Source organism: Camellia sinensis, chromosome 6 (assembly GCF_055761805.1).
Source record: "Camellia sinensis isolate YWXY chromosome 6, ASM5576180v1, whole genome shotgun sequence".
NCBI classification, from domain to species: Eukaryota; Viridiplantae; Streptophyta; class Magnoliopsida; order Ericales; family Theaceae; genus Camellia; species Camellia sinensis.
Genome location: NC_138966.1, coordinates 181,742,196 through 181,814,284, shown reverse-complemented (window position 1 = coordinate 181,814,284; position 72,089 = coordinate 181,742,196). Strand labels below are relative to the sequence as shown.

The 72,089-nt window shown below is 35.5% G+C and overlaps 3 protein-coding genes across 8 annotated transcripts; 2 read left to right on the top strand and 1 right to left on the bottom strand.

Moving 5' to 3' along the window:
* Positions 1 to 40,021: 40,021 nt before the first annotated feature.
* Positions 40,022 to 40,889, top strand: LOC145793872 (uncharacterized). The gene is made up of 2 exons (XM_082876762.1): positions 40,022 to 40,218; positions 40,581 to 40,889. The coding sequence occupies exons 1-2, from the start codon at positions 40,081 to 40,083 to the stop codon at positions 40,887 to 40,889; spliced, it is 447 nt and encodes a 148-aa protein (XP_082732888.1). The 5' UTR covers positions 40,022 to 40,080.
* Positions 40,890 to 43,024: 2,135 nt separating this feature from the next.
* LOC114319516 (protein ACCELERATED CELL DEATH 6) lies at positions 43,025 to 49,122 on the top strand. Its single transcript, XM_082876761.1, has 3 exons — positions 43,025 to 43,799; positions 45,513 to 46,045; positions 48,251 to 49,122. Exons 1-3 carry the CDS (start codon positions 43,025 to 43,027, stop codon positions 48,905 to 48,907), a joined length of 1,965 nt encoding a protein of 654 aa, XP_082732887.1. The 3' UTR covers positions 48,908 to 49,122.
* A 1,181-nt stretch (positions 49,123 to 50,303) lies between these two features.
* LOC114319517 (DNA-directed RNA polymerase V subunit 7) lies at positions 50,304 to 64,513 on the bottom strand. 6 transcript variants are annotated; one of them, XR_014333613.1, is made up of 5 exons: positions 64,347 to 64,482; positions 62,394 to 62,453; positions 62,087 to 62,188; positions 59,802 to 59,962; positions 50,304 to 51,118 (listed from the first exon to the last, which is right to left on the bottom strand). XR_014333613.1 is itself a non-coding variant. In XM_028266542.2 (2 exons), the coding sequence occupies exon 2, from the start codon at positions 51,107 to 51,109 to the stop codon at positions 50,537 to 50,539; it is 573 nt and encodes a 190-aa protein (XP_028122343.1). In that variant the 5' UTR covers positions 51,110 to 51,118; positions 64,347 to 64,462; the 3' UTR covers positions 50,304 to 50,536. The 6 variants fall into 6 exon arrangements, 2 of the variants coding, with proteins under 2 accessions (XP_028122343.1, XP_082731750.1); XR_014333612.1 differs by lacking the exon at positions 62,394 to 62,453 and having other exon boundaries at positions 64,347 to 64,479; XR_014333611.1 differs by lacking the exon at positions 62,087 to 62,188 and having other exon boundaries at positions 64,347 to 64,458.
* Between the last annotated feature and the right edge of the window lie 7,576 nt (positions 64,514 to 72,089).

Genomic DNA, 72,089 nt, shown 5'->3' with positions numbered 1-72,089 from the left:
GGGCAAGCACATTTTCAAGATGTGGCTCACCATATTCCTCTACATTAGTTCCTTCTACACCTTCTTCGAGGTGTTCATTTTCTCCTCTTGCTCGACGTCTAGTTATTTTTCACAGTCCCACCGTGCATGCCAAAAAATATACATTGGCTTTTTTAGTTTTTGAAGGTTAATAATGTGATTTTAAGCGTGCCAGCTAGGATCAATAAGTCCTTACAGAAAGTTTAGTGGCCAACCAACTATCAAATGATTGTGTCAAAGTTCTTTTAGCCTCAATGAAGAGGACTTTTACTGGTGGCCTTTGCTTAAGAGAAAGTTAAAGATATTGAAGATAACAATAAATAAAAAAAATAGTTTTATGAACTAAATTTCATTAAACGATATGAACTTACAATGATACCTTTGCACAACTTCGAAGGTTTCTACAGCAACAGACCACTTGGAACTACTCGTAAGAATTGAAGTGTAGTACGGGAATTGAAGAACACAAAATGTAAAAACTGGAAAGAAAAATATAAAGTAAACAACTGGTGTTCTGGATCTGAGTTTGGGCTTCTTTTGTTGGTCTTCTCTTCTATTTATACTCTCTAATGGTAACCGTCAAAATGCCTTTCCATTATCACTGGTCATGGCCTTGAACAGTTTGCTCTCACTATGCCATTCTTGCAGTTGGGCTTCCCTCTTGAATTTGAATTTGAATTGTGAGTAACCATTGGGCCATGTCATCTTGCGTCTCTAACTGCTCCAATGCTGCGCAGATCCATTATTACCAATATGAACTGTCACATGTTTATTGTTGACAAGAGACTTGCATTAACTCCCCAAATTACCCTTTACGAGCCACTTGTTAAGCTGCGATTGGTTGATACAAAATATGTAGCCAACACTTCCACAAACAAAACCATTTTTTATTTTTATTTTTATTTTTTTGGTAAAAGCTTCATTAAGCATCAATACTCAAATTAGAAACACAACTTTTCCTCATAAATATAGGTGTCACTTTATGACTAAACTATCTAACACCATTGGTTGATGACATTCAATTAAGTTTCAGGTTCTATTAAGATGATTATTTAAAAATTCATGTTGTGGTCTGAAGAAAGGTAGCCTTTAATAATTGAATCGGTTAGACCATGTTCAAATCTCACACATAATGTATTGTGTATTCAATGCATGCAGAATGAGATAATATAACATAATTAGATTTTTTTCACTTAAGTGAATCAGAAAATTCAAACATTATGTAATTATTATAGACATAAGAAAATTATTACAGGCATTGTTCCAAATTTTAATCATTCTTCATAATGATGGCTGTATTTTCTTGATTATTTTAGTCTATAGATTTCCATTTTCATGGAGCATACAAACAGAGCAAACAAACAAGTTCTTAGTATATTTTGGTTTCATAGTGAGTTAGTGACAACTGATCGGGCTCTAATTTTTATATAATTAATAAATCAGCATGCTGGAATATTTTGTGAATGCATCACAATCTTATGGAAAGGAAATAAGAAAATAATAATGCAAGCAGCTACAATTGAAAGTTATGTAGAATTATACAATCAATTCCAGTAGTACTAAATTTAAATTTCTTCTCTGAGCATTACCACATCGTTCTTGTAAAGTTTTTTGTATGAATTTTAACAAATCAAGGCTCAAGTAGCATAAATCCCTTATTATCAATCATCTATCCAAAGCACCAAACAACTAACCTAGAATTTAATATTTCATCATCTATACATGATTATGAACATAAATTGAAATTTAGCAGTAAAGTTTACCTTGCCGAAGAAATGGTGGCAACACTAGTTTGGCCTGTTGAGTGTGCAAAAGATGCTAGGGTTTCAGCTTGAACTTCAATTGAATGTTTACCGCAAAACTTAGAACTTGAACTCAAAGTCTACAAACCTAAGGATACACAGAAAGATCATAAATGATCCAAAATCATAGATAGAATATGAGAAAGCTAGGTAAGTATTTATAGGTAGATTAAGAGACCGAGAGATAGAGAGAAGCAAATTGATATAGATTGAGGCAACCAAATATAAATAATCAAAATCACATTTTCCGTTTTTTTCCCTTCAATTTCTGAGCAAGCAAACAAATTAATAGAGAGATTGAAGTAACAAATATAAAAAAAAAAAAAAAAAAAAAGCCAACACATCCAAAAATTAGTCCAACATATCATCACAAACTTCCACTCAATCACATATAATACGTACCAAATCACTTCAAAATCCATACATAGGTATTTGAAAGACAAATAAATAAGAGAAGAATTGAATTAAATCAAATATCAAGAGTTCAAATGCATTCAAATTGATTTCACACATAGGGCCAAAGTATAATACCATGACATTACAGCAAACCACACACAAATCTCCACAAAAAGATAGATAGATAGAGAGAGAGAGAGAGAGAGAGAGAGAGAGAGAAAGAGACTAGGCAAGTAGATGGTAATCGGCGCGAGTCATATCACGATCGACACAGAGGATCGCATAGAGAGCGTAAACTATTGCAGGAATGTAACCTAAGATCGTCAATACCAAGCATATGAAGAACTCTAACTGCAATTCACAATATATATACATATATAAATATACAAATATGTATGTATGTGTGTATATATAGAGAGAGAGAGAGATATTCATACCACTAGAGTTACGACCATGGTGAGCAAAAAGAGCAAGAGAGAGAGAGATAGAGAGTGCGAGAGAGCTAGAGAGACATCTCTATTTGTCAATGTAGTTGAGAGGGAGATTAATGATATAGAGTTATGCCGGACAGATTTGGGCCGGACAGAGTTGGGCCGAGGATGTGTGGCCCAGTTTGGAAAGAGGTTGCTCAGTTAAGGCAACGCTTGGTTGGACCGAGCTACATGTTTGACGGAGGCGAAGCAAGTCAAGTTAAGTGACCGACGCCCGGAAAGGTGTGGTCAGCCGAGGTACCTGTTTGCTCAGCTTTGTCGAGATGTTGCCTAGCCCGGTCCTTATTAAGCTTAGCTAGTGGAGTACTTGGACATGAAGCACAGCACGACCGTTGGCGGACAAGATGGTGCAGCTCGGCTGCCGAGCTCCCAGTAGAGTGAGCGGGCAGTTGAGATTAGGCGACGCTTAGCAGGATTTGTGCTGACAGATGGGATAGCAGAGCCACGTGTCGAGAGACCATTGGGAGCAGGTTTGGGGTGCAGAAGGGTATATAAGCATGTCTGCGCCCCCCATGCGTGGGGAGAGGAACACTTGGTAAGGAACTCCTACACACTAACACTCCTCTCTCTTTCTCTTTATCCTAAGGTGTGTGCTAACCTGACCGTCGGAGGGGTTTTCCAGCCACACACCGCCGGGTAGCTCACCGCCGTTGTGCTCGCAGGTCGATCGGACAGACAGGAACTTGGAAGAAAGGAATACGGGCTAGCCTGAATATTTGCTCCCCGTACAATTGGCGCCGTCTGTGGGAAAGTTGACAAACAAAACCTTGTCTTCCAGGCTCGTCTGATCGCCGTCCATGGCGAACAACGATGAGTTTCCGTTGTCTGCCATAGACGGAGCCACGCCGGAGTTCACCCGAAGGAGAGAAGGACCTCCCGTCATCCATCCAATGGCGGACTTAGAGACACCCACCGGAGGACAGTCGGGAGACACGCGGGATAAGCGAGGAAGAAGTCATGGTCATTCATGCAGTCCAGACGGTCACCGGCGGAGAAGAGACTCGCACGCCAGACGTCTAGAAAATAAGTTGAAGGACCAGGACGCCGTCATCCGGCGAATGGCGGCAGAGATGGAGGAACTGAAGCGGCATGTCAAGGGGAAGGGTGTAGATGGAGTGATAGACCACAGTGAGCGCACCCCATCCCGCCGTTCAGGCAGTCGGAGTCAGCGACACACTCCATCCATTTCCATTACCAGAAGCTACAAAGTTGATGATTCAGGCGTTCGCGCAGAAAATTCCAGCACGCAGGATAGCACATACCAGCCCTCGCGTCCAGTGACGACGTCGAGGTACTCATATTCTGCTCACTCAGAGGATTTGTGGGCAGTCTTGAAGGAACGAGCTCGCCGCCGGGAGGCTCAAAGGGTGCCGGCGTTTCAACGGCTATCCTATGGGGTTCACGCCAGTGAGGAGGTCGGAATGCCTCCACCCCGCCCAGCAGCGCCACTCTTTGTAGATACGGACCTGGCCAGGTTGAGCGCCACCCCTTTTTCCCCGAAAATAGAAACAATACCGCTTCCGGCAGGCTTCCACCAGCCTAAGTTCACACTCTACGACAAAAAAACTGATCCTTACATGCACGTAAGCCACTTCCGTCAGGTTATGGCCGGACATCGGCGAAATGACGGGCTTATGTGCCTCATCTTCCCGTCAAGTTTAGGCGAGCTGGGCTTGAAGTGGTTCGAGAGGTTACCGGAAGCGAGCATACAAAGGTGGCACCAGTTGGCCGAAGCCTTTGTGACGCGCTTCAAAACCAACACAAAAACACCAACGGAAGTCGATCACTTACTAAGTGTCAAGATGGAACCGAGCGACACACTAAAGGCATATAACTCCAGGTATTGGGAGACCTTCAACGAGATCTTGGATTGCCCGGTCAACCTTGCAATCACTCAATACATGCGTGGTCTCCCGGTCAGACATAGACTGCGGGACTCGCTCACCATGCACTAACCGACGTCCATGGGCCAGCTCATGCAGCGCATCAATGAGTACATCTGGGTCGAGGATGATTCGTCAGAATCTACCGTGAAGTCAACTCCGATAGCAACAGACAAGAAGACGGTAGGCAAAGTGCACGCAGTTGGGCGAGAGTCCAGCCGCTTAAGTGACAGAGCAGAGGAATCAGACCGTGGCTCGAATCGTAAGAACCGGGGTAGAGGACGTCGGAACGACCGGGATGACTACACCCGAGATGATGTTGCGGATGCCAACAGAAGATTGAAGGCAAGGACTGGCATCACCACGGTCTTCAAGATTCCAATTTATCGCATACTTAGTGAAATCCGAGACGAGGAGTATGTCCGGTTTCCTGCTAAGTTGGGCGATGGACAGAAGGGCTACAATCCGCGGTATCGTTGCACATTCCACCGGGAGAGAGGCCACTGGACTGAGGATTGTTTGCCTTTGAGGCAACACTTAGAAGAGCTGGTCACGGCCGGGCACCTCGACCTTTACATTGATGGCGGCGTAAAGCCGAATCAGGCTCCGGTCGATCCCAGGGGACAGGATGACCGAGACGCACCACCACAAGGAGTTATTAATGTCATCCACGGCATTGTGGAACCGGAGCGTGTTTGCGAACTCCGGGGCATGATAAAAAAGGCAGAGCATATAAGGGAAGTTTTGTCGGTACAGCCTGCCATCAAAAGAGGGAAGACTGAAGAAAAAGACGCGATTAGTTTCACCTCAAGGGATCTAGAGTGTATCCAGACGCCGCACAACGATGCCCTAGTAGTAACACTACGCGTCAGGGAATTTGATGTTAAACGGATCTTGATCGATCAGGGAAGCTCGGTCGAGATCATGTATTTTGATGCGTTCAAGCAGCTCAAACTCCGGGAGACAGACTTGGCTCCGACAACTTCGCCACTGGTTGGTTTCAACTCGCAACCGGAGTGGCCCTTGGGAAAGATTATCCTGCCGGTCAAAGCGGGATCCGTGGTCAAGCAAGTGGAGTTTTGGGTGCTACAAGTGCCTTCGACATACAACCTTATCCTTGGAAGGGGATGGCTTCACGCTATGCAAGCTGTAGCGTCGACCTACCACCAGGTGATGAGATTTCCCTCGGCTATGGGGGCAATCGAGGAGATCTGGGGGGATCAAGTCATGTCCAAACAGTGCTTCGTGGCGGTGAACGGCAGCCAGGCTGCCAAAGGGTTCGTGCAAATGATAGAAGGACCGGAAGACCGAGGAGTTCTGGAGGATGTGAGCACTAAGGCAGAGGACAAAGCTGTGGAGGACCTGGTTGAGGTGCGACTCGATATAGAGCGGCCGGATAAGTTCTTCCTGCTCGGTTCCAGCCTTACTGCCCAAGAGAGGACCGAGATGGTTGAGTTTTTGATGGCCAACATCGAAGTCTTCGCGTGGTCGCCTTACGACATGCCTGGCCTCAATCCAAGTTTTATCTGCCATCACCTCAACGTCTTCCCTGGAGCAAAGCCAGTCATCCAGCGAACAACGAGATCGGCACTGCATCACACCGAGGTAGTTGCAGAGGAGGTGAACAACCTGCTTGAGGCACGAGCAATTCAAGAAGTGCACTACCCTCGGTAGATTTCCAACACAGTAGTGGTGCCCAAGAAGAATGGAAAGTGGCGAGTTTGTGTCGACTATAAGACAGTCAACAGAGCTTGTCCCAAAGATAGCTTCCCTTTGCCGCGAATTGACCAGCTTGTGGACTTGACGGCTGGACATAATAGGCTCAGTTTCTTGGATGCCTACTGCGGCTACCATCAGATCGCCATGCATGGGCCTGACCGAGAGATCACCTCATTCACGACTCCCAGGGGACTCTTCTGCTACCGAGTCATGCCTTTTGGTTTGAAGAACGCCGGGGCAACCTTTCAGAGGATAGTGACCAAAATGTTTGCTCCTTTGCTTGGCCGGACAATGGAGGCTTACATCGATGATATGGTGGTAAAGAGACGACATGAGGCAAACCATTTGTCCGACTTAGCCGAGATATTTGCCATTCTAAAGAAGCACAAGCTGCGCTTGAATGCGTCAAAGTGTGCCTTTGGCGTGGGATCCGAAAAAATTTTGGGGTTCCTAGTCACGAACCGAGGCATCGAAGCAGACCCTACTCAGATCAGAGCTGTGCAAGAGTTGAAGCAGCCAAGCTCGGCTAAGGACGTGCAGCACCTGGCCGGGATGGCCGCCGCGCTTAATCGGTTTATAAGCCGGTCATCAGATCGCTGCCGCCCTTTCTTTCAAGCTTTGAAGTCAAAGTTCTCGTGGGACGAAGAGTGTGACCGAGCTTTGGCCGAGCTCAAGGAATATCTGTCTTCTCCGCCACTGTTGGTTACACCAAAGCCGGGTGAGGAACTCTACCTTTACCTTGCCGTCTCCCAACATGCAGTCAGTGCGGTGCTAGTCCGCACTGAAGGAATCAAGCACTTCCCAATTTTTTATGTCAGTAAGACCTTGCTGCCGGCTGAGACGAGGTACTTGCCGCTAGAAAAGCTTGCCTTGGCATTGATGATGGCTTCAAGGAAGTTGGCGCATTATTTTCACGCCCATACCATCATCGTACTGACCGAGTTTCCCCTTAAGGCCTTGTTTGAATGGGCGGACTTTTCAGGCCAAATTCTCAAGTGGGCGGTCGAATTGGGACAGTTTGATGTAAAGTTCCAACCGCGCACAGCCATAAAGGCCCAAACTTTGGCTGATTTCGTTGCTGAATTCTCGCCAGGAACTCATCCGGTATGCCCGGTCGATATTGCCGCGGCTGAAGAAGAGACTGCAAGCCTGACCGAGATACCACAACTAGGTGGAGTTGCCGATGCGGAATTTGCGCGCCCCACCGTAGTACCCTCAACTTGTACAATTCAACCAACCGGTGACGCGATGACGGAGTCGGGTATTGTTGTCCCATCCACTCTGTCCGGTACCGCGTTGTTAGAGGATGAAGTAATAGAACTACTCAGCACAGAGCCTGCGGCCGACATAATACCGCAACCTGGTGATTCGCCTACGGACTTAAGCCTTGTAGACCGACTTGCTGAGTCCGGTGCCGAATCACCAAGGGGGGCTGCAGTGGAACCAATCAACAGGGAACTTGAACCCGGACAGCCAAGAAACCGTGATCCCATTGCCCTTCGCAACTCTCAGGACCCATCAGACTGCTGGAAGCTTTTTGTGAGGGAAATGTGGAAGTTTTTTGTTGATGGAGCGTCCAACCGTCATGGTGCCGGCCTAGGTATTGTTCTTATCTCCCCGGATGGCCTAACCATTGAACATTCTATCACGCTTGGCTTCCCAGCATCTAACAACGAGGCTGAGTACGAGGCCCTTCTCGCCGGGCTCAAGAGCGCTATTCAAATGAAGGCTGCCGAGCTATTGGTGTACAGTGATTCCCAGCTTGTGGTTAACCAAGTCTCTGGGATTTACGAAGCAAAAGACGACAGAATGGCGAAGTACCAAGCTCTGGTCAAGGAACACATCAAGCAGTTTCAGGCAATCCGTGTCCAACAGATTGGCCGTGAAGAAAACAGCCGAGCTGATGAGCTGGCCAGCCTCGCTTCGATGGTAGATAGAACGTCTCCAAACCCCCTATTAATTGACTTTCTTCCACGGCCAAGCATTGAAGACGCCGAGCAGACGGATGTACTCTGCGCTGCGCTAGGTCCTTCCTAGATGGACCCCTTAATCTTGTTCCTCAGAGACCGAACTCTACCAACTGACAAGAAAGAAGCACACAAAGTCCGGGTGAAGTCAGAGCGGTTTTGGCTCTCTCCATCTGGTGCGTTGTATAAAAAGTCCTTCACTGGTCCTTATCTAAAGTGCGTGCACCCGAGTAGTGTGGAGGCCTTCTTGTACGAAATTCACGAAGGCATTTGTGGCAGCCACATAGGGGGCAGGTCCTTGGCCTACCGAGCTATTTCGCAAGGATACTAGTGGCCGTGCATGCAGGCCGACGCACAAAAGTACGTCCGCAAGTGCGAAAAATGCCAGAAATTCGCCCATCAGATCCATCAGCCTGCTAGGGAACTTCTTCCCCTCACCAGTTCTTGGCCCTTCGCCATATGGGGGCTAGATATAGTGGGGCCACTGCCAACAGCACCGGGCAACCGAAAATTCTTCATTGCGGCCACAGATTACTTCACGAAATGGGTTGAAGCTGAGCCCTTGGTAACAATCAAAGAGAAAGACGTAAAGCGGTTTGTCTGGCAGAACGTGGTCACGCGGTTTGGCGTCCCCAAGATCTTGATCTCTGACAACGGCACCCAGTTTGACGGTCACCTATTCAGAGGATTTTGTGAAGATTTGAAGATTGAATTCTATAACTCCACTCCGGCTTACCCGCAGTCCAATGGTCAAGCTGAGGCATCGAACAAGACTATACTGGATGGACTGAAGAAACGGCTGGAGAGGGCAAAGGGAAAATAGGCTGAGGAATTACCCAGCGTCCTTTGGGCGTACCGAACAACCCCGCGGCGATCTACCGGGGAAACTCCATTTGCTTTGGCTTATGGCATGGAGGCGGTCATACCTTTGGAAGTTGGCATGCCCACCCTAAGAAGTGAGAGTTTTGAGCCCGAACTGAATGCCGAGGCTATTGCCTTGGAGCTGGACCTAGTAGAAGAGCGTCGGGAGAAGGCCCTCATCCATGTGGCCGCCTACCAACAAGAGCTCTCAAAGAAGTATAACAAGACGGTGCACCCCAGACCGTTCAAAGTTGGTGATTGAGTTTTGAGGAAAGTTATGGGCAACACCCTGGTGTCAGGTGAAGGCAAACTAGGGGCAAATTGAGAAGGACCCTACAAGATCACCGGTCTGGCGGGCAAGGGGGCTTACCGCTTAGAGGATCTAGAGGGAAGAGCAATACCCCGGCCATGGAATGCGACCAACCTGAAACTGTATTATTTCTAAGCTTTTGCTTTCTTTTCTTGTGCAAAGGAATTTCTTTTGGCTTGTACTTCGGAATGTAATTCTTTTTGTCAATATATAGAAGTAATTTTGCTTTAGCACTTGGACTGTTGTTTTAATGAAAAAAACTGATATGATTTACTCCGATTGAAAAGATTTGGTGTTTTGTCCAACTTCGGATTCCCAACCGAGATGATTTACTCCGGTTGGAAGAGTTGGTGTTTTGTCCAACTTCGGATTCCCAACCGAGATGATTTACTCCGGTTAGAAGAGTTGGCGTTTTGTCCAACTTCGGATTCCCAACCGAGATGATTTACTCCGTTTGGAAGAGTTGGTGTTTTGTCCAACTTCGGATTCCCAACCGAGATGATTTACTCTGGTTGGGAGAGTTGGTTTTTTTTTGCCCAACTTAGGATCCCCAACCGAGTTGATTTATTCCGGCTGAAGAAGTTGGTAATCTGTTCAACTGTTATTTCCAGTCGAGATGCTTTACCCCGGCTGAAGACGTCGATGTTTTGTCCAACATAGTTATTTTCAGCCGAGATGGATATTCCGGTTGAAAAAGTGGGTGAGTTCAACTGGGGTGTTATGTTCAATTTTACAATTTATACCAAGATATTGTGCTGAAAAAGGAACTAATGACGACCGTCCAAACACTTCATGAAATCAAAGCTTTTCATTGATAAAAAGTTAATACAAAAGGTGGGAAACTTAGCCCGGTTACATTTACAGACTAAAAAGAAACCTAAGCTAGGGGGAGAGATCAGGGAATTCCTCATCAGCCTCCAGGTTGACCGTGGCAGTTGGGCCCTGGACACCGATCCCAGTCTGGCCGGCCTGCTCCTGTTCGGTTTAAACCTCTCCTTCAGCGTCTGCCTCGCCCTCTTCTTCAAGTCCTTCCTCGGCCTCAGCTTGCAGCGCACTGAAGGTGTCATTGGCATATGGAATGAGGTAGGTCGGTAAGAAGACAGCCGGTGGAGAAGCAAACACGTCAGTGTCAGGACCCTGACCGAGCCGTTGACAGGCAGCCTTCCATCCAGCCTTGAAGTAAATGTCCTGGGTGGCAAAGACTTGTTTCTTGTAGTTTTCCTCGGCTTCGTTGAAGCCGGCATTATTGGCGTCCTCGCAGTCTTTTTTCCTGGACTTCTTAAGCTCGTCAAGCTCGGCCTGGAGCCCGTCTTTCTCTTTCTCGGCTGCTTCAAGTTGGCCGAGCAGCTTGTTGTTGTCGGAATTGGCGGCTTCGAGCGATGACCTTGCTCGGCCAAGCTCGGTTTGGAGGCTTTCGACTTGGCTGGCGGTATCACTCGCCTTCTGCCGCAGTCTGTGGATGCGCTCCATGACCAAGTGCTGCTTTTGGATGGCCTGCAAAATGAGAATTTGATCAGAGAAGAAACCGTGCAAACACTTGTGAAAATTGGAGCAGAAAATTGAAATTCTTACTCTGGTCATGGACTTCACGGTGGATTTGACCAGCCGGGTGTCAGGAACGTGGTCGCTACCAACTACGTCGCTAGGCAGCAGCAGAGCCTTTGAGAGGTCGAAGGCAAGCAAATGCTCCTTGTCGCCCTTGACCGAAGCATTTGCCGGGATCTCTTTGCCCCGGTGCTTCAGCTGCGGCCACCATGCTGGGATGGGGCTGACCCTGTCGGCAGGTTGCTCGGTTGTCAGTTCGGCGACAAGCTCGGCAGAGGGATCTGCCCGTGGTCTTTTGCCAGCCCGGCGTGTTTCTTGGCTAGACTGCCCGGCGGCCGGAGAAGCTAAGGCGACCACGGCGGCACTTGATTGACCAGCAGCCAGGGAGCAGGCGACGACGCTCGGTATCTCGGTCAAGGTTGCAGTGAGAAGGTTTTTGATTCGGCTCTTTTGGCCATTTCTTGTTCGTCTGTCAATCGGATTAAGGGGACGTTAGGAATGGTAGGGTCTGGAGGTGGCGATGGAGCACGGAGGAAGTCTGTTACTCTACTCCAGCGCAGAGCAGAGTACCTGTAGGTTGGGGTGTAACTGAGCAAATCGTTGCAATCTCGGTGGGAATAGCGAAGCACGGTCCTAATTGCCTCTACGTTGGGAAATTGATAGTTGGCTTGCAAGGCTTGGATTGCTACAAAAGAAACAGGAAAACCGGTTAATTACAGTATAAAGAGGTAAGCTGACCGAGCAAGTTTGAGCGGCTTACATGAGGAACCGAAGTTCTTGCTTATAAACCAGCCCGATACCTCGGTTGTTTCATAATTGCCCGACACCCAGAAAAAATCGTCGTCGTGAAAATCTTTATCTGGGGTGCCGGTTACAATTTTCTCCTTGCTCGGTCTGATTTTCAAGTAATAGGCTAGGCCGTCACCGGTGTGACCCATCGTGTATTGCCTCAATATCTCGGCTAGACCTAAGTTGGTACCTATCCGATTGTTCAGTTCATGGACGCCGTTGATAATTCGATAAGTGTTGGTGGACACTTGTGTAGGTGCCAGCCCGGTGCGGCAGAGGAACTCGGTGATAAGTGGGTTTAGTGGGAAGCGGAGGCCTCCTTCGACGATTGACAGCACGATGAAGGGGCATTCTTCTGTTCTACCCCAAGGCGTGGTCTCTTCCTCTGTGAGCTCCAGATGGACATCGGCTAGGATGCCGTACTCCTCCCTGAACGCAGCTAGGGCAGCCGGAGTATCAACGAGGAAGCGAAATTTCCCCATTGACGATCGGCTAAATTAGCTCGGCTTTGGTTTGGCACTGTCAGGTGATTTGTGGCTGCTTGGTCTTTGGGAGCCTCAGGATTGGACAGTGGTCCCCTTAGACTCTGCAGGAAAAGGAGGGCAAGTGTAAGAGGGAGCGCGGTCGCGCAAAGCGAGCTCGACTTTAGCTCGGCCGTCCAGAGTGCCAACCACCTCGGTCGTAGTGGCTGACAAGGAGCTCGGTCGCCCAAGCAGGCCAGATTTTAGCCCGGTCGAGCGACCGATTCCTTTTGCTATCTCGGTTTTCTGGGGTTGCGACAAACATGTTATTTGCTCGGTTAGATTGGTTTTTTGGATCAAATGAAGACCAGGAGCCCGATCCGCCCCAGTTCTTCAGTGTTCTTCAGGAAAAATGAAGAACACCGTTAACAATGGAGGGTTTGGGATGGTTTTAGGTGCCCAAGGCCTAAAAGCTACAATTTCATGCCCTAATATGTGAAATATCAAAGAAAATGACAACAAAAGAGAAGTTTGAGGACTTACGAGCGTAGGGCAGAGTCCTTTTCTTCAAGCACAAACTCAGCGTTGGCAAGGAACAAGGGGCAGGAGCTCTGTGAAGCTTGATAAGCAAGAGAGGCAGTAAGAACAGAAGGAAGAGGGCAGGGGCATGTTTATAGAGGAAAAGAGACCGCCCAAATTCAAATTCTGGCAAAACGGCGGGTTGGCTGCTCGAGAACCAATGGCAGCCCGCCACGTGTCCCCATTTATGGCGACGTCAGAACTGAAGAGACAGGTTGAAGAGTCGAGGAGCCAACCGGGCTACTTTCAAAGAAGAGGACGTCAGCCGAGGAGTATAACCGGGCAAGTTTGCAGACAGTAATGTTAACTAGCCCGGTCGCCCTTTAGCATTTTGAAGACCAAAGAAATGTTATCCCGGTCGAAGTGAGTAATTCCAGTCACGCTTTCGCGGACAGAATTAAGGGACAATTGAGAGGGAGATTAATGATATAGAGTTATGCCGGACAGATTTGGGCTGGACAGAGTTGGGCCAAGGATGTGTGGCCCAGTTTGGAAAGAGGTTGCTCGGTTAAGGCAACGCTTGGTTGGACAGAGCTACATGTTTGACGGAGGCGAAGCAAGTCAAGTTAAGTGACCGGCGCCCGGAAAGGCGTGGTCAGCCGAGGTACCTGTTTGCTCGGCTTTGTCGAGATGTTGCCTAGCCCGGTCCTTATTAAGCTTAGCTAGTAGAGTGCTTGGACATGAAGCACAGCACGACCGTTGGCGGACAAGATGGTGCAGCTCGGCTGCCGAGCTCCCAGTAGAGTGAGCGGGCAGTTGAGATTAGGTGACGCTCAGCAGGATTTGTGCTGACAGATGGGATAGCAGAGCCACGTGTCGAGAGACCATTGGGAGCAGGTTTGGGGCGCAGAAAGGTATATAAGCATGTCTGCGCCCCCCATGCGTGGGGAGAGGAACACTTGGTAAGGAACTCCTACACACTAACACTCCTCTCTCTTTCTCTTTATCCTAAGGTGTGTGCTAACTTGACCGTCGGAGGGGTTTTCCGGCCACACACCGCCGGGTAGCTCACCGCCGTTATGCTCGCAGGTCGATCGGACAGACAGGAACTTGGAAGAAAGGAATACGGGCTAGCCTGAATATTTGCTCCCCGTACAGTAGTGAAAATGAAAGTGAAAGGGGCTTAGGGCATATGTATGATAAAATGGCAAAATAAATTGGAGTCAATAAAGGGAAGAAAAAGTACGTGTAAAATAGGCCTTTTGCCATTGCTCAATTCCGCCTTAAGGAAAAATTTCAATTAAATATGCATGATAAATATGCGTGATAAATTTCAATTAAAAGGTATGCATGATAAAATTAAATATGCATATTTAATTGAAAATTTTCAATTAAATATGCATGATAAATTTCAATTAAAAGGGCATATGTATGATAAAATGGCAAAAATTGCAATTAAATATGCAAAAATTTCAATTTAATTGAAAAAATAAAAAATTGAAACCACTTTTGCATATTTAATTTTTCCTTTCAATTTTTTATTTTTTACTTTTTATTTTTTCATCTTCTTCCTCACCCAAAAATTTCAACCCACCCTATTAAAATTCATCATTATCACCAATATCATTATTTATTACATTCTCTCTCTCTACAAACCCACAAACCTGTATGCAAACAAAAGAAATAACTCTAATGAGAAATCTATTCAAGATTTTTTGAAAGGATTTCTTCTTCTTCTTCTCCTTCTTTTTTTTTTTTTTTTTTTTTGACAAAATTATAGAATAAATCTTATTGATAAAAGATGGAAAAACCATCAAGAATAGCAAACATCTTTATCTAAAAAGGTCAGAACTCCATTCACAGTACCAAACAAACTCACCACACGTGTTGACAAACAATGTGCTACACTATTAGACCACCTTCTTACAAACAACTTTGCTACAGATCCTCACTGGGGGTCGACCCCCAGTGAGGTGGCAGTTCCTCATTCGTCCAAATCACAAAAAAAAAAAAAAAAAAAAACAATTTTTTTTTTTGACCAATGGGAAGCCTCTATTCATGACCCCAGTGACCCCCACTGGGGGTCTGAGGCATTTTTCTCTTACAAAACTCAACTCACAGCACCTGGAATTATTCATCAAGAATCTAATATCAGTAATGAGTCCTTCCACATTTGCAACCACCATTGTCTCTTCGATATCATACAAATGACTTACTATGCATCGCCCTCAAGACAATATTCCAAAGCTGTAGCTCCAGTGCAAAATGTAAGCTCTCTCGTGCAACCAAAACTTCGATAGTGAGAGGATCAAAATTCCTCCGCAGATGCACAGTTTCAGCAGCTACGAAATTGCCATGGAAATTTAGGATTTTTGATGTTTATTATTTGGGTATACCTTGAAGGGTGATTTACGCTGCATTGGGTTGGAGGATTTGAAAAGGAATTTGGAAAGGGAAATGAAAAAATGTGTGAAATTGGGTGAAATGTATGTATATTTTATTCATATTTCACTCACATTTTTTCTTTTTCTTCCTAAATCTCTCAACCAAACACATCGAAAATGAAAAATTTAGAAATCTCCTAGATATTGATTTGTGATTATGTATCAATTTTAAGTAATAATATCAATAATAATCAAACAATCAAGACAAATCGACACAACGATTTTAATGTGGAAAAACCACAATTGGAGTGCCTCCAATTGTGATTAAAAAATCACAGGCAAAAGTCACAAAACAATCGACTAAAAAGACATAAAGGAATTATACAAGTATACTCTCAATTACCTAGTCAATCCATGCCCAAATTGAACCAACCCCTATATGCCTCTTCCAGCCCCGTCTTCACCTCAAAATTGTCTTGCCCAACGTTGAATCCACAACGCCGATATCGAATCACGACGATGAGCCACTCCGGAATCCACCAAAGCTTCAGGCTCGAATTCTCCAGAATCCACCAAAGAATAAATCTCTCTTTTGTGTGTAATAAACAAACAATCATTTGATGTATGATTCTTAAACCATGAGTTGAATACTCAATCAAACATCAAAGAAAACTAGCAAAATAGTCCCAGATATAAACCCTAATATCCAAGAAGAAGAACTGAAGCCGTAACCCTAGATTTGGACTGAAACACGTATTTATAGAAATTTGTTCCGCGATCTTTGCTCGAGCAGACTGACGCTCGAGCGTGGGAAATTCCGCTCGAACGGGAAAAAACAAAACTCAGTATTTTTGCAAGCAATCAAACTTCTAGAACCAGTTCGATTCCCGTCATAATCAGCGAAGTGGCAATCATGAAAGAATTAACACCACAAACTTCTCTGCAAATCACAATTCGGGTTAGATTCGCATCTAAGAAACTCATAGCCTCACTAAAATAAAAGTGCGAAAACAAATACAACTGAAATGAATTTTGTTAAACGGGATTACCAAGAATAAAACCTAACAGAAAAAATATATGGTGTATTGAGAATAAATTATAATTCTAAATAATTTAATGATGTGTATTGAAAAATTGAACGTATTTAATGAATTTTTTGGTGCAAATAGAATCCCTTCATAAAAATGCCAACTTAGAATAATAAAAAAGGAATTTTTATTGATAAATTTCATTTAGAAGTATTCTAACCCAAGAAGTTCTTGAAAGAATTTTTTAACCCACTTAGTCTCATGTATTTATACTTTTATGCCATAAAGTCCTTTTTCTTGATATACACTATTTTCTTAGACTCTTATACCCTTATATTTAATATTGATATTTAATGTTAGGGGAGGAGAGAGAAGGGAAAGGATCAAGGCATAAAAAATTTCATACACAAATTAAATAACATTGATGTTATTATTTTATATTATTATATAATGTAAATATATTTTTTATTGATAACACATTAAAAATAATATGAACATTCTCTCTCATCTGATGTAAATGTATTTTTAATTTACAACACATTAAAAATAATGTGAACATTCTCTCTTATCTGATGTGAACGTTCAAAATATCATTCCGAAAAATTCTCTCTCATCTAATGTAGTGATGTGAACGTTCACAATATGTGAATGTTCTTATTTTTAATTGACAACACATAAAAATAACGTTCATTATATTTTTAAGTGACAACACATTCTTATTCACAATATGTTGTGATTTGAACGTTTACAACATGTGAACAATCTCTCTCATCTAATATAGTGATGCGAACGTTCACATTCGTATGTTTTAGTATGAATATTCATATCATATAATTGACAACACAATGACAAAAATCCATTTCAAATTAATGTGAATATAATGATGTGAATATTCATATCATATAATTGGCAACACAATAACAAAAATTCATTTCAAATTAATATGAATATAATAACAGTTAACATCTTGATACATGAAAACTACCAAAATATAATGACAATCAACATTAATAGGGAGCAGGAGAGATTAAGTGTGTTTTCGTCTTCTTACCTCAAATTAGATCTAATGGAATAGACCAAAAATATATATATATATATATATATATATATGAATTGGATGGAATAAAACTCTTAGAAAGATGATTTATCAAAAAAACTCCCAACAAAAAAACATATTGTAAAAAATTTTATGATTAATTACCAAAAAGTCCTATCTACATATTTGGTGGTAGCTTAGGTCTTGTCAATAAGTTTTTGAACCATTAAGTCTCATTTATAGGTAAAAAGACGTTTTATTCTTTAATCCCAAAACTGATAATGTTCTCAATTTTAAAACTGAAAATGTTCTCAATTTATAATTATCAAAACTAAGAAATTTCTCAATTTTTTTCTAGTATGAGCTAAGAATATTATCAAAACTAAGAAATTTATAATTATCAATTTTGAAAAAAAAAATCAATTTTTTTATGATTAAAATTGAGAATATTATAAACTAAAAATATTCTCTAACATTTTTAAAAATGATATTTTTAAAAAGACACCGTGACTCACAACAAACTCAGCAAAAATTAACACCCACTCTTCTCTCTGCCTTTTCTTCCTTCCCCAAAGCAAAGCAAAGCAAGGGACAAAGCAAAAAAGCATTCTCAGAAGCTAATTCAAATTCGAATTCTCACTTTGTTTCTTCAAATTCTTCAATTTGTTCATAATCAAACCCTGAATTCCCCAAAAATCGATTCAGAGTGTGTGATCGATGAGCCTCAATGGGATGTACGCAATCGAAGATCGAGAACGAAGACATAGTAAATCGATGCAAGGATCGAAGGCAATTCATGAAAGACATCGTAACGGCGCGAAACGCTTTCGCGGCCGTGCATTCCACATGCGCTGTCTTCCTCAAGAACAACGGCGCCGCCCTCAGTGATTACGTCGTCGGCAATGGGACTTCAATTTGTTTGAATCCTTTCTTGAACCATGAATTGTCCATGAGCTTGGCTACTATGAAGACAACAATGATGTTTTGGCAGATATGAGAGGTCTTGGAAGGATAAATTGGACTATTAAAAATTAATGGGACTTGAAGAAGTAAATAATTTTATTTAGGACTTAATGGATTATAAGTTCATAAAATGGGACTTGTATGTAAATGTCCCAAAATTTTAAGTCTACCCAATAAACTCATATAGACATCACTTTCACATCAGACTTAAAAATTTTATTTTACATATTTGCTATTAAATTAATTTTAAGCCTACCCAATAAACTAATGTAGACACAAAACATCAAAAAAAAAAAAAAAAAAATCTCAAAAAACTCAAAAATTGTGTTTAAAAACTCAAAATTAAATAAAGTGAAAATTAAAACACACATTTCGTTATTGTTCATTATATTCAAATTTATACTTGACAGGTGTACTTTTCCTCTTAAATATATTTTCTTTAATTTTAAACGTAAATAAAACTAAATAAGTTATTATTGAGTATTCCAATAGTACGGCCACTAGTGGCGGAGGTATAGAGGGTCCAGAGGAGTCACATGCCCTTTGGGTTTTGGAATAAATTTTTTTTTTTTTTACAAATATAAAGAAAATATTTTAAATAAAAAAATTATAAAATATTATTTAGAGTGAAATGTCAATCAGTGTGTTTGTTTTCAGTTTTCTGAATTTAGTTTTTTAAAAATTGAGTTTTTTGTTTTTCGTGTTTTTTTTTTTGTCTTTAGTGAATCTTTTTAAAATTTTAAGTATTTTTTTATATATACTTTTTTAGATGCACCTTACTTAGATGTATCTAAAAAGTAAAATATTTGTGAAAAAATATTTTAAAAAACTAATAAATATACAAAAATATATAAAAATATATACTGAATTTTTATTTTTTTGTATTTTTAAGATTTAGTGATTTCTTAAAGTGTTTTTCACGAAAATTATAGTTTTTAAGTGTATTTATGTTAGGAGTGTCTAAAAATTTTTAAAAAAATGCTTAAAATATTAAAAAAATTCAGTAAAAATAAAAATATATATGAAAAATAAGAAAATATAATTTTTTGAAAAGAGTTTTCAAAAAATTTGAAACAAACATAGTAAATAACATTTTTAAAATTATGAGAATAATAATGATTGTTTTTTATTGAAAATAAAGATATTACGATAAGTCATATTATTATCTATGAAAATTTCAATACAATTGTGACGTCAATCATTATTAACATGCAAATATAATTAATCTCAATAAAGATATGAAATTTATTGAATTGTTAGTTACATTTGATATGTGGGGTTCATCCTCTCTGTGTTTCTTTACTATTAGTTGGTGATATCATATATCAATGATGACATGATATTACTATTATATTGAATTTTTACTGAAATTTTGTATAAAAAATTACCTTGTCATTATATAATTTATTTTAAAACTTATATTTATGACTTATATATATATATATATATATTATCCATGATATACTAGTTACAAATAATATATATATATATATATATATCTTTCATAAAGTCAATCATAAAAATTTATGTGAAATATTTTTATAAAAATTTTTAATGTTATAATTAATATATGCCCCTTCTAATTTAATTTTTTAACTTCGCCACTGACGGCTATGTAATACTTAATGGTATTACGATTTGAGGAAAAAATTGGGATATTATGATTTTTTGTAAGGTAATTAAGAAATATATAAAGAAGATGAATACTTTAGGGGTTGTTTGAGATGTCTTAAATAAGTGTACTTTTTGTCTTTTTGGACTAAAAAATTAAAGAAAAAAATATGGATATTTGGATTAACTTTTTATGAAAAAATGTATATTAAAAAATTATATAAATTAGTGTGTAGAGAAAAATTAAGATTGAAAATTATGCAACTATAATTTTTAACTTTTGATGAATAATAATAACTTTTTAATTTTTTAAATAACTTTTTAACTTTTTAATTTTTTGACAACTTCTCAAATTTGGCCTTAATATCTCGGAAGTATATATATATATAGTTTTTGTCTCTGTGCCTCATCTTTTTCTCTTTTTCCGTACTAACACACTTCACTTTTGATTTGCGTATCTTCCCTTGCAACAATTCTTTTCGCTTTTTGTAACTCTTTACTTCCAAAACTCGCAAGGTTTGTTGTTTTTATTTATTTTTAATAATATATATAAAGAATTTTATAAAATAAATATTTTAAATCATTAAAATTAGACTTGTAGCGAGTCTCGTGAGTCTGGACATAACAGTCTAATTTAAATTTGAACTTAGGAGAAGTCCAATCATTTCTCAAATAATAAGAGTTAAAAAATGTTAAAAAATTAGTAGTACTAAGGCCAAGTTTAGGAAGACTAAATAAGTATACTTTTTGACTTTTCTTGTATTATGTGTAGAAAAAATAGAGATGAGATGTTGATTGATGTGACTCAAAAAAAATAAAAAGATAAAATAAGTGCACTTTTTTAGTTTAGTCAAACTTGAGCTAAATGTAGTGTTGGTCTTCAAAGTATACATTATAGGTCATTTTGGTTCACGATATTTTAATTTTGTCCATTAAGGGCGTGTTTGATTGGATGAATTCGATAAGGGGAGATTAAAATCCATCGGACTTGAGTTCTGGGACTGTGAATCTCCCGAACTATTTGGTTGGATTAGATATGTATCCTGTGTTTGTTTTTTTTATGGGATTAGATGTCTGGAAAATACTATTTTTAGTGAATTCAACGTTTGATTGGACGGACTGGATAGGATAAATGAACAAAAGACTATTTTACCATTTTTCAATTGTTTACTAAGTAATAGCAATACTAAACATATCATTAATATTTTAATTATTTTTAGCTAGATTAAATAAAAATTTATTTTATTTTATTTTTTACACAATTAAATAAATTTATTTTTTAAATAAATAAATAAATAAATACATAAAATATCAATAAAAATATATATTATTTTTTTTAATTAAAATTTTAAATAAATTTGTTTTTAAAAATAATAATAATCAAACAATGAAATTAAATAAAACATCTATTAAATTTAAATAATGAAATTAAATAAAATATAAACAAAATTTTAAAATAAAACATCAATAAAATATCTATAAAAAATTATTTTAAAAAATTAAATAAATAAAACATCAATAAAAAGTTAAATAAAATTATTTTATTTTTAAATTGAGACATTTAAATTTTATTGAATTTTATTAAATATAATACATAATTAAATAGTAGATGGTCAAAATGGTCATTTTGACCACCTAATCCCAACAGTGGATAATCCCTCCAAAAATATCCCATACCCCCCTTAGGACATAATAGTCCCCCATATGAGGGATAAAGAGTCCGGCCGGACATGAAGTCCGGCGGACTAAGAAAAAATCAAATGGCGGATAAAGAGCACTATTTGGATTACAATCCAAATAGTGGATAGTCCCCCCCCTAATCCGGCAAATCAAACACACCCTTAACGTTCAACTCAAAAGATGTCAAGTTAGGCACAACCAAAAATACCAAGCTGTGTTTGGAGATATTTTATATGAATTCTATTGTCTTGGCTTACATAAACGGCCGAACAGTTCAAAGACATTATTTCCACTAATTAAATAGTAAGTCCGATAGTCTTTCACTAAGGAATGATCAAGACCAAAAACTACCTATCTAAATGCAGGATATTTCCATTTTGTACTCTCTTTATCAGTATTTGCATTTTCATTTGCATTATGTCATCAATTTCATTGATGTGAGAGATTGTTGAAAATTTTAGAAGTATTGGAAATCAAGCAAGCTATTTGTTAATATAATAATACCAAGCATGCTTATATCATTAATATATATTTAATAGTTAGTGCTTCTCCATCAGATGATTTATTGTAGTGCTTTAGGTAGTGCCTTCAACTTTCGGCTACTTTTATTTTTATATGTTGTCTTTCATAATGTTGTATCATAATGATGTTGTATTAGCTCTCCTATATAATGGAGCCTTCTCTTCATGTTTAATACACAATTGAATCACAGAGTGTATTAGCTCTTTCAATCACTCTCTCAATATTTCTTTCATGGTATCAGAGCAGGTGTAATCCTGTCTCATCATCAATATTTTTGTTGTCTCTCTCTTCTACTCAAATCTATTCTTCTATTTCATGCCTAAATACGGTCCAGCTTTTGGAATGGCTATCGACTCATCCTCCTCTTCTTCTGATATTATCATCTCATCATCTTTATCCTCTCATCAAATGGAAACCTCTCATCTTCCGATCACCGCCCATAAACTGAATGGGCAAAATTATTTGCAATGGTCTCAACCATATTAATGTTTATACGGGGAAAGGAGAAAGACGACTACATCACCGGAGCCTCAGCACTACCAGAAACCACAGCATCAACCTACAAAAGGTGGATAGCTGAAAATAACATGGTCATGTCGTGGCTCGTCAACTCTATGACCACTGACATTGGCGAAAATTTTCTGTCATTTGATACTGCCAAAGAGATCTGGGACATGGCAAAAGAAACGTTTTCAGACAAGGAAAACACATCTGAAATCATCCAGCTTGAAAGCTCCCTCCACGATTTACGTCAAGACAATCTTACGGTAACTGAATATTTCAATACCCTTACTCGTCTATGGCGTCAACTTGATACGTTTGAGGTTCATAACTGGCAGTGTGTTGCTGATAGTTTGTTGTATAAAAAGATTGTCGAAGGGAAGCGTGTGTTTACATTCTTGTTAGGATTAAACACAAATCTTGATGAAATCAGAGGAAGAATTATGGGAGTAAAACCGCTACCTAGCCTTAGAGAGGCATTCTCTGAAGTCCGTCGCGAAGAAAGCCGGAAAAAACTCATGATGGGATCCTATCAACAACTGAATATGGCAGAAAGCTCGGCTCTTAAGACTCAATTCGCTCCTATTGACAACCGTCAGAAAAATAAAGGAGGTAGGCCTTGGTGTGATCATTGTAGAAAGCCGGGTCACTCGAGAGAAACTTGCTGGAAGATTCATGGAAAGCCAGCAGATTGGAAGCCACGTCAGCCTCTTGAGAAAGAAGGACGAGGTAATCATGTAGGTACAAATGAACGATCACCACAACCTGAAGCAAGCCCTTTCACCAAGGAGCAAATGGAGATGCTCCAGAAACTACTACAGTCACAATCTGGTTCGTCTTCCAACCACATCATTGGATCCGGAACCTTGGCTCACAAAGGTAATTCTTTGAATGCCTTTACTGTTGGTAAGAAACGTAAAAAATCTTGGATTGTGGACTCAGGAGCATCTGATCATATGACGGGAGATGCAACAATTTTTGATACATATAGCTCATGTCAAAATAATTTAACGGTCCGAATAGCAGATGGTTCACTATCAAAGGTTGCTGGTATAGGTTCAGTTGTGCTGTCTAGGAATCTTATTCTCAACTCTGTTCTCCTTGTTCCTGACTTGGACTGTAATTTATTGTCAATTAGTAAACTCACTAAGGAAAAGAGGTGTGTTACTAATTTTTTCTCCACTCATTGTGAATTTCAGGATTTGGATTCGGGGAAGACGATTGGCAATGCTGAGGAATGCTCTGGACTCTACATCCTTAAGGAATGCCACTATCCACAGAAACAACCTCAAACGGCAATTCGTGGTAGTTCTTTTTCGGTTTCGTGTCAAAATAACGATAGAGCAATTATGTTGTGGCACTATCGCTTAGGTCATCCGAATGTTATGTATCTCAAGCATTTATTTCCTTCATTATTTAAAACTCCAAAACCTTTTGATTGTGAAATCTGTCAATTGTCTAAGCATGTACGGTCCCATTTTCCCATTCAATCCTATAAAGCGTCTCGTCCATTCTCACTAATTCATAGTGATATCTGGGGTCCATCAAGAATAAAAAATGTAACTGGTACTAGGTGGTTTGTCTCATTCATAGATGATCATACTAGATTAACCTGGGTCTTCCTCATGAAAGACAAATCTGAAACAAGCCAAATTTTCAAAAAATTTCAAATTATGATTCAGACACAATTCCAGTCAAAAATCCAAATTCTAAAATCTGATAATGCTCGGGACTATTTCAACTCCATTCTAGGAGAATTTTTAGCCAAAGAAGGGATAGTTCACTTAAGTTCATGTGTTGACACCCCACAACAAAATGGCATCGCTGAACGGAAAAATAGACATTTGTTAGATGTTGCTAGATCGCTAATGTTTTCCACAAATGTTCCACAATTCTTCTGGGGGGAAGCTGTTCTTACAGCAGCCTACCTTATCAATAGGATGCCATCTAGGGTACTACAATTCCAAACTCCTTGTCAACTTCTCCTAAAATCCTTTCCAACTACTCGCCTCATCTCCACTATCCCACCAAAAATTTTCGGGTGTTCTGTCTTTGTTCATATCCATCAACAGTATCGAAGTAAACTTGATCCCAGGTCGCTCAAGTGTATCTTCATTGGGTATTCGTCACATCAAAAAGGGTATAAGTGTTACTCTCCGGGTCACAAGGAAATTCTACAATTCCATGGATGTCACATTTTTTGAAACCCAGTCTTACTACCCTAAAATCGTTCTTCAGGGGGAGACTCCAACCCAGGAATATCAATTTTGGACCCTTGAGTCATTTAGTGAGCCATCCAGCACCACCAAAAATCCCACACCTCCTGAGTCATTGAATCAATCTTTACCTGCCGAAAATTCTGAGTTCATTGTTGACTTGCGGGATAATGAGCACATCCAAGAGGAAACGGAGGAAGAAGCAATTTCTCAACAATCCCATGAGGCTGAACCGGGTTCTAATCCAAGCAACATTCCAGGTGACAATCTTCCTCCCACAGATAGTACTGATAATTCTGAGTTAGAAAATAGTATTCTTAATATGCCCATAGCTTGGAGAAAAGGAGTTAGATCATGTACTCAGCATCCCATTGGGAACTTTATTTCTTATGATAAGCTATCACCTTCGTTTCGTGCCTTCACTTCTAGCATCACGGAGATACCCATTCCTCGGAATATTCAGGAAGCTTTCAAGTATCCGAAGTGGAAGGCGGCAGTCAATGAGGAAGTTCGGGCCCTGGAAAAGAATGGTACTTGGGCAATTACTGATCTTCCAAGAGGTAAGAAACCAGTTGGGTGTAAGTGGATTTTCACAGTAAAACACAAGGCAGATGGTAATGTAGAACGTTATAAAGCTCGGTTGGTCGCCAAAGGATTCTCCCAATCCTATGGCATTGACTATCAAGAAACCTTTGCTCCAGTTGCCAAGCTCAACAATGTTCGTGTACTTTTATCCTTGGCAGCTAATCTCGATTGGACACTTCACCAACTTGATGTGAAAAATGCCTTTCTCAATGGTGACTTAGAGGAAGAAGTTTACATGGACATTCCTGCTGGACTTGAGACAACATTAAATTTCAACAAAGTTTGCAGACTCCAAAAATCCTTGTATGGTCTCAAACAATCTCCCAGGGCCTGGTTTGAACGGTTCACTAAGGCAGTGAAAGGGTACGGTTTTGTTCAATGTCAATCCGATCATACATTATTTGTGAAGCACTCCCTAGGAGGGAAATTGGCAATTATCATTGTTTATGTGGATGACATAATTCTAACAGGTGATCATGAAGAGGAAATTGGCTTACTTAAAAAATTCCTAACAAAGGAATTTGAGATTAAAGATCTTGGAAACCTTAAGTACTTTCTTGGAATGGAGATTGCTAGGTCAAAGAAAGGTATAGCAGTCTCACAACGTAAATACGTTCTAGACTTACTGAATGAAACAGGGATGCTAGGATGCAAGCCGGCAGACACACCTATGGACACAACTATCAAACTGGAAGAAAGTGACGGTAGTGCACCAAGTGATAAAGGGAGATATCAACGTCTTGTGGGAAAACTCATTTATCTTTCTCATACAAGGCCAGACATCGGCTTCTCTGTAAGTGTGGTCAGTCAATTCATGAATAATCCAACCGAAAAACACATGACTGCTGTGATCAGAATATTGAGGTACCTAAAAAGGATACCGGGAAAGGGTCTCTTCTTCTAAAGAACAACAAATAGAAAAATTGAGATTTTTTCAGATGCAGATTGGGCAGGTTCATTGACTGATCGAAGATCAACTTCTGGCTATTGTTCCTTTGTTTGGGGGAATGCGGTTACATGGCGAAGCAAGAAACAGTCAGTGGTAGCCCGTAGTAGTGCTGAGGCAGAATTTCGTGCTATGGCACTAGGTATCTGTGAGGGAATCTGGTTGAACAGGATGTTAGAAGAATTACGGGTTCCATCTGAGCATCCCATGGTTTTATACTGCGACAACCAAGCCGCCATCAGTATAGCTAAGAATCCGGTTCATCATGATCGAACGAAACACGTGGAGATAGATCGACACTTTATCAAGGAAAAGATTGAAGAAGGAGTTTTTCAAGTCAGCTACACTCCAACAAACTATCAAAAGGCTGACATTCTCACAAAAGCTCTTGCTCGCGTTCACTTCGAAGATCTGACGGAAAAATTGGGAATGATTAATATCTACAACGTAGCTTGAGGGGGAGTATTGGAAATCAAGCAAGCTATTTGTTAATATAATAATACCAAGCATGCTTATATCATTAATATATATTTAATAGTTAGTGCTTCTCCATCAGATGATTTATTGTAGTGCTTTAGGTAGTGCCTTCAACTTTCGGCTACTTTTATTTTTATATGTTGTCTTTCATAATGTTGTATCATAATGATGTTGTATTAGCTCTCCTATATAATGGAGCCTTCTCTTCATGTTTAATACACAATTGAATCACAGAGTGTATTAGCTCTTTCAATCACTCTCTCAATATTTCTTTCAAGAAGTGAATGGAATTGGACTCCATTTGAATGAAAGGGTGCAACCCTTCATGGTGTCTATTCATATGAAATGGTATGAACCCAAGAGACATGACCATTCTAAAGGTCACAAGTACTTATATAAATATCATCTCATCCCATGACATTCATGCATAAATTAAGATTTGTTTTAGGATTCATATATTATGTTTAGTCGAGTATACAAGAGAAAGTGCATGTTCGCTGTACACATAGAAAATTGTGCAATTTTTGTGTGGAGTGATCATTATATCCTAGAGGCATGACATTCATTAATTGCAAATGCCAAAGGCGATGGCGAAATTCTGCCTTAAAGACATAATGTTCAAACACTGATTTTGGTCACAATCTGTATTAAATTTATAAAATTTCTGTAAGAAATTTCTTATGTTTTATTTTATCATTTATTTGTATTAAATTGATTTTTTCAAAAATATTCTCCCATAATTAGCGGATAAATCAATAAAAATTAATACAAATCATACAATTTTAACGAATTAAATGATATTTTTTACGGTCTTAAAATAAACTCACATCAATCAATGAGATGCGTGATAAATATTCTAAGCAAATACCATCACGTGGCATATATTATGGATGGTGCATGCACGTACTTTGCAACGATCCAATGCATTTCAACTATTTGATTGGCATTCCGCCTCTCCAACTAACAAGCAAAATAGTTTTACATGGTCGTCTTTGGCAATTTGATTTTTTAATTGGTTTTTAAAAAAAAAAATTCACTATTTTAATTTAGGATTAAAAAATTTATTGGGGTTGATTTTTTTTTTTTTAACTTTTTTATTTTGTGAGAAAAGAGTAAAATGAGAATGATTATAATTTAAATGTGATATTTTATCTTATTAACTTTTTTTTGTCTATTTTGTCTTTTAGTAATTATTTTAGTCCTGACAAAACTTGCCAAACAAAGATAATATTTTTCATATATAACTATTAATTTGTAACAAATTTTAGAGTAAATTGGTGATAAATTTAATTTAGAGAGTGTCTAAGGTATTAGGTCCAATGAATTTTTTTTTTGGTTGGTGACAGGTCCACTATTTGTGAAATAGTCTAGCAAGAAGCCCATTCGTTAGTTTTGAAGGATATTTTGTTTTTAATTTTTTCCGCTTAATTTATCTGTTAATTTTTTTAATTTGTTGATTTTCATTGACTATCTGTTCAAAAAATTTTCCATTTGTTCAAAAAATTTCCTATATGTTGAAATTTTTTCTTATCTATTGACATTTTTTCCCTATCTGTTCAAATTTTTTACTCTTATATATTCAAAAATCTGTCCAAATATTATTATCTATTCAATTTTCACTTATCTGTTTAAAAATATATATTCAATATTTTATTTGTTTAATTTTTTTTATCTATTTAATTTTTATATGTTCAAATTTTAAACATATTTTATTGTTTGTTCAAATTTTATTATCTTTCTCTCTCCAGGCAATGAGATCTGTTCATTTACAATCTATTTTTTAATGACAGCAATAACAACAAAACTTCTGAAAATCATCTACAATATTATTTCCTCCCTCTTAAAAATATGTATTTATCAGTTTCACCACCACATGCACACAACAATAACACAGATGATTCATTATCTGTACAAAAAGAAGCTACCAAAAAAAAAATAAAAATAAAAACATATATATATATATATATAATATGATCTGTTCAAATTAAAATATTAGAATCTAAAATAAAAATGGTTGAATGGATTCAACTTAAGCAAAGTAGATCTCAGAGGTGTTTATTCGCCTCTTCCCTGATCTATTCAATCTCAGCCACAACGATCAAAATCTAACGCATATACATCTAGATTTGGAAGAAAATCAATCTCAGCCCTAGTAATCTTATAATCACTATCATCATCAACAATATCGGGACTAATCCACTGCTCTCTCTGAGCCCCAATCATGTATAATTTGGAATCCATAAAGATACATAGTGTAGAGAGAGAGAGAGAGAGAGAGAGAGAGAGATTTGGTAGGAGATGGCAAGATCGCGACGACGAGATCGTAATGGCGATGGCGAGACCGCAACGGCGAAGAAGCTAGAGAGAGAGAGAGAGAGAGCACTTTTGGTTTTAGAGAGATACAGTTTTGTATGTGGAGGGGTATTTTGGCCATTTTGTTTGGTCATGTCCTTATGGATAAAGTGTTTTAGCGCTTGAATTTTTGACTAAACAAAATTGAAATTTGGACTTTTGACCCGAGTGGTCCAAATTTTATATCTTAAATCTATTTTACTCATTTTTATTTTGATATTTTATTAGAAATTACAAAAAAAATATATTTATTAACTATAGCAAAATGAAACGATTTCTAAGATAGATTATAAATTTGAAAATTGAATCTACAATTAACAAATAAATCAATACAATTTCGAATCAATACGTTTTTAATAGATTAAATAATATTTTTTACGGCCTCAAAATAAACTCACACCAATTAATGAGCATACATGATAGTAATTGATTGTTGAATTGATTTTTTTTTAATTATTTATTGCAAGATGTGTAATAAATATTCTAAGCAAGTACCATCATATGTTATGGATAGTGCACGTGCTTTGCAACGATCTACTGCATTTCAACTCTTTGATTGCCGCTCCAGCCAACACGCAAATTAGTTTTAAATAATATTTTTTTATATATAATTATTAATTTATAATAAATTTTATATCTTAAATTTTTTTCACAGTTATTTTTATTTTGATATTTTATTAGATGTGAAAAAATATATATGCATTAATTATAGTAAAACGGAACAATTTAAAAAATGAATTAAAAATTTTAAAATTTAATCCATAATTAATAGATAAATCAATACAAATTAATATAAATCAGTACAATTTTAATAAATTAAACGACATATTTTTACAGCCTTAAAATAAACTCACACCAATCAATGAACACACAGATAGTGAATGACTGCTCGTTTGTTGAATTGATTTTTTTAATTATTTATTTTATGATAGTATTACATATACTAATTAGTATATTAATTAATATATTAATATTAGTTATGATATTATTATTGATCTCACTCATTAAGCAAATTATAAGTACTAAAAATTTCTTAAATTATATCACATTATCAATTAATATACTAATTAATACATATCATATTATTCTTTATTTTAAGATGTGTAATAAATATTCTAAGCAAGTACCATCACATGACATATATATAGCGTCGATTGTGCACGTGCTTTGCAACGATCCACTGCATTTCAACTCTTTGATTCGCATTCCGTCTCTGCAACCAACACACAAAATTAGTTTTACATAAACTTCGTTCAGTATTAGTTACGGTAGTCAATTTTTTTATATTGAAACTTTTTAAGTTTTATTTGGTTTTTGTTTTTGAGATTTTTTAACTTTTGCAGGAGAAAAAATGTAATTATTATAATTTAGATGTGATATTTTGTCTTATTAGTTTATATAGTATATTTTGCCTTTTTGTATTTTTTTTAATCCCAAAATATTTACCAAACGAGAACATAATATTTTTTATGTATAATTATTAATTTATAATAAATTTTACATTTTAAATTTTTCTTACAATTATTTTTATTTTGATATTTTATTAAAAATTAAAAATAATATATGTAATAACTATAATAAAACGGAACGATTTCAAAAACGAATTATAAATTTGAAAGTTTAATCTGCTATTAATTAGTAATTCGATACGGATTAATTGAATTAATGTGATTTTAACAAATTAAATAATTTTTTTACTGCCTTAAAATAAACTCACACTAATCGGTAAGCACACATGATAGTGAATGACTTCTTGTCTGTTGAATTGATTTTTTTTTTAATTATTTATTTTAAGATGGGTAATAAATATTCTAAGCAAGTACCATCACGTGGCATATATTATGGATGGTGCACGTGCTATGCAACGATCCAATGCATTTCAAGTAGGAAGGTTCATTTTAGTTCGATCAGCCGGACTTGTTCATACACATCCGAAGAGGGTGGATTTTACTCTCGACTTTGGACGGGGTGAATTATACATATTTTAGTTATTTATAATGAGTTACGGTGGGACGGATATCACTTCTCCTAATCTAAATTTGACTTGGTATGATAAATAATATATATATATATATATAAGAAAGGAATATAAAAAATTTGTAATTCTATTTAAATATAAATAAATAATAATTATGAAAGTCCCACAGTTTATATATATATAAATAAGAGAAATTACTTAGTATATCAAGGGTTTAAAAATGTTTTTGGTTTGAGTTTTTTAGATTAAGTGTTTTAAAAATTGAGTTTTTTTATTTTCGTATTTTTTTTTTTTAGTGAATATTTTTAACATTTTAAATATTTTTTTACTTTTTTAGATACACCTTACTTAGATGAATCTAAAAAGTAAAAAATTTGTGAAAAAATATTTTAAAAAATTAATAAATGCGTAAAAATACCAAAAAAAAAAATGTACTAAATTCTTGTATATTTTTTTATATTTTTTGTATTTAGTAAATTTTTAAAAGGTTTTGCACAAAGTTTTTACTTTTAAGGTATATTTATATTAGGTATGTTTAAAAAAAAATTTAAAAAAAATTGTTTAAAATATTTAAAAAATTCAATAAAAATAAAAAAACACAGAAAATAAGAAAGTAGAATTTTTTAAAAAGTGTTTTTTGAAAACTCTAACCAAGCACAGTAAATTTTTTAATTTTTTGACTATTTAAAATGTGATCAAGTATCTTTGAGTATTGGGTATCCGTGGGGACAATGATGGAGTCGAAAAATTCCACCTGTAACGAGATTGGAGCGGAGGCGAGGTTTGAAAGCAGGGTTGGGTAGAGATGATAAACCAGCCTCGTGGTCATCTCTAATTTCAACTATGTGATTGGCATTTTGTCTCTCTAACCAACGAGCAAACTAGTTTTACATAGTCGTCATTTGGCAATTAATTTTTTTAGTTGATCTTTTGATTATTTTAACTTAAGTTTCGTTTGACATTGGCTAAAATAGTCAATTTTTTTTATGTTGAGACTTTTTTAGCCTAATTTGGTTTTGCTTTTTGTTTTTGGATTTTTTTAACTTTTGTGAGAAAAAAAAATGTAATGATTATAGTTTGAATGTAACATTTTATCTTATTAGTTTATAAAGCCTATTTTGTTTTTTTTGTACTTTTTTAGCCCCAAAATGTTTACTAAATGAGGACTTAGGACTAAAAAGTCTGTTTAGATCAATTTTTTCAACTTTTTTAACTTTTGTAAAAGAAAAAGTGAAATTGTGTAATTAACTTTTTAATCTATTTTGTCTGACTATTTTAGTCCCAGCTAAACTTTACAAATGAAGCCATAATATTTTTCATATATAACTATTAATTTGTAATAAATTTTATATCTTAAATCTCTCATACTTATTTTTATTTTGATATTTTGTTAAAGGTTAACAAAATATATGTATTAATTATAGTGAAACGAAATGATTTTGAAAATGAATTATAAATATTAAAATTATATACAATTAATAAATAAATGAATGCAAATTAATATAATTTTAACCAATTAAACGGAATTTTTTATTGCCTTAAAATAAACTCACACCAATCAATGAGCACACATGATAGTGAATGACTTCTTGATTGTTGAATTGATTTTTTTTAGTTATTTATTTTAAGATGTGTAATAAATATTCTAAGCGAGTACTGTGGCTTATATTATGGATGGTGCACGTGCTTTGCAACGACCCGCTGCACTTCAACTCTTTGATTGGCATTCTGTCTCTCCAACCAACACACACAAAGCTCCGTTTATTTTGGGTATAATAGATGGGAGGGGATTAAGATAGAAGTGAAATTATTTAGTGTTGTGTTTATTTGTAGAGTTGGGGAATGGATTACGATAAATGAAGAGATTAAAATCGAGGTTGGCAAGGGGATTTGGATGGAGGATGTGGAGGTAGAGGTGGTATTAGAAAAATAGTTAGGGGATTAAATTTTTTTTTTATTTTTTACATATTGAGAATTTTTTTTTAAACATCAATGTTTAATTTTTTATATTTTTTTATTATTTTATATAAAAATAATTTAACAATCCATACACTAATCACTATTTTCAAAACAAACACAATTTTACTTAATTCTCTTACTAACAATCTCCTCATTATAAAACCATCTATTCTACCTCTGAAAACAAACAAGGCCAAAGGATGTTATGGATAGGACACGTGCTTTGCAACCATCGCACATGTATACGTTTGAATTCTGTGTAACAGTAGACCAAGTACAGCACAGCAAAGCCGAAACCCACACAGCTAAACAAAACCCAAACAAAGCAACATATCAAAACATCACATCAGCAGCTAGTAGAGATGGTCATTTATCGACCGGGTTACCTAATAGTAATAAGAGATTTGTGTTTGTCTACCTTCGTTCGGTACGAACATCAAACTTATATAATTATCATAAGATCAGTTTTAATATAAATTTTAATTTTCAAATCTATCCATCAAATCATATACATAAACTATTAAAATAAAAAATCCTAATTAGTATAGTACTTATTATTTTTTTTATAAATAAACAAAAGCCTATCGAATAATTAATAGTTAAATATTTAATATCATATTAATTAAAATATTATAAAGTTTTTTAAACCAAATGCACCCATAATTCTATAATATCAAAATTTTAAAAACTAAACTGTCAGTAGTATATTAAACTAAAAAAAAATCTATGGTTTACATTGCAAACCTTTTTCTTCTGTTTCATTTCATCTTCCGAAAGGATAGAATCACCAGTAACCATTGTTTCCGATGATACTTAGTTTCCTACATTATCAATAAATAAATTTTTAATATCAAATAAATGACAAATTAAAATTTTAAACAATTATAAAGATATATATTTTTTTAACATGCTATAGAAATAAATTAATTTATTAAATTAAATATGTAACAAGCCAAGCTAGGCCAGACTAAAAATACAATTTTTAAACCCAATTTATTTATTAATCGGGATAAAAATATCAACTCAGACCAATTTTATAAACTAAAATTATATTCTCAGAATTTAAAAATACAATCCTGCTGCAGACCTCTAATTAGAGGTCTTGCCATTAAAAAAAAAAAAACAGTGAAGTAAAAAACAAAAATAGGAAAAGAAAAAGACAAATTAGAAGTGCATTAAAAGTGTTTTTTTAGAGGTTCAAATCATTTTTCTTAAAAATATAAGGTGAACTAGACGGGCTAACAGTGGGATCCGACTCCTAAGAGCTAGTCTTTCATGCCTCGTTCTCTTGCACCGAGAGAGGCACTAACTACGATCAACCTAACATCCATCACCAAAGCAAAACCATTACAACAACAAACAACTAGTAGCCCATTCTACCAGCTTTAACATTTAGAGACTGCACACCCCCCTGTTCCATCCCAAAGAGTGGATGAAGTCATTATCCAAAATGGTTACAAATATTAGGATAAATTAAAAATATATTTTTTAAGATTTGTTTAAAATATAAATTATTTTTTCTAATTTAAGAAATTATAAATATTTCTTCTTTTTTTTTAGAATTTTTTATTTAACAACCGTTCTCCTACACAATAATAAAATTATTTGAATTTTTAATTGAAATAAATTTCTAACATCACTAAAGACTACTAGTTGATTTAATAATTTATTAATAAAATAAATCATTTATCATGAAATTAAAAATTTCAGAAGGTGAAATGTAATTTTCTGAATCAAATAAAACAATTCGTATTTTAGACAAAGTATGAATAGTCTTTACATTGAAATATAAAAATAAAAAAAAAATTATTATATTGTTGTGATTTGATCGATTACCAAAGATTCCCCCCCAAAAAAAATAAACAAATAAATAAATAAATATACAAAGTGGAGGATTTCACTTCGTTGGTTCTTAGGAAATCTCAAATCAAATTATTAGAAATTAGACACTAATTTCTCAATCACTTAAATAGATTGAACATACTATTTTCTTAATTGATTACAGACAGGCCGTCTTTAGGCATAAGTCGGCGAGGCCGCCGCGTTGGTCCCCAGAAAATTGAATAAAAAATTTCAAAATTTTATAAAAATTTAAATAAATTTCTAACATCATTAAAAATTACTAATTAATTTAATGATTTTATTAATAAAATAAGTCATTTGTCATGAAATTACAAATTTCAAAAGGCGAGATGTAATTTTCTAAACCAAATAGAACAATTCTTATTTTAAACAAAGTATGAAAAGTTGATTATTTTGGTCAAGAAATCGTTGAATCTTTACATTGAAATATAAAATAAAAATAAAAATAAAAATAAAAAGCCCCCCCCCAATATACAAAGGTCTCGTTTGGTGTAACTGTTAAAACAACTTATAGATTATAACTTAACAGATTATAGATTATGACTTTAATCAGAAGTTGTTAATCTGTTTGGTGTAGCTGTTGGATTATAGATTTAAGTTGCTGAGTAGTGTTTATTAAATAAGTTGTGAAATAGCTTTTTCAATTAATTTTTATTTTTTGTTTGTCTACATTTCTCATAAAAAATAATAATAATAATCTATAGTCCATTTGAGTCTTTTTCTATTTTTAAAAAAATAAAAAATAAAAAAAATTTAAGAGTATAACCATAAATTAACATGTCTATAGCAGAAGCTGATAATCAGAAGCAAGGAATGAGCAGCTTCTCAGAATCAGTTTTTTTGAGTTAAAATAAGCTGTTAGAATCAGAAGCTGTTTGAAATAAGTTTAATCAAACAGTCCAAAATAACTTTTTCAAAGCTAAAAGGCATAAGTTGGCTCTGAAAAGCTGAAACAACCACCCCCAAAGTAGAGGATTTCACTTCGGTGATTCTTAGGAAATCTCAAACTAAATTATTAGAAATTAGACACTAATTTCTCAATCACTTAAATAGATTGAACATACAATTTTCTTAATTGATGACAGACAGGCCGTCTTTGGGCATAAGTTGGCCAGGCCATCGCTTTGGGCCCCAAAAAATTAAATAAAAAAAAAAAGTTTCAAAAATTTATTAATTATTATGTTAGTATCACAATTCAAACTCGTCCTTATAAGCTTAGTTGATGACCGGCCATTAATTTTAGTTGATGACCGGCCATTAATTATTATGTTAGTATCACAATTCAAACTCGTCCTTAGGCCATTAATTGTATCTGAGTCTATTGAGCAGTACATACATGTTAAAATCATAAATATTAAAAACTTTAAACTTCATTCAAACTTATATACAACGCACCAAAGTTGGACTTCCCATATATCATCATTCATAACAAGTTCCAAAACATCAAAAGAAACAAAACAAAATAAAAGGTGGATTAACAAAACTTGATTCCTCTTGAGTCAAAGCACACCCCTTTACAGAAGGCAATTCAAAAATGGCTTCACAGGGATAGACACTGAGACTACCTTAAACTTGACGTTTCGTTTGCTCACCTACGTATATATAAGGAAGAGGGATAAGCTAAAACCCAATGAGTAATATCGATATAAAGGTTTTATATGAATGAAGTCCAGCATGGTACAAAGCGTATCTTTCGTTTCCGAACAATTCATGTCAATATGCAAACCATTAAAATAAACAATCATATCAATCTCTTTGCGATAACAATAATCATTCATTCAATTTACGTGGTACATCCAATAGGGTATCAATGAGATACTGTGCTGAAGCCAATAAGACCACAAGGGTTAATCAATAATCCATAATTCAATGTGTACCATTAAGGTCTAACATCAGAGATCTCTGTGTTTCAATTAATCCAATGGGCTATGGTATTATTTTCCCTAAACAAGAGCCTATTAATCAATGGGCCACGGTATTGTTTCCCTCAAGCGAGGGCCTCACTAATGGATGTCACGATTACAATTTATTAACAAAATATAATTATTTTTTTTTTTGAACTGGAACAAAATATAATTCAAAATGCCAGTTTTGAACAATTTCAAAATATATTTCGAACATAGCTATATAAAGACATTACTTACAGTGTATTATATCGATATTAGGCCTCAGGCGTCTACCTACACAATATACATATTGAAACACAAATCTCAATCAAATGTTCTATAATTCAATTCCCTTTTAATGCGTTTCTAGTTCATTTCCCTATTAAGGATGCCTGAACAATGCCTAAGGGTGAAAGCATGCACATGAGAGTGTGTTTCAAAAATACTGAAAATAGGACAGTTCGCTCAAACGCACCTTTGGTCGCTCGAGCGGTGTAGTTTGTCTGCAAAAAAGTACTGGATACCTGAAATATGCTTTCGATGGTCACTCGAGCCATGTGGAATAAAAGGGTGAGTTCACTTGAGCTGTAATTATGTCGCTCGAGCCATGTGCAACTACAAAAGTACTAGATACATGCAAAGTGCGCTCGAGCGACAACTTCATCGCTCGAGCGAAGTGCACAAATTCTAGGTTTTTCATAATTGAATTTGAAGTTCAAAACACCAATTCAAAGCCCAAAAGCTTGCATGGCTAGACTAAAGAGATGAAAGCTCTTTGAATTACATATAAACATAACCAATGTGAAACCAATTGCTCAAAATCATTGTCAATTCTCAAAATCAAGCTCAAAACTTCATACTTTAGCCATGCATGTAATGAATTCAATTCTTTTCTTTTCAAAACATGTTCATATGATATGTTTAGTGCGAAATCATGAAGAACATTCAAAGATAGCTAGTAAAACACCATGCATGTAAGAATTTTGTTGAGAATTAAGCTTGAAAATGATGAATTATACATGCATGTACTCAATTAGCTCAAACTCACTAAATTCATGGTGATTCTAACTCTTTCCTTTCAAATACATGCAAATGGTTCTACAAACTTAGTGAATTCAACTTCTACATGGATAATTTACAAGAATTGTAAGTGATAATCTTACCTAGAGCTTGAATTTGGTGATAATCTAGTTTAATCCCTTCAATCTCCCTTCAATTCTCTAAAATTCTCCCCCTCTCTCTAGAAGTTGATGTCCTCACTCTCACTCTAAAATTTCAGCTCAAGAGTTGTAGAAAATGATTTAATTAAGTTGTATTACATATAAATAGTTGGATTAAGTTAAACTAATTAAGTAGGATTAAGGCTAATCAGTTAAGTTTAATTCTAATCAAGTCTAATTAATTTATTCTAATTATTTTGATCCGAATCAAGTTTTAATTAAATTTTCTATAAGGTTCTAAATATTCTAATTAACCTATTGAACTAGTCGATTTCAGTTTCCCAATCCATTTCTGCTTCCAATTTCTAATTCAAAGTAAGCACTTAGACATATTTTTCATAAACAAACAAATAAGAGCAAATTAAATACATAATTATGCAAATATGTTCAATAAAATAATATATAAAAATAATATGCACATTGGGGGTCGTCACAATTAGCCTATAAAAAACATTTCATTAGAATTTAAAGGGTCTCAACAAAATTCAATTATGATTTAAAACTAATAGATGGTTGATATGATAAATTATTTAAAAATTATATATTATTTTTTCTATCAGAAGAAACAAAAAAATTTATTAATGTGGTAAATTGTTTGAAATTATTGAATGGTTATTTTTCAAATGTATGGATTATGTATAGAATACGATTAATTATACTACTTGTAGTTACTCTTTTGAAATTAAAATTGATTAAATCTTACATTTACACAACTATGTCAAATGAAAGATTAAATGTATTAGCAACTTTATTCATAAAAAAATAATTTAGGTTATAGGTTGGATTATGCTAACTACATTATTAATTTTACAACTAAAAATACCAAAAAATGATATTTAAGTAATTTTTGTTACAGTTTGTTTACTTTTTATTTGATTCTTCCGTTTAGATTAGTTTGGTTATTTTTCTTATTGTAAATTTTTAATGTATATTTAAGTAAATTATTGTCAAATACCAACAAAAAAAAAAGGCAGATAATTATTTTTAATATATATATATATATATATATATATGAAGGCTCCATATTGAAAGTTCGCTTTGGTTGTTAAAAAAGTTAGAGCCAACCCTAATTACAATATAATTATGAAGATCAAATCATCACACGAGAAAAACTAGACTGATTACGAGTATAATTGATCACATATAATAATATGTGTATGCACGTACCTGAAGGCACGGTGTAAATAAAATAAGTAAACAAAAATGAGAAATTTTTTTAAAAAATAAAGAAATAAGGAGGAAAATAAAAAAAATAAAAAAGGGAAAGAGGGAGGAAAGTGGGCAGGAGAGAGAGAATGCATGAGTGAACAAGGAGGAAGATCCCCTCTAGTCACTGTTTTGGACTCGACGGGGCTGTTCTGGCTCGTGGGGTCCATCACGGGTCTTATTTTGGTAATTCAAACGGTTCATGTTGTCAAATATTTTATGTATTTTATCTATACAAAAAATAAGTTGATCCGATAACTGTAACTAGTTCAATTTCTGGCATTTTTCACAACCAAAAAAAAAATAGACAACAAAAAAAATAAACCATGTATTTTTTTTTTTTGAAATAAAACCGCTGGACTATCGTTCCTATTCTATTCTGGAACAAAAAAGGGCTTAGTATCATGGTTAAGTCAATTGGGTTCTGTCTAGATCAGTGCTATGGATAGTATTTCCTGTTCCAGATACATACTATATTTATCAATAAATAATTAATAAACTTTTATAAAAGAAACTGAATTCTTTTTAGGTCAACTTTTTTTTGTTTTGTTTTTTTGGTGGGTATTGAACTTATCAAGTTGTATGAGTTAATTTCCGAATATATATCAGGTTACACCAATATACCAAGATAATTACTTTTTAATTACTTTGATTATTTAAAAAAAGCAAAACAAAGGTAATTAAAGTTTTAAAAAATGTTTTTTTTACATTTTTAATAATTATTTTAGTATTTTAGTTAACCTTTTAATCAAAATGGAAGAAGTCAAATAGATTTTAATTTAATTTTAAAGATAAATTGGCTTTTGGAAATGGCAGCTTATAAGAGCTGCCCAAATCATACCTGTTCATCCACAAATCATTTGGGCAAAGGACTCGCGCTTTGGAAGTTAATCACTTTGTGTATCAATGGAGGGTTTTGTTGGGAATGGAGCTTTGAAGAGAGTGATTCCAAAGCTCATAGAAGAAGGTTGGGATGATGTACCAACCTTGAAGCTTATGAAAGCAGAAGATATGGATTCAATCAACATGACTCAGCAACAAAAGGTTCTTTTACGATTACTATCAACCCCTCCCATTTTATAATATTCTAATACATAAGTCTACTAAATGTCTCCTTTATTTGTCTTTATTATACATAGTTATATTAATATTCTTTAACACAAAATACACTCTCTAAAATAATTAAAATTTTAAAAGTATTAATGTAAGTATGTATGATAAAGATTTTTGTTGCTGATAAAAAAAAAAAAGTATGTATAATAAAGATAAAAAAGAGAGCATTTGAAGCAAAGCAAAGTAGGAATTATGCCTCCCTAAATTAAACTCAAAACTATCTATGGCCTCTAATTAAAGTGTTTTTTTTTTAAAAAAAAAATTTTAATTTTTTTTCATGATTTACACTATAGGATGCATTGGAAATGAGGTCATACCTTCATGATTGTGCTCTGATTCAATATGGAGATAAGCTTGAGTCCGCTGGGAAATCTCTTCAGGAACTTCTTGAGTTAAGTATCGATGAAATTTCTTCTCAATTTGGTATGAAGAAAGGCCACGTCGCTCGTTTCATTGAAAGAAGAACCAGTAATTCTTCTGCACCAAATCTTTTGCAGCAGCCACCCCAAGCTCTCACTTCAAGCAGAAAAACCACCAAAACATCTAGTAACAATAGCATTCACAATGGTGAGTTGATTTTATTCAATTTCTGTCATTTGTAGAAAAAATATACTCCTAATATATCTATATTTGCATTTACTGGAAAGAATAAATGACGTCTCGTTTGGAAAGTTGACTATTTTAGTAGGTTGAAATTTTTGTGTTTGGAAAAATGATTGAATTTTTTAATAGTTAAATGTGATATTTGTGAGAGAAAAAATGAAATGATTATAAATTTAATGTGATATTTTATTTTGTTGACTATTGTAATATATTTTGTCTTTTTATAGATTTAAATAAATAAATAAATAAAAAAGAAGAAGAAGAAGAGAGGCCCAAATTTGCCTTCCCAAACATCTGCAGCTTATGAGGCTTGAATTCAAGGGGCACCAGAGTAATCAACTGGTCTTGAGTCACTTTCTGTTTACTATATATATATATATATAGCTGTCCAAATTGAATATATATTTTTGAAATTCCGCTAAAAAATGCAACAAAATCAATAAATTGGGGACTAAAAATGCAACAAAGCACATAGTTTGAAAATTGAATTGTACACTTTGAGAATCACGTGTATTTGGTCTTCTTTTTTCTTTTTTTTTTCTTTTTTTTAGGCTTAATTTAAAATTTCAAAAATGTATCATCCCTTGTTAATCAATTTAGATGGCATAAGGGCTGAAACAAATTTTTTATTTTTTTTTTTGAAAAAGGCTTGAAGGCCAAATTAGAAACTACCAATAGTTGGAACCATTTAAACTCACAGTTTTTAGTTTAGAGATCAAATTGACAAAACTAAAATATCAGAGACTAAAGTGAAAAAAAAAAAAAAAAAAAAAAATCATACTTTTACGCTGTATTTAGTTGGGAGATTTGGAAAAGAAAAGAGAAAATGTATGTGAAATTAGGTGAAATATAGGTATATTTTATTCACATTTCACTTATTTTTTTCTTTTCTCTTTCCAAATCCGTTACAAAATCCTCCAACTAAATACAACGGGACCAATCATATAATTTGTCATTGTAATAAAATTTTATAAATTCTTCTCTCAATTAATGTACAGATTTTCATTGCTAAAGAAAAAAGTATTCCAATAACATGTCAGAGTAGCGGTCAAATTATATCAATGCCAAATATGTCAAATTATATCCAAAAAAATTTCCATTTCACTATATCTTAAGATGTATGATTAAAGAATGATAACTAAAACCAAAAATTAGTTTCACTTTTATTTCTAAATTATCAACAAAATGCATTTGTTGAATTAAAAATTAAAAAAAAAAAAAAGTTTGGTGAGAGAAAAAAACCACATTATCGTCATACAATTTTCTCTTTGTTGCAGTAAAAATTATTTTTTCATATGTTAATTTTTTTTTTTTGTATTTATTTTTCTCAAACTAATTTTAATTTTTTACAGTTAGATTAAAATTTAGATTGAGATTCATGCAACGATCAGTTTTTTTTTTTTTTTTAAATGGAAAGTTGGTTGGTTGTTGGAGCAAAACTGTTAAAATTTAATATTTTGATATTGTAATATACTAAATTATAATTTTTGCATTTTTAAAATAATAAAACCATTGGAAATACTATAATAAGTCATCTATATACTAAGCTACATGTGTCCTGAGATTAGTTGAGTTGCATAAGCTAGTCCGAATATCCAGTAATTAAATATACATACATATATATATATTCTAAACTACATAGCTTCTTGGTAATTTGGTGACAAAATACTTCATCCACCGTTGACTTAATTAAAGTATTTTGCAAGTTTTAATTTTCACAAAGCAAATTCTTTAAATCTTTTTTACGCGGCTGGTTATATATGTTTATATTTCCCATATTGTGATGCAGCTTTGAACCACTCTACAAATTTAATTTTAACAAAGCAAAATTTTCAAATCTTTTATTGTATCAATAGTTCATATTCTCATGCTGCTTTGAACCATTTCCCCCCCCCCCCCCCCCTCTCAAATAGAAGATTGTTAGGAGGAGAAGTTTCATAATTTAAACATTTTACATTGACCTTAACTATTGATAATAATAATATATATATATATATATATATAGTAGAAATTTTACTTGTCCTAATATTTCAATGTTTATAGAAATAATTTTTGAAATATTAATATATGTTGCAAAAGGCATGAGTAGAATAGATCATAACATTCCCATTACTATCTTATTGCAGCCTCCAAAATGAATCCCATGTTGTACAGAGAAGCCATGAGAGGCGAAGAGAAAATGGGAGGAGGTGAAGAGAAACCCGAATTGGTTCCCCATATTAGTTGGTCTAGCCGACTGTTCTCCTGGATTACTTGGTCCAGTGGGTTGGATACCAAGTTATCAAAAAAAAAAATAGGAGGCAAAGAAAATGAAGACAACCATGATGATGTTCTCAACCATGATGATGTTCTCAACCTCACGCAATACATTAATGACCAACAACCACTTGAACTGCCATTAACTTCAAATAAAAACACAGTCCTCCATGTGGCAGCCCAATTCGGTAACCAAAAATATGTGGAAATAATCTTAGAAAAGAGTCCGTCATCATCCTTGTGCTTTAATATCGATGACGAGACTCCTCTTCATATTGCAGCGAGGGAAGGACACTTGGACATAGTGAAAGCACTCATCGAATGTGCAAAAAGACTAGACCGTGAAGAAGTTGAAAGCGGGGGTGGAGCAGCCAAGGAGATGTTGAGGGCCCCAAATAAGGACAATGACACTGCCTTGCACATGGCTGTGCGAAATCCTCTTAACATAGATGTGGTGACATGGTTAACTAAAGAAGATCCTGAGTTTACACATCCACCCAATAATGCCAAGGAAACTCCACTATACCTTGCCGCTGAGAGACAACACTATGACATGGTATCTGCGATTTTGGAAAATTGCACATCACCAGGTTATGGTGGCCCAAACGGTCAGACGGCATTGCACGCGGCAGCAACTAACGGAAGGAATACAGGTTTGTGGCTATTTCAATTTCTTCAACCAATTTAATTACATGCACAATTGTAGAGAAAAGAAAGAGTAGAGCGTTGGATTAAAGAAATACATATTCTTCTAGGCATACATATTCCTGCTCTGTTTATTTATTAGTTGCGGTAATCATTTACATTTCATTATCTTGGACAATCTTCACTGTATTTAAAAAAATTAAATTCTGTTGTGTACAAAATAACAACAAGAATAAAAAAAATAGAGAAAATGAGAGAATTTGTTTGATTACAAAAATCAAACTCGAAATAAAAATAAATAAATAAAACCACAGATTTTATTTTGTTACAAAAACAAAATTAAAATCTGATTAAATAAACAAATAAAAACAGAATAAAATTAAACAACTTACTTGGTTAATTTATTTGAATAACTTTTCTGATCAAGTCAAGTGTTTAACACTGTGTCCTTAAGACAGATTCGTCCTTTCCACGGTGCTTTCAGAATTTGGACGTCTATCTCCCAGGATGAAATGATCTTACCACAAACAATAGCAGCACTACAAATTGTTTACCTTACGAACACACTAAGTGTTTACACTCTTTCTTTCGGAAATAAAATGCAGCAAGATGAAGAATATAATTTGCAGAGGATGGAGTACGAAAAATTTTTTGGAGTTAAATCCAAATGGGAGGCTAGTCTATTTATAGATGTAAAGGTGGCTCTTGGTTTTGAATTGAACAGGTATGAAACCTGTTAGTTTCAAATTTAAACAGATTTGAATCTGTTGGGTTAATTATTCAAACAGATAGAAACGGAAAGGGCTCTGTTTGGATGAGCAATAAATCCAAATCAGTTTAATTCTGTTTGAAAACGGGAAGGGCCCTGTTTTGATGAACAAAAAATCCAAACCAATTTAATTTGAATTCTGGATTTTATTTTAATAAAAAATAAAATTAAATTCAAATGTTTTTGGCCCAAAAAGATTAGAAGCCCAACCGGACGGACGGTGGCGCGCGTGTGGTGATTTTTGAGTCTAATGGGTCTAGCCCATTTTGTCCATAACCTCTCCCTCTAAAACACTTGGGTACCCCTTGGGGCACACCCCAAGTATCTCACCCTAAGCCTTATAAACCCTTTCAAAACTTCCCACCAAATCAATGTGGGATATGCCAATTTACAACCTTAAGGAATTTCTACAAAAACTCCATTTTCATGGAGCACACTTTGGTTTCAATTTTCCATTCACTCGGTAATGGTTTTGAGCAACCAAATATACCACGTGAATCACAACGCGGCATAGAACGCGTTACCACTTTGACCCGAGTAAATCGACACTCGGGGCCCACCTAAAAAATAGACCAAACTTGAGGAAAAATTCTGATTTTACCCAGAATTTTTTCCACCATTTCCAACACATCATACTAATAGCATCCAAAATACCTTTTCGAAAAAATTAAAGTTACATGTGTTATAGACAAGAGATTAGAATTGGAACGATGATGTACTTTTAATCAAATATGAAACAATGATTCAAATTGAAGCACATGTCTAGCTTAGTAGGTCTTTTGAAGTTAAGAGGACAAATGTGCAGTGAGGGACTGATATACAGAGTCTTCCAGAGGAAATTGTTAACAAAATTAATTTCAAAAAAAGAAGAAAAAAAAGTTGAAGCATTTTCTATTGTTGAGGTATGTATTAAATTGTATTCAACACTTTTTCTTTGATTCTTCTGTTTCAGAAAGTATAGAACTTTTATTGGAATGGAAGCCAGATCTAATCAAGGAAGTAGATGAGTACGGGTGGATACCACTTCACTATGCTGCATGTTATGGTGGTAAGGATAAAGTTAAAAAGATATTAAAAAAAGATAAATCAGTGACGTACATTACAACAGAGGAGGAGGGTGCTGAAAAGACGGCTCTTCATATAGCTGTTACTTATGAAAGTGTAAGCGTAATGAAAGAGCTTTTATCAGAGTGTCCAGATTGCTGGGAGATGGTCAATAGTAAAGGTCAAAATATTCTTCACATTGCTGTAGATATGGAACAAGAAGAGGTGACGAAATTTATTTTAGAAAAGTCATGGATTATCCATCTTATAAATCAGAAAGACATTGATGGCAACACACCACTCCATCTGCTTGCTACTGCTTTCGGGCGGGAAATGCAGGACCCCTGGAGGAAGATCTGGTACCACTCTAGTAGCGATCGGCATGCTACAAACAATAACAACGTGACCCCAATGGCAATATTTTGGTCTCCTATTGCAAAGGTAAGAATGTCAACTTTGACCGCATATGACATGTTTTCTCATAGCATGCATCGTACATACGATAATGTTGAGAACCAAACCTTTACATCTTCCTTTGTGCACATCACACACCATAATGTATTACAAATTTTGCAAAAAATAACAAAAAAAAAGAAAAGAAATATAAGTGAACAATTTTTTTAGTATGCATATAGGTGTAGTGATGATGGGATTAATAGTATCAAGAGGTTCAAGTAATAAAAAAGTTTAAACGAGTTTTCTTTTTTAAATAATAAAGTGTGTAGTATAATAAAAATTTATTTGTTCGAAATTAATTGACTCATAATATTTAGCTTACTTTCCGTAGTCTTTCAAGAATAGTGGTACTTGAACTGAAAAAATTAGATTCACTTTTCAAAATTAATAATGTGATAGTCTATTACAATATTTAAAACAACTCTCTCTCTCTCTCTCTCTCTCCATCTCATGTCTTCTTTAATCATTAATCATATTTTTTTACACATTATTAAATATAAAAAGTAAATTTACATATCATTTTCTTTCTCTCAACTACGCCTACCCTTGTTTGGTTGAATTTATATATAATATCATAACATTAGCACCTTCACCATATGTTCCAAGTATTTTTGTCAAGTGAGGCAGTTATGCTATAATACTCAAATCTAATTACTTTTCATTTAATTATAACAATTTTAATATTGCAAAAGACTTTAGCTTATTCTGAATATGCATTTAGGACGTCAAAATGGCGTCATTTTGCTACTATTGCGGATCCCTCGCAGCAGTATCCCATACTCTAATATTTATAAGATTCAGGCCCACTTTGATATTTTCAGAACTTAAAGTGAAATTTTAATATGGAACCTTTCATACATTAAAAAACAAAAATGTGACTAAAAGATTATGTATTTTTTTATTTGACAGTGCTTACCAAAACATTACTTAGATATATAACTATCAAAATTTACTTAAATATATAACAAAGTTTATAATGTGTAAAACCAAAATAATCCAAGTTCAAACACCAAATAAAAAATGAACAAACTATAACAAAATACGAATTAAACATCACCACTCTCGTATTTTTAGCTGCAAAATGGCTATTTGAAATTGAATAATCTAACTTATCGACAAAATCCTTTTTAATTCATAAAAATATTAATTTATTTAATCTTTCGCGTGACTATGTTTTTCGTTTTCTTGTGACTAGTTGACCGGAGGTAAGATTTAATCAACTTTAAATTTTGAAAGTTTCTTTCCCCATAAATAACTATAACTAATATAATTAATCATATTTTAGACACAATTCATGCATTTTGAGAAAGGATTTTTAGTTTGAGGTCCTTGATATTAAAATTTTATAAGATAAATGACATACAATATTTTCATAGTAGTTGAGGTCCCACAACATTTTTACAGAGAAATTTTGACAAAGAAATTTCGACTCTTCACTGAGAAATTTCAATTTTTACAAAGAAACTTCACTTTTTACAGAAAAATTTCTCTGGTATGATCATAAAAAAAATTCATTGAGAGATCTTAGCTAATAAAAAAAACATATTAGGTCTCTCCTATTATCCAAAATTGGAGAAAAATGTTTCCTGATTTTCCCTTTTGGGAACAACTATCCATTAATTTCAAATAATTCACCATATCAATTAATTTTATTATTATTATTTATTTTTAAAAATAATCATTCATTAATTTTAAATAATTTACTATATCAATCAATTATTAATTTTGAATCTTCACTAAAATTTGTCGAGACATTTTCAATTCAGGTTATTTTATTTTATTTGAGTTAGTATAATATTAATAGCTAAAAAAAATTCATCACTTTTTTATATCAGGTGATCACTTGGTTCATCTTGTGTCCCCTTTTCCTGCCTCACACTTCAAATGTTGCCATGCGTCTCCCTCTTAAAACTTTAAGTTGTAGACTTTCTGCATTGGATCAGCCCTTAGTTTTCTTTTTCTTTTTTTTTTATTATATATATTTAAATAATGAAGCAAATGAAGTTTTTAGTGGTGGGTCTGTAAACATTGAGATTTTATCACAATATTATTTTAGATACTTTCTTCTTCTTTTTTTGAACAAATATTATTTTAGATACTTGACTCCTCTTTATAAATGATCAATTAATTAATAAAAAAGAATATTCTTATTGCGCGTCAAAACTGATCAATTAATTAATAAAAAAGCAGAATTTTTGGAGCACGTCAACGTATATTGGTGGAAGAAATAGAGCCAGGATGTATCAAGACTTCATTCCAAAATTGAAGAAAACACGCAGAGAAGGCAGAGAAAATAGAAGGAAAGGGGAAGCAAAATTTAGAGAGGAAAATAAAGTACGAGTCGAAGAGAACAATAGAAGGGCTCAAACACATTTGATAGTGGCAACGCTCATAGCAACAGTTACTTTTGCGGCAGGTTTCACAATGCCAGGTGGATATGATGGCAACCAAGGTCCAGAACAAGGTATGCCAGTTCTATTAAGAGCAGCAGCTTTCCAAGCATTTGCCATTACCAACACTATAGCTATGATCTGCTCAATTTCTGCTGGGTTTCTATACGCATCTGCCTCTTTTTACAATGAAGTGGAAAAGCAAGAGCACCGCCATTTGATAGCATTCTGGCTTATTTTAGTTGCAATGGGAGCGATGGTTGTGGCGTTCATTACAGGCACTTTCGCTGTGTTATCACATTCTTTAGGCATTGCAATTACTGCATGTATTGTTGGCTCTTTCTCCTTTTTCATTTTAATTCCCGAAGTCTTTAAGCTTTATAATTACCAGTATATCACAGATCCAGCTAGTGCCATTTTCTGGGAAGAAATAAGGATTACAAACCAATATACCTGAGTATGTGAACTCAGAGGAGAATAAAGTTGCTTTGCAAATCAAGATGACTATGAAGATTTGAATTTTTACTTTTTCAGTATTTTTTTTTTTTTTTTTTTTTTTTTTTTCTCTTTGTGTTTAGGCTAATAGGAGGAAACAAAATGTATCTTTTGTTGTTTTAGTGTTATTGTGGAAATGCATTTTCTTTATTTTTTACAACCATCTGTTTATGTGAACCACAATCTCCTCATAGTTTAAAGTAAAAGATAGATTCGCCTCCATCAACCTTGGTGAGCCACCACTTTCATCCATTTCCTATTAGATAATTTGCAAAACTCCCATCGTGTTGAAAGTAGAGTAATGTTTGTAATAAGCAAATTTTTATAATACATTGAATAATAAATAAATTTGGTATAAAAAATAAATATCTTAATATTACGTACTCTTAAAAATATCTTACAGCGATTTACAAATGAAAAAAAAAATTAAAAATCACCAAGTTATGCAAGCCAACGAGACTCCAAATTTATGTCGGAAGAATGTTTTAGTTGATAACGATGACGATGACTAGTGTATTTATCACCATAGTAACTTTTTATATTGCTAGTGAATTACTTCTCACTCACCCGTAGTAGTAGACATTTTGCCTAAGCACGAAAATTCTTGTGTTGTTTTTCTGTGACCATTCTATTTTATTTTTTGCTTCCATTGCTTGGATGAGGTTTATTCCCAACAACATATACATGTCTAGTCTCCATCAGATAAGCTGTCAAATATGCTTTACATTGCCAAATGCAAGGAAGCAATGGCTGGAAGTGATGAGGAGAGCTTCACTAAGTAACATGTCCAAGAAGATCAGCCTCCAAGCTCTCACTAATTCCAGGTGCTTGTCTAACTCTTCCTTCCCCAATCTTATCCAGTGTTACCACGCAAAATTTAAAATTTAATAAAAAAATGACAAGATCTTTTGTTGCATTGCCTTCTTCATTGAGAAGTCCTCCAAGAGAGAATAATAATTTCACCTTGTGATTAGTGTTACCAAACATTAAGCATTGAGCAAATTGAAAAAATGACATGAAACTACAAGATCATCAAATATATTGCTTAGCACAGTAGTTGTTACTACTATTAATGATAAAAGAACCATTGTGACACCAATATCTATCAACAACTCAATATACCAAACCAATTAATTTGTCAGAAATCAACAACAATAAAAAAATAAAAAATAAAAACATAGCTGAAATTCATATTTTGCACACTCAATGATGCAAGTTTATCTTTGAGCAACCAAAACATAAAAATAAAAATTAAAAAAGGGAAGGAATTTAAGCATTAATGGAACAAAAGGTTGGCTAACAGTTTCCGATCAACATCCTCATTCCTCATTCAAAACATTCACACAGATACTGAAGCATTGGGGTGTCAACAATTGACATTTCATAACATGAAAGACCAAACTACAAGCTAGTGCTTAAGCCCTTTTCTATAAAACTTCATTCAAGTATAATCTTTCTATCTACATACAGAAGCAAAGCTGAAGGGTAAACAATTGTTCATCAGTTACAAATTTCACTCTAGGAAACATCAATTTTCACTTTGCACCAGCACCACCACCTACATAATGAATTGAGTACAAAAAAAAGAACTTTATAATTCCAACTCATCAGACCCAGGCAACGAAACTGGTCCAAGGCAATCACCTTCCAAACTGGCAAGAATCATGAAATCTCTTTCTATGTCCCAATGTTTCTTTCTCCATCTCACAGCGAAGACCACAAAACGGATAACCACATCATTCTCTATCCTTGAGTGATCATCGTTAATGAAGATCTCTCGTGTTTTCCATTGGGCATAGTAGAAATTTGGCATCTTTTGAGCTGATAGATAAATATATTTCATGGGTCCACATCTCAAGAAGACCCCCCTTCTATGTATCTTGTGCACAACTCCAAGCATGATCTCTCCATTGACAGGTAGGAAGGTGCGACAGTGAAAGGCCACTGAGAAGAGGACGTCCCCTGATTCATCTTCAAACTCTCCATTGCCTATGCTCTTCAGTTCGGTTATTGCTAGGAAGTAACCATGCTCCTCTGTGGACTTAATGAGCAACAATTCCTTTAAGAGGCCTGTCACAACTGAGCTTTGGGGGACCACTCCATTTCTGTCCAGGCTTTTTGTGGGGATAGCCACACGCCCACGAATTTCCATTTCACGAAACATATTTGTTATCTGCATTAAAATGGCCAAACAGATAAGGGAGACAATGGGATAATCTTCCGGTGAAAATGCATTGACACAGCAGAAATGTTGCCAATTTTCAAACTAGTACATTGACAGTTCAAAACAGGACGTATTGAATAAAGCCAAAACGTTAAAATGAATACAAGGTTATAAAACGATGAAGGAAATACAAGCTTAAAGAGTACAATCCTACAACCCAATTTTGATGACCAATCAACTAAAATTTATTGGTAGGGAGGATGTAAATGACCCAAAATAGATGACTCAGTATGTTGTCATCACTACTCAAGTCCACTCATCTATAAAACATGCTCATCAATCTAATTCAAGTCCACTCATCTTAATTAAGGACATTACAACAGGCTCATCTAAGCTAATTTAGTAAAAAATGATTGACTTCGAAATTCAATACATAGATATCAATCGGTCAAAAGTGGAAGTAGAAAAACATCAATGAGATACATCAATCTAAAGTGGAGTTAAATAAGACTACACACAAAAACCATCTGTTCAATCAATGAAAATGAAGCAACAAATTTGTCCAAAGTTTTTGAGAAGTTTGAAGATATAGAGGGTATACCCATATATAGGGAAAAATTTGCTATTAAGTTTCATTTTGGATTTCGGTGTCTACATCCTATAAGGGCATTACTTTACTTTTGACTTCTAGAGATCAGAAAGCCATATGTAAGTCATAATAATTCTTCAATTTTTGTATTTTCCTTTTGCTTTCAGTGGACTGCTTGTCCACTTTATACTTCTCTGTACTCCTCTGTAATTTTATTTTTATTAATAAATTCCTCTTTGTTGTCGATAAAGATAAAAATAAAAATAACACTAATCCAATACAAAATTCTGACCAAGCTAAACCACTTTAACATGCCTAGAAAATTGGATTTCTACAACTGCTCTACAAGTGTCTAAAAGTTGAAACCTAAGATGCACGGACAATTTTAAGAAGGCTCCTCTTCGTGTTGGACATGTCAAAGACCAATATTCCTGAAGACACGCATAGAACCACATCCTATAATTTTTAAAATATTTTTAGAACTAGACAAGCTTTGGACACTTGGGTACACATATCCAACATTTAGACACATAAAGCCCATTCTTAATTTGAAAAATAAAAATAAAAAATATCGAGAGTCAATAATTAACAAAAAAAAACATGCACAAAATATGCTAAGCCAGTTCTGCCATGCCTGCAGAATTGGATTTCTAGAATTACTATACTAGTGTAAAAACAAATGTAGTAAACAAAAACTAATCCAATACTAAACTTTAACTAACGTCTAGAACAAGCGCAGCACAAGCTAAACTACTTCTAACATGCCTAGAAATTGAATTTCTAGACCATCCATACTAGTGTCGAAAGTTGAAACTTAAGAAACTTAGAAAATATGAAGAAGAAGAACTCCGAAAATATGAGGAAGAAGGAATATATTTCTGTTATATTCAAAACTTCTTATCTTACAAGACCAAATGACACTCCTTATATAGGAGATATTACAAACATCATCATAACCCATTATATGCCACTTACATATTATATATTACCACTATCTACCACTATCATATTATATACATGCCACTATCTACCACCAACACCACTATCATATTCTATGCATGCCACTATCTACAACCAACACCACTATCATATTCTATACATACCACTATCTACCACCAACACCACTATCATATTCTATACATGCCACTATCTACCACCAATACCACTATCATATTATATGCATGAACACAATTTCCAGCACTCCCCCTCAAGCTGGTTTGAAGATATCTTCCATAGCCAGCTTGCTAGTCAGCTTATCAAATTGCTTCTTGTGTAGTCCCTTCGTTAGCACATCAGCTAATTGTTCACCTGTTGGAAGGTAGGTCATACAGATTATGCCAGCATTGATTTTCTCCTTGATGAAATGTTTATCCACTTCTATATGTTTTGTGCGATCATGTAGAACTGGATTATGAGCTATAGATATAGCTGCTTTGTTGTCACAATAGACCTTCATAGGTGTCGGGTGAGAAAGCTTTAATTCTTCAAGAATTCTTTTAATCCACATTACTTCACAGATTCCATGGGCAACAGCTCTGAACTCTGCTTCTGCACTACTTCTAGCTACCACATTCTGTTTTTTACTCCGCCATGTAACTAGGTTCCCACCTACAAAGGAGCAGTATCCGGATGTTGATCTCCTGTCTGTAACACTTCCTGCCCAGTCTGCATCTGTGTATACTTCAACTTGAAGATGTCCATGTTTCTTGAATAGTAAGCCTCTCCCTGGAGTTCCTTTCAAATATCTTAAGATCTTATAAACGGCCTCAAAGTGCTCTGCCCCTGGTGAGTGCATGAACTGACTTACCATGCTGACTGCAAAGGCAATATCAGGCCGCGTATGAGACAAGTAAATCAATTTCCCTACAAGTCGCTGATATTGTTCTCTCTCTTTGACTTCTTCAGCCTTAGCAGCTTGTAACTTCAAGTTAGGCTCGATCGGAGTCTCCGCCATCTTACAACCAAGCATACCTGTTTCTCCAAGGAGATCAAGAACATATTTTCTCTGATTAACGAATATACCTTCCTTGGATCTTGCAAATTCCATTCCGAGGAAATACTTGAGGGCTCCCAGATCCTTAATGTGAAATTCTTTTGCGAGTTTCTCTTTGAGGGCTGCTAACTCTGCTTCATCATTACCAGTTAAAATGATGTCATCAACATAAACAATCAAAATTGCAATTTTACTGTTTTTTGAATGTTTATAAAATATTGTGTGATCTGCTTGACTCTGCGAGAAGCCACAACTGATAACTGCCTTCCCAAAGCGTTCAAACCACGCTCTTGGTGATTGTTTGAGTCCGTATAATGACTTGTTCAATCTGCATACTCTGTCACTTCCAAGTCTCTGCTCAAATCCCGGCGGTAGGCTCATGAACACCTCCTCTTCAAGATCACCATTGAGAAATGCATTTTTAATGTCAAGTTGATGTAGAGGCCAATCTGAATTTACTGCAAGAGATAACAGTACTCTGATGGAATTTATTTTAGCAACAGGAGCAAACGTCTCCTGATAGTCGATCCCATAAGTTTGAGTGAAGCCTTTAGCTACCAGTCTCGCCTTGTATCTCTCAACGCTTCCATCTGCGTTACATTTTATCGTAAACACCCATTTACACCCAACTGTTTTCTTGTCTTTGGGTAGATCAACTATCTCCCAAGTACCACTTCTCCTTAAAGCATTCATCTCCTCCATGACTGCTAATTTCCAATTCGGATCATCCAATGCTTCCTGTATATTCCTTGGAACAAACAAGTGTGAAATCCTAGATGTGAAAGCTCTATGGTTTTTAGACAGTCTTTGATAGGAGAGGTAATTTGCAATAGGATGTTTAATGCAATTTCGGACACCTTTCCTAATTGCTATAGGTACATCAAGGTCGGAAATAGAAGGAATAGGATTACCTAAAATTTCGATGCCAGAACTCGGGTGGACATTCGGGTCATTAGGATGGACGTTCGGGTCATTATTCCTCAGATGAAATCGCTTCCTAGTATAAACCTGAAGCTCAGGATTTAGATCATTTTGTAGTACTTCTCCCCCTAAACAAGAATCTTCTTGACTAGGCACCATAGAACTTGGTTCTCCTAAGTGATCATTATCAGACAGATGTGGTTTTTGTGTAGGATAAATGACATTGGGGAGCGGGATAGAAATATCCCAAAAACGGTCTTCTACTCCACTTGTCTCCCCCTGAAGAGAAGTGTTGGGGAAATAGGATTTTGTTTCCACAAATGACACATCCATACTCACATGAAATTTCTTGTTTTGAGGATCGAAGCACTTATACCCCTTTTTGTTTGAGGAATAACCCAAAAAAACACATTTTATAGCACGGGGGTCAAGTTTTGAACGAAATTGACTAGGAACATGAACATAGGCAGTACATCCAAAAACTTTGGCGGGTAAATCAGAAAACAACCTCGTGTCAGGAAAAAAAGTTTTGAGACAATCAAAAGGTGTTTTGTATGTTAACACCTTTGTAGGCATCCTGTTTATCAAATAAGAGGCTGTTAAAATTGCTTCACCCCATAAATATTTAGGAACATGCATGTAAAACATTATAGCACGTGCTACTTCAAGTAGATGTTTATTTTTTCGTTCTGCAATGCCATTTTGTTGAGGGGTATCCCGACATGTAGATTGATGAAAAATCCCATTTTTTTCCAAAAACTCACCCAACTGCTCATTGAAATATTCTGTTCCATTATCAGAATGTAAAATACCAATTTTGGTTTGAAATTGGTTTTCAATCATATTGTAAAAATTTGTGAATAAATTTTTCACGTCAGATTTTTTATTCATCAAATAAATCCAACATAAGCGGGTATGGTCATCAATAAATGTAACAAACCATCTTTTACCAGAAAGAGTAGTGATTTTAGAAGGGCCCCAAACATCACTATGAATCAAATAAAAAGGTTTTGAAGCCTGGTAAGGTTTTGGCAAATAAGTAGAGCGATGAAATTTTGCAAAAATGCAACTTTCACAATGAAAAGAAGAACAATCAATCCCTTTAAATAATTCTGGAAATAAATGTTTCAGATAAAGAAAACTAGGATGTCCTAGCCTATAGTGCCATAGCATTATTTTTTCTCGAACAGAGATTGAACTGGTACTATTAAAGCTCTGAGCTTTTTTATTACTAACAGGTACTTCATCAAAGTAGTAAAGACCTTCAAGCATCCTAGCACGCCCAATCATCATCCCCGAGTTCTGGTCCTGAAATTCACAATGGGATTCAAAAAATGTAACACGACAATTAGAATCCTTAGATAATTTACTGACAGACAAAAGGTTACAGGCTAAGTTGGGGACGTGAAGAACAGCATTGAGATTAATTTTCTCAGTTAGTTTAATAAATCCTTTTCCTGCAATAGGTGAAAAACTACCATCGGCTATTCTGATTTTGTCATGACCAGAACAAGGGAAATAGGTACTAAATAAATGGGAAAAACTAGTCATGTGATCGGAGGCACCGGAATCTATGATCCACGGAGAGAAGTTTAGGCAAGAGAAGGCTTTAGGATTTCTACCTGTTTGTGCCAACAAAACACTAGGAGTACCGGTTGAGGAATTGGATTTTATCAGCTTTAAGAGTTGATCAATCTGCTCTTTGTTGAAGGGACCTGAATCGGCTTCATTAGCGGTAGGAAAGCCACGATTCTTCTCTCCTTGTTTGCTGCTTTTCCAGTTGACAGGTTTGCCATGAATCTTCCAACACGTTTCGCGTGTATGGCGAGGCTTGTTGCAAAAATCACACCAGACCCGTGGCTTATCATCAAACCTGCGCTGGTAATTTGCAGCCTTGTTGGCCGCAGCATCGCTAATGAATGCAGAAATTTCAATTGATTCACCATTACCTTTTTTCTTAAGCATGACGCTCCTTCGGCTCTCTTCCCTTCTGACTTCGGCAAATACTTCGCCAATGGATGGGAGAGGAGGTCTGCCAATAATTCTTCCTCGCACTTCATCGAACTCAATGTTGAGGCCGGCAAGAAACTTGTAAATACGGCTATCTTCCACAGTTTTCTTGTGGTGGTTGCAGTCGTCAACCGATTTCCATTCGTATGTGTTGAAGATGTCAAGATCCTGCCACAACCTTTTCAACGAATTGAAATATTTGGTGACGGAATCATCTCCTTGACGAATCTCTCCCAACTTCAAAGTTAATTCGAAAACTTGAGATTGATTTCCTAGGTCAGAATACATCTGACTAACATTATCCCACAATTCTTGTGCAGTAGTATAGCACATGTAATTAGAGCTTATATCCTCCTCCATGGAATTGACCAACCATGTCATAACCATGGAGTTTTCAGCGTCCCAATTGTCGAACAGCGGATCATTAACAGCAGGAGCCTTCTTGTCACCAGTGATGTAACCGATCTTTCCTTGCCCACGGATATACATCCGGACAGATTGTGACCAGCGGAGAAAATTATCACCATTTAGGCGGATGGTGGTGATTTGGACAGAGTGAGAGTTGGACGTTTTCACCGGAATGGCAGCGGCAGGGGTTGAAGTGGTTCCGGACGTGACTTCCGACATGTCTATGACGGTTTTAGGGCTGCTGTGTTTTTTGTTGCTTTGATACCAACTTAGAAAATATGAAGAAGAAGAACTCCGAAAATATGAGGAAGAAGGAATATATTTCTGTTATATTCAAAACTTCTTATCTTACAAGACCAAATGACACTCCTTATATAGGAGATATTACAAACATCATCATAACCCATTATATGCCACTTACATATTATATATTACCACTATCTACCACTATCATATTATATACATGCCACTATCTACCACCAACACCACTATCATATTCTATGCATGCCACTATCTACAACCAACACCACTATCATATTCTATACATACCACTATCTACCACCAACACCACTATCATATTCTATACATGCCACTATCTACCACCAATACCACTATCATATTATATGCATGAACACAATTTCCAGCAAAGAAGCATGAAAACTTCTTAAGAATGTGCAATGTCTGTGTTGGACACATCGAACACCAATATTTCTGAAGATAGTAATAGAAATGCATCCTGTTATTTTTGAAGTCTTTAGAATCAGCGAAGCTTTGGATATTTGAAAGACACACACATCCATTGTTTAGACACATAATACACATTAACAATATGAAAAAATATATATATTTGAGAGTCAGTAATTAAAATAAAAGCAATGTGAGTTTATATTTCAAGAGCTCTAAAATCTAAATTTCAAATTCGTTTGGGATAGTGTTTTCAAAATAGATATTAGGACCTTCCTCCAACTTTTTTTCCCTCTATTTCTAATACATAGAATGTAGAATATGATTGCTTACTATTTTGATAAAATATAAAAAGTAAATTACATTGACCACCCCTAAGGTTTAGAAAAATACAATAAGCTCAACAAGACTGGCATAATTACAATAAAACTCCCTTTTAGCAAGCAGAATTAATGCAGGTGATGTGCAAACACAAGGATAGTCAATTATAAAATATACAAGGGGTATAAAACATATAATAATATCATTTTTTAATTCATATGACTAATGAATTACTAATGAAAAAGGAGCTAAGTGTTATGTGAATTCAAATCATAAGTGAGCATGGTGTAATTATGCCAAACTTGTGAGGCTTGGTGTATTTTTCAACCTCAAGGGAGGACAGTGTAATTTACCCAAATATAAATGTATTTGTAATGTAAAAAACAAAGCTATCATTATTTTCATGTACATACAAACATATATTTATTTGTTTCTATATCACTGGCATGTCATGTGTTGATTTTTTTTAAATTGTCTTGTTGGCATGTCCTTACTGTGTAGTATCCACATGAACCCATCCCCGTTCGTATCCATGCTTACTTTTGCTTTGCCTACTATGAGAATTAGAGAATAATACACATCCACAACAAAGAGATGCTCAAGTTTAAACGAGGTCAGAATAACTCAGCAACTCAAACAACAGGGGAGCTAAGAGAATTACTGAAATTAACCCCACAACTAAAAGCATAAGGGCGTCAAATTAACAATGCTGCACCATGAACAAAAAACAAATTCGGATTTGCATAGGTTACACTTGGGACATTGCATAATCAAGTCATCATTCAAGTTGAGTCCTGCTTTTGTGTTTTAAAATGTTAGTTGCAACTTTCTCAAGATTTGCGAATTTTTTTCTTTCTTGGTTTGGAAGTTTTAGGAGTTCGTCGACTAACAAAACCCCCAGATTTAATGGACTTGAAATGTAGTAATGATATGTGAACTCATTATCGATCAAATAATATATGGATCACCTATGTCTCAAAAATTCCAATTTCCAACTTTTCATTTTAAGAGTCTTACTCCGAGCATTAGAAAGACCCGCCCAGCAACCTAATTACTTTTACATAATCATTTGAGCTTTGATTCATTGAATTTTAACTTATATAAATTTGTAAAAAGCTTTTGGAGCTATATGTTATGTTATGTGTGAAATAGCCTTACCTTAGGGGTGATTCCTAAGATATCCTAAGTGAAATTCCCATATTCTTATGTTTCTTCTCCTTCTCTTCATTTTTTCTTTTTTATAAAAATTGTTCATAAGATAATCGTTATAGCCCACAACTATTGCTATTTCCCTAAAAAAAAAAAAACTCACATTATCCTCCTTTATTAATACTAACCCTTTTCCATGGTCTTCAGTTTCATCCTTACAATTCTAGAATGCCTATTGTCCCCTAATTTTTTTTTTTTTTTTTTTTTTTTTTTTTTTGTTGACAAGTGGAGTATCTATGGTACATAATTTCCTAGAACCATTAATATCAAATTCGAGCAGCCTCACAATTTAAAAATCATGCCTACTCCAACACCAATCCCCAAACTTGTAGCCTCCGTTTTATCTTATTAAAAACAAAACCTACTACCTCCATAATAATATCCCCCCGAAACACCGTCTTCCCTAGTCCATTCCTACCCTTAAATTACTCTCTCTATATATAGTTAATAAAATAAGCATTTCCACTCAAACCTCAACAGCATTCACAAATAAATAAATAAAAATAAAAAAATAATAGGCATTTCAATTATCGCAAAGGGTTAAAAAAGTTACTCACCTAACAAATTGCGGATCATGCCATGTTGATTAGGATACTATTAGACTATATGTTGAGTTGTAGAGACCCTTATCAGATATACCATGACAATTGGGACACCGTTGTAGCTGAGGACAGAACTACCTTAAACAACTTTCAAACATAATTGCTCCTGTTCATCCCTGAAAGCATTAAAAACTCAACGTACTATTACATCTTCATAACTACTGTGTACAGGGCACTAGTAAGAAAAACTATTAATACTTGTAAGTCAAAAATTGAAAAAAATGAAATTAAAAGGTGCATCACACTTGACTTCAATGTCACACTCCGTCTGTACAAGTAGAAAACACAGCAAACAAATGCAATCTAGTAAAGTAGACGAATCAAAATCTAAAAACCCAACCAATAAATAGAATCCCTATTTAATAAACTTGTTCCAAAGTCTGAAAAGAACATAAAATTTCCTTTTTGATGCTACTATGTTTCACATATAAAAAAATGAAAAATTTATATTTATCTAAAATAAGCATTCAGCATTTTTCTGGCATTTATTTGAATGTAAAATATTTTTTATTGATTTAAAAGGAGTATGTTTTACCTTCCAAGAACTCAAAATGACTATTGATTTCATAAGTTGTTTTTCCTAATAAACACCCCAATCCCACATGTTTAAAACATATACATGTGTCCACATATACATATATGCATACTCATGTCCTTTACATATATCTTCGTATAAGCATACATATACAGACTAATACATATGATATGTCTAAACTATACACTTATATAAAGGTAGCAAAACTGAACGAGGTGCCAGCTTTAACACAAATAAAGGTTTTTCTAAATGGTGACTACAATTCAAACGAATGCGATTTTTTCCCCTTTTGCTAAGCCCCGAGAGGTTTAGGTCCAGAATATCATAACTAAAGTTAGTTTTAGCTCAATGCCATACTAAATCAACTATAGTTTGTAAATTGAAATTCAAGTCAAGAATTAAAACCCCATATTTCCAAATTGCAAATCAAATTGTGTTTGGGGGGGGGGGGGGGGGGGGGGGGGGGGGTTGTTGAATGTAAGATTCAGTTACACTTTAAAATAGGTCAAAATGTACAAGTATAACACATATGCTAAGAAAAGAATATCATAGAAATGTCAGTCACGGTTATAAATAGCTTCTTTATTGATATCCTATGAAGCACGATCACTTCATTTAGTCATCATATCTGTGCCGAACACCGACACTCCTCGAACACACTTGGAATACATGTCGAACACATTACATGGCATGTCAATTTTTTTTTTAAATGTCTTTCAACAGGACATGTTACGAGATACGTCAAAGACGTGTGTCTTATGTCCAGATCAGACAAGCCAAAAGACTAGGGGCAAAGCTAGAATTCATGTACATTGGGGAAAAAACCTCACCTAGAATCACACACAATTTTTTCCTATTTGAAAACTAAAATAAATAATTTCCAAACAGGGCAAAATAAAACCATATTTCAAAAGTAAAAATTAATGTTTCGCAGAATTTTAGTGGGGACAAATTAAATATGTTTTAAATAGATAAACAAATATTTTTATAAAAAAATTGCCAATTTTGGGAATCATATATGAAAAATAAAATTTTCCAAAACTTTTGCATCTACATGCACAAGACACATTTGAGGTTTTATTATAATTTTAAAAAGGTGGTTTGGTGATTAGAGTATAGAATTTAGAGACGGTGAAAATGTAATAAAAAAACAAAACATGCCCATTATATGTTCAATTTTCAATATCTATACAATGACGTTTAAATTTTAGATTGATTGTTTTATTCATGTTGAATTAGTGCGATTTTTTCATTATTTTTGGTTGTTTATGAATAAAAATATATATATTTTATATTATTGTATCTCTATCATGTTCATATCTTCTTCGTTCTTTTTTTTAAATTGCTATGTTTAGTGTCCATCCATATCTATGTCCGTGCTTCTTAGGTGTGATATCTCAGTAACACACATTTCTAGAGAGGAGCCATGTCCATGTCAATGTCAAACAAGTGTTGGAAACCAACACTCCTTTCTTAATTTTCATTAAGTAAAGCAACCACATGTTAAGGTAGAACCAAAAGGGGGCAAACTTTGTTAAAAATAAAATAAAATAAAATAGAAGGGATCAAAAAGACACTTGTCAAAAATACTCAACACAAAAATTGAGCTCTCCACTAAAATCTATAAAAGCAAAAAAGGATTCACAAATCAATCTTTTACACCAAAAATGAAAAATATGCAATAAAACATTTTGAGCTTTTGTACTCCAAAATTAGTATCTTCAAATGTATGTTGATCGCTTTCTCTCCATAGGCACCACATGAGACACAACGGAGCAATCCTCGATTCCTTTTTCTTCCTCTTCACCTTACATCAACACCCCAACATTTCATCAAAATAAGAACTGAATCTGACATCACCTAATGAGCTTCAAAAATTGGTAGAATCCAACACTTCTTGGACACTACTAAAAATGTATCCCACACTTTTTAAATTTAAACATGTCCAAATAAAAAATAAGATTTCACAATCTTGGACACATCTCAAACACCATTTAACATAACCCATTTACCTATTTGGTAAATCTCTTAATAAGAACAACTTCCATACAACTGCCACACACCAAAAATATCTGGAAGCATTTTGACAAGAATGCATTAATGGATGACCAACATAAAGTCAAGTATATAATGGGCATCTTTAAACATATGAAAAAATATATATATAAGAACAAAACTGGAAATGAATTAGTAAGAATGCAAGTAGTATGAATATGCACCATCCCAAATTTTGTAATTTTAAGCAAAAATATTTAGATATTTTAGTGATAAAATAAACTCTAAATAGGATGAATAACCAAATATTCCTTCTTTATTGCAACTTTCAAAGTTTCTTACTTGATCTTTTGGACAATTTTCTTTTGTTTTTACAAATATATCTCTTACATGACATGTAGTTTGATATTTTGCAAAATAACTCCATAACCATCACATCCACTTCTCATTTGTATTTCATCTAAAACTTTGTAAACGTAACCATCATTATGTCTTCTGAGCATGTAAACAATGGGAAACATCTTTGCTAGTTCCAAAAGTCTTGCTAGAATTTAACTTTAAAGATCATAATAACTCTATAGGAAGCTTATCACATAAAGGGGACGGAGACTTTTATGGTATGGTAGTTAAAATTAAAAACTGAATTACATTATTAATCTTTGAATTGTGTATCACAAGCTTTTTCTTAAGATTGCATAAATTCAATATTATTCTTTGTAAGAATAGATTTGACCTAATTATTCATATTGAAAAGATGTCAAATTCAGCACAATTGTAAGGTTTATAAAAGAAGCACCAAGATTTTGGTAAATTAACCCAAATAAAAGCACACCAGTCAACCTTAAGAAGGAAACAAAGAATCAATGCTGTATCAACAAGGCGGGTAGAAAACTCTCACACAAAGCAGACCTTCACTTGATACCTATCCACTCTATCAAGAAATTCCCTCTACACCACAATCATAATACTCCCTTGATCCATGTTATTTTCCTTCCATAGGATTTGATCATTATATATTTCAAATTCTACTTAAAAACCAATCAACAAGACAAATAGGAATTGAAAATTTTAGCAATAGCACAAAGCAATAATGTGTAGGCTTATTAAGACAGGGATGCTTTGTTAGATACAAAACACTCATTTACAGTATAGTTCTGTTCTCTAACCACAAGAACACACAACACGACCATGAGAGAGAGAGAGTGCGCGCGCTCAAAAGCTTAACTCTGTTATTCAACGAAATAGGACGATCATTGTCATAAGACAAGTGTTTCACATATGAAATTAGCATGAAACTTTTTCCTCAGTTTCTGGTTGTAAATCCCCTAACTTATTCCATCTACTTTTTTTTCTTTTCCCTTGCCATCTGACCAATATTCTCAGCAACAACACCACAAACACACAAGCAAGGCACTAACCTTCTCTGGGTAGTCCTCTAAATTGATCCATATGGAACACAATGTTCCCTAATGGGTGTAGAAAAATTAAGAGGATCTAAACATTATGATTCAAATTTAAACACTGTGCACCACTTGCAAAACTAAAAATTCGACTCGATCTATTAGCTGATAAAGTCTACAGATAATTGGAGATAGAATCAAAAGAAAATTAATTTGAAATGTTTACATCATACCCAATTTCCCAAAAACCTGAAACCCTATTTCAAATTGAACGGCCATGCTCATAGATTCTTAGGCTCAATATATGTAACATTTCCAAGATCAAACACATACGTGTGTGTGTGTGAATCCATGAAAGAACTTGAATTGTGTGATAATCATATTGAATTCCCATTTCCAAGTAGAAACCAAAGTGACACCTTTAATTTTAAAAATAAAATTAAAAAATAAAATCCTGAAACAATGATATGATACAAGCAAAAATACAGAAAATCTATACGCACATACGTATATTATATATAGAGAGATGCTTAAATTAAGCGAGATTTTAAGGGAGAAGATTCGGTTTACCTTGAAAGAAGAAACCCTAGGAGAGAGCTAATGTGGATTTTGGCAATGTCCTCCCTGGTGGGATCGAATGAAGAGAGACAGAGAGAGCGCTTTCTTTTGTTTTGTGGAAATGGACCGCTGGCAATCCCGGTTCAATGAAAAATCAAATCAACCTTGCGAAAATTACTAACTACGTTTTAAAATATTCGTCTCTTAATTTGTTTTTTATTATCTCAAAATATTAATTTTTTTCAAAAATTAAGGATGAAAATAGTATGAAGTTTTTATTTTGTCATTTTTTTACATTTATTAGCAATAATATTTTTGTAATAAGTATACTACTAAATGATTGTTTTGAAAATTAATATTTTTAAAATGTAATAATTATACTAGCAAAAAAAGTTAAATTTTCAAAAGAGCATAAATTATCTAATAGATCAAAAACAACACATGTTCATGTGCCCGACTAATGAAATATTAAATTTTGTCCACTATCTCCTTATTATTAGGATTATGTATTCATTTAGCCTCTTATTATTGATTGAACGCACCATCAATGTGAAATTCCAAGACAGTAATATAATAACACCCAAAAGTTACTAATATTTTTGGACATAGGGAATATATATTTTCAAAAATAATTTCAAATTGTTTACTAATTTTAATAATTGAAGTTATAATTTTTTGGAAATTTTACTTTAAAAAATTCAATGTTTAATAAAAATAAATTTTTAATTTTATTGATTTAAATATTATTATTTTGATTTGTTTTCTATTTAAATCATGGAAAAAATACTCATAAATCCCGATTTGAGAAATGTTGATCCATTTAGTCCTAGAAGTTTTCTTTCAAACCATTTAGTCCTTTTTATTTTTGGTATGTTTGTATTTGTTGGTTTAGGGGTTATAGAGTTACTTGTCTGCCCTTTGAATTTGATTTTTGTTTTGATTTTCTTTTCTGATGTTAGGTGTGGCACATAAGGTATGTTTTTGGGTTTCTATTTTTTTGTTGGAATGTGGGGAGTGATTTGTGGGATTTGTTGATGTCATTTCCGCTTGTGTGTCGCGGTGTCGATGTGGAATTTCTAGTATATGTTGGAAAGAGTTGTGTAGTGTGGTATATTTTTTTTTTTGCTGCTTCTGGGTAGGGTTTTGACGTGCTCTGTGGCTTGGTGAAGGTGAGTTATATATGTATATTGTTGTTGGTTCGTTTTGGTTTGTTTGTGGTTTAATTTTTGGAATTCAAGTGTGTGGGAGCTTGATTTGATGTTTGATGTTTGGTATGTATATGTTGAGCCATTTTACCATGTTAAGGAGTTCAAGGCAGTGTATTCTGGGGCTATTCACCCAATTCCAACTGTCGATAAACCCAATTTCACAATTGCAGATTACCTCATTGCGTTGCCGATTGTTAAGTAACCACTCGGAAGACCTACAAGAAAGCGGATTCCATTGAAGGGTGAGGTGGTACTAACGTATTTGATGCGACCATTGTGGAAAAATGAGAAATCATAACTGGAAAACATGTAAGGAACCGATGTAGTACATCAATAAATATGGTTGACGTCACCATCGCAACTTTTACCAATGAACACCACATATTTTACTATGACGTCATGTGTAGTCAGTCTAATGCAAGTTTATGACATTTTAGATATTAATTATGTGTGTTTACTCAGTTGGTTGACTACATGTAACTAAATAAATTACATTTTTAATAGATACTTATTTTAAAGGAAAAGCTTACATTGTTCAGAAAAAGATAAAGGAAAAACAAAATACAAAACTAAGGGTCTTCTCCTCCAAATTGTTGAATTTGGAGATCTGATACAACCTCGGCCTCCTTTTCTGCCGCTATTTCGGCGTCAATTTCTTGAAGAGTTTGTTCAACAGTCTTAACCTCGGACGGGATGTCGGCTGGAACAGTGTCAGGAACAGTTTCAGGGATAACCTCATCACCTTCTTCGTCTTGAGTCAAGTCAAGGACTTGTTCATTCAGAAGAGGGGACTTAGCCCCATCAGCATCCCTTGATTTTCTGACCAAGGCCTCATCCTCTTTCTCATCGGCATCTTCAGACTCAGATTCAGATCCTCCTTCAGGTTGACTTGATGGAGGAGGAGGGGGGAACGACAAAGGAATAGCGTCGGCTTTGTGCAGTAGCGAGTCATCTGGGATGTTGAGCTTTTTGGAAAGAGCCATCCAACCGAGGGAGAAGCCCCTGTTGCATGCCTGCCTGACTTGCAGTTTGTATTCCTCAGAGACGTCGACCATGCCCTGGGCATAAGCCTTCTCATCAGCTTCTTTAATCTCAGCTTCTTTGGTGGCCAGAGCCTTCTGAAGCTCTTTCTCAGCTTGGACCTTTTTGACCTCGGCCTCTCTCTTCTCGACTTCGGCAACTTTTTTGATGGCCTCAGCAGACTCGGCCTTTTCTTCGGCTAGGGTTTAGGCTTTGGTGGCAGCCTCAGCCTGGTCTTCCAGTTTTTTCATTTTTAACTGCAGAGTTTTGCTCTCCTTTTTAAGAGCAGAAACCTCCCTCTTCATGTCGGCCAACCTCTCCCTTGTTTCGAAAGATTACATGGAAAGGGAGTGGGCATGTTGGATGGCCTGAAAGAACACAAGGCACAAATTGTTATAAAATTTTACAAATTAAGAGAGAAAACAAATTTTCAACACAAAGGCACTTACTTGGGCAGAGTGTTGCAGCATAAAGGCGTAATTCTCATACTCACTCATCTTGGCGTTTCGCTCAAGATCGCCTTGGAGGAGTAGAGCAGTACTTCGGGCCACGCCGACGTTAATGTCATCGGCACTGTCGCTGGCTAGGACTGGCTTATCTTCCAGAGTAATTTCTAGTCTCCAAGGGACTTTTGGTATTTTGGAACCCGAGGTCGTCGCAGACGATGACCTCAGCTTCTTTGATTGGGTGGATTCCGATGGCTGGGCCTCAGCAGACCTTTTTGCAGAAGTAGAAGTAGTTTTTTTACTCTCAGCCAAGTATGAGATGGGCAGAGCATCCTCAGCCTCAACCTCAGCAGCTTTGGCCTTGGGCTGAGCCTTTTTAATTCTCTTCGGCTTTGGTGGGGGCATGGTTTGCGGCGGTTGAGCGTCAACATTCGTGGGAAGGTCGGCTAGGAGATCTTGGGCAACAGGCTTCGGGCGACCCATCTCAGCAGTTTTGACGAGTCTACGCCGACGTTTTCTTTCTGGTATTGGGATTAGGTATGGGGCAGAAGTTGATGGCTGGTCGGCTGGATCAGAGGTTGACCCTTGGTCAGCCCGAGATGTTGATGCTGTTTGTAGAGTGGTAGCAGAGGGAGGAGATAGGCTCTTCTTCTTTCTTTTTGGGACGTCGGGCAGTGTGGATTTGTATGTCGGAATAAAATTCAGTAACAGGGAAGCCTTGCGCTTGTGAATTGGAAGATCTAGGAGCTTCTTTAAATCTTTTCCAGGGAAGAAGGATTGGCGGAAGTTTTTTGGTGGCTGATGAAGATCTGCAGGACAAACAAACAGACATTAGAAACAGACAAAGTTTTGAAGACTTGGAAAAGAAATAACTAAGTATTGACGCTGGGCTCTTACCCTTGCCCTCTTTAATTGTTCGAGGAAGAGGGTAGAGGTGAACATCTTCGTCTGGACCAAATTCCTAATTTCCCGAAGTAATGACAAAGTTATCCCCGGCTCCCTTGTTGGAGTCCGGGAGGTTGGCTACAATTTTGAATTCAATAGACCTCGGCTTGAGGTAGTAGACGTAACCTCTTTCCTTCAGGTTAAGGGGGCACATGGTATAACAATATTGTACATCGGCAAGGGTGATCCTAACATTCTCCTACATAGCTAAGGCTATGATACCATTAATCACTCGATAGGAGTTAATGGTAAGTTGCACGGGGTTCAACTTATAGTAGTGGAGAACCTCGCGAAAAAAGGGATTAAGTGGAAGCCGGAGTCCGCACTCAGTAAAAGCTACTATAAGAAAGGGCATTGAATCATCTGTGGGCATGATAGAGTCATTATTTTCAGCTAGCCTCAGATGGACATCGGCAGGAATAGAGAACTCCCGCCTAAAGTACTCAAGTTTGGTCAGGGTATCTACCCTATGTCTCCACATACTCATAACGTCGGCCTAAAGACAGAGGGCTAGGTTTCAGAAAGAATGTGTTCTTAAGGGGTTATCGGGACCTCGGCGAAACCCTAGGTATATGCTGGTAAGGATTGTTTCAGTTTTCCTTAAGGTTCTATAGACAAAACCCAAACCTAAATCTATGAAGGCAAAGATTGAAAGAAAGCAGAGATCTGGCAAAGACACACAAAAAAAAAAAAAAAACAGAAAACACAAAAGCGAAATTTCAGAAACAAGAAACAAAAAATGACGTTTCAAAATCAAGAACAGAGGTATGGTTCTCAAAAGCATAAAAAACAAGAAATACAGGCTCAAGAACAAAAAAGTATTGAGACAGTACAAGTGTTCAAAACATGAGTGAAATCATGGAATAAACGCGTCCAGATGAACAGTTCAGCAAAATCAAAGGTTTGAAACAAAGCAATAATGGCAGCAAGTAAACGAAAGCACATAGAAGAAATTTGGAATAAGAGGAACAGAGGCTTACCAGAACAAATGAAGCCGGAATAAAAGGTCGCCAAGGTAAGGCAACGGTTGCAGACACAACGGAACGGTGAAAGCTTCAAAGGAAGAATGAAGACGGTTGCAGAGCTTGGAGCTAGAGCAATGACGGATTTGAGAAGGTTTAAGAGAGAGAGAAAGCCAGAAAATCGAAAACAAAAGTAAAGAGACGAAAAGAAAGGGGAAAAAGTTTTGTAAAAAAACTTGAAACGGTGGCAAAAGCAGGGCATTTATTACGCCTGGAGCAACGCACACGTCAGACGGCGCAGATGGGTGAAATACAGCTTTTAGACGCGTCACAAACACGGGCCAATGAGGATAAAGCACGTGAGGGGAACGGTTGAGAAGTGATGCATGACAGCTCATGCGTGTGGGGGCGTTCGTTTAAATTCTTGTTCTCCGAAGAGAACACGTCGGCCAAAAATAAATAATCTCGACTAAACAGTTTTTTGAGCCAATAGGCAGAAAGAAATATCGATATAGGTTTCATCACCTCAGGATACCGAGGTAATAGAACCTAGGGGCAGTTGTGGGGATATATTTCCTGAGTACCAACACGTGGCATGGTGACGCCGACGTGTCAGCCGAGGTGCCACGTGTTGTGGTAGATATGCCGAGGTTATCTTGGCGAGGCCGAGGTTATCTCCGAAGATATCGGAATCCGAGATAAGCGGATAAGGGACAAGAGTCCTAGAGTAAAGAGGGAACTTTGCTAAAGATAAGGATAAGCTCTTAGGGAGTTTATCTTTATCTCTTGAAGAGTCCAAAGTAAGTATTGAATTAGAGTCCATAGAAGTCAAGCTTCTAGTGGGACTGGGATTGAGAAAACTATAAAAGAGAGGCACCCCCGTGGGTCTAAGGTACGCAGTTTTATACTCAAGCTTGTGAGTTTATCACTTGATTATTTTTGAGAGATATACTGACTTGATCATCGGAGTGCCCCCGGGTGGAAGAGCCACCGTCGGAGCCTTTTTCTTTCTGTTGCAGGTTTGTTGAAGCCATCTATTCTGTCAGTGCTCTCCAGCTGATTACTAGGCGGGCAGTGTGGTCAGATTTTCTTCCACACATTTAGATTTTAATGTGTTCACGAAATCATTATGTGTTTGGGTTTTCCTGGTCGTGCGGCCAAGAATAAAAATCAGAAGTTTGTGTGCTACGTGTAAGTGTATGAGCAATCTATTTATCATACAATATGAGTATATGGCGACATGCAATTGGGAATGGTTCAAATATCACTAATTGATAGTGATGTGAGAGTGGTTTACGTTACCAAAGATCTTTGCCCAGTGAACGTGGAATGTGAAAGCATATCAGAATGTGTATTACACCATTTTCGTGTTCGAATCTAACACTCCCAAACAATATGTTGGTCGAGTACACGTTAATAAATAAAATATGTTTTTAATAGTTACTCATTTTTTTGGATTTTAATGTGTTTACGAAATTATTACGTCATTGGGTTTTGCCGGTCATGTGGCCAAGAATAAAAACCAGATTTTTGCTTGCTACATATAGGTGTTATGAGTACTAAGTTTATCATACAATATGAGTATATAGCAACATGCAACTGGGGATGGTTCAAATATCACCGGTTGATAGTGGTGTGACAATGGTTTACGTTAACAAACAACTCGTTCAATGGATGTCGCATGTAAAGCATATCTGAATGTGTATTACACCATTTTTGTGTTAAAATCTAACATCCCCAAAACTCTACCCAGAAATGGAATCACACACTTCATTGTGTTCGAATCTAACACTCCCAAACAATATGTTGGTTGAGTACACGTTAATAAATAAAATACATTTTTAATAGTTACTCAATTTTTTGGATTTTAATGTGTTTATGAAATCATTCCGTTATTGGGTTTTGTTGGTCGTGTGGCCAAGAATAAAAACTAGATTTTTGCTTGCTACATATAGGTGTTATAAGTACTAAGTTTATCATACAATATGAGTGTATAGCAACATGCAACTGAGGATAGTTCAAATATGACCGGTTGGTAGTGGTGTGACAATGGTTTACGTTAACAAACAACTCGGTCAATGGACGTCGCATGTAAAGCATATCTGAATGTGTATTACACCATTTTCGTATTAAAATCTAACATCCCCAAAACTCTGCACAGAACTGGAATCACACACTTCATATAACATCCACAAAGGATCAATTGTGCAAACTTTTTTGTCAATATGCATTCAAATAAAAGGGCAATAACATTGTTACCTTTTGGCCCTGGAAGACATTTATTCGAATACGGTCATATACCGTTAACAATTTTTTTTATTACCTCGCAATTTAGCGTGATTTTGTTCGGCAGAACATGATGGCATCTGTCGGGAACATAGTTAATGTTCAACTAATTAAACCACAAAAAAAATTTCCAAAACACAACCCAACATAACATTCATCCATATCAAAAATAAAGTTACGGTTCGCAAAAATAAAAAACAAAATTCATGTCAGCTAAGTGGGGGGAGTGAGATTTGGGGTCAAACAAACATCCTATGTGTTTCTCGCACACAGGCCTCTTTTTGGGTCGTTCAGGAACATTTTCACCATTGCCCCATGTAAAATAGTTGGCTTCAGTCCGTCCATTGATGTTTAGACTAATACATTTGAACAAAGTATCCGTGCACCTAATTTCTGTTTCGAGCACTGCCATCCTGCATTGCCTACAATAATTGTCACAACAACATATCAATCCAAGCATAAACAAAATAGGAGCTAGCTGACAACACACCAACACACACATTGACAACACACCAAACCAAATACTATGCATGTAAGAAGAACACATGTATGGATGTTAGAATCAGAACATTACTCAACATTTGTAGTCATTAACATTTTATTCAAACAACATAAACAACCTCACCTAATGAGAGAGGACCCAAATGTTCTCAAACACAACGACCAAACATACGAATTACATACTAGCGAAATTGTACTTCACAAACGGGCACGCACAGTGTTACGCTTTATGTTACATTGACTTCATTATCACTACACACTACGTTCATGATGCAAGCATATCATTTAAAAAGTTATAATAACCCCATGTGTTAGCATGCAAAAAATATACATTTACAGACGTTAACGAATGCAAACATTATCTACCAACATCGTACCCAACAGTCA

What these genes read in the sequence shown, in the direction of transcription:
- LOC145793872 (XM_082876762.1), top strand. Translation starts at nt 40,081, where the DNA reads ATGGAGGGTTTTGTTGGGAATGGAGCTTTGAAGAGAGTGATTCCAAAG. An exon ending in ACATGACTCAGCAACAAAAG is followed by an intron (nt 40,219 to 40,580) that starts GTTCTTTTACGA and finishes TTTACACTATAG; the next exon opens with GATGCATTGGAAATGAGGTC.
- LOC114319516 (XM_082876761.1), top strand. Translation starts at nt 43,025, where the DNA reads ATGAATCCCATGTTGTACAGAGAAGCCATGAGAGGCGAAGAGAAAATG. An exon ending in AACTAACGGAAGGAATACAG is followed by an intron (nt 43,800 to 45,512) that starts GTTTGTGGCTAT and finishes CTTCTGTTTCAG; the next exon opens with AAAGTATAGAACTTTTATTG. An exon ending in TTTGGTCTCCTATTGCAAAG is followed by an intron (nt 46,046 to 48,250) that starts GTAAGAATGTCA and finishes ATAAAAAAGCAG; the next exon opens with AATTTTTGGAGCACGTCAAC.
- LOC114319517 (XM_028266542.2), bottom strand. Translation starts at nt 51,109, where the DNA reads ATGTTTCGTGAAATGGAAATTCGTGGGCGTGTGGCTATCCCCACAAAA.